The sequence below is a fragment of the Oreochromis niloticus genome, linkage group LG14 (assembly GCF_001858045.2).
Source record: "Oreochromis niloticus isolate F11D_XX linkage group LG14, O_niloticus_UMD_NMBU, whole genome shotgun sequence".
NCBI lineage: Eukaryota > Metazoa > Chordata > Actinopteri > Cichliformes > Cichlidae > Oreochromis > Oreochromis niloticus.
Genome location: NC_031979.2, coordinates 2,055,503 through 2,127,591, shown reverse-complemented (window position 1 = coordinate 2,127,591; position 72,089 = coordinate 2,055,503). Strand labels below are relative to the sequence as shown.

The following is a 72,089-nucleotide window of genomic DNA, read 5'->3' as shown; positions in this document are numbered from 1 at the left end:
TCCACCACTTTATTTTCACTGATTTCTTTCTTCGGAGATTACTTTCAGAAGCATCCTCCAAGATTCTCCTTTTTTTCTGCACAATCTTTGAATTATTTGGATATCGACTGGATTCCCACTGGACAAAAGAATTAGTCTTTGTTATAACAATATCACAGGTATAATGTGCAGCCAGGAGCAGGGTTTAATCATGGTATAAAAAGCAGATTAGAGACAGGCCTATTGTTTTTGGTTTGGTTTAGTTTGAATCAGGTGTAAATGTCTTAACTTCCACCAAATCGAGTATTCAATTAACAAACCTTTCACCCGTTTGGAAATGCCATCAAAAGAAAACTAATTTCAAAACATATGAGAATTCATTTCAAATATCTCATCTTCTATTTTCTGAAGAATGGCTTGTTTAGCATGTGGCTTAAACTATACCAAGTCTGGACCCTAGATTGTTTTTGGTGTCTTGGTGGATGTTAAGAGGTTAACTGTGCTGTTGGTGTGTGTGTGTGTGTGTGTGTGTGTGTGTGTGTGTGTATCAAGTTGCTGTCATTATGAAGCAGCTAACTTCCTTTATTTATTGTAATTCCTCATTACAAGAGCGGCTTCTCCCATCCACCTTCAGACTGCTCAGCTGCAGCAGTGCTAATGTTAACTATACTGTTGTTTCATGTGTTGAAACGGTCATGTGAAGGGGACCAGATGGGAAAAAGACATCTACACGAGCCTTCAGTCGTTTTTCAAAGTTTTGAATATATTCTTTTTTTTCCACGTACAGAGGTTTAACATGCTCACCAGCAACACATCTAAAAATGAGCAACCCAGCAAATAGATGCCGGTCATACCACCACCAATAAAATTTAAAAGATTTCCCCCCGACACAGTCCAGCTAAAAAAAACCCTGTATAGTCAAATACTGCAGTTATTCTAACACACCTCATGTGTATCTGATTACAAACACACCCCAGCTAAATAATATACAAACTAACTAAATCAAATCAAACTGAAAATTCAGCCCCCCCCCGGTCTCATCTGATGGTTTAACCCACTATCAGTGGTTAATTGGAGAACTCGTTTCAGGTGAACATCATTAGACCGTAATCATGTGTGCACTCCATGACTCAGGCCTTCAGGAAGTTGACGTCAAAAGAGAGAGAGAGAGAGAGAGAGAGAGTGGTTAATGAAGTTAAAACAAAAGCTTAACAAAATCAAAACTTCCTGTCAGACATTGTGGGTGCATGCTTCACCTCAGTGAGGGAGACGCTCCCCAGCACCCTCACACATGTGTTGTTTGATTCTCTCCAACTTTAGGAACAGCTTAATGTGTACTTCAGATCTTCATGACTTCACTGAAAGGTTTTTGTGGACTCTTCTCTCACTGGTATTGGACTTTGACAGTTCACCTGCCCACTCACTAGCATTTTGCAAAAATAATTTACTGCTCCAATCAGCCTCTGCAAATAAGTCTTTTGAACTAATGTTGTTTTTTTGCATGTGGGTCCATTCATTCAAAGTTTATTCTAATGTTGAGACGTTACCATATTTAGTAACTGTGAACTGGATAAGTGCACGGTGCTAAACTGTGTAGGCTCAAGCTGAGAAAACCCTTTTATTTTTCAGATAATTCCAGTTCTATTAGACTATTAGACCAGTGTTTACCATATCTGTGTTGGATCAACACATTTCTTTTCTTCTTTTTGTACAGCAAACAATCAGCTCTAGATGTATTATCACCCCTGGAGCCTCCTTTGTAGAGCATGCAGGAAGTAGAACATTAAGGAGATGGCGGGGTACAGATCGTTTAATGCCTGATCTGGCTGTGACGTTTGCCTTCTTACTTCAACCTCCACAGTGTAATTTCTCCAAAGGCTCAGGGCTGTAGTGCACATGTGTAAACAGCTACAGTGTGAGACACAGCCATGTTTGTTTCTCCATCAAATCCACCTGAGTTTCAGCTGAACACTGATTCAATGGAAGAACAGAACTGCAGGAAATCTAAACATTTATGCAAAGGCATTGATGTGGTCTGTGCAGAATGGCTGAAAAAGACTAGAATCAGAGTTGTGCAAACAAAGTCCAGACTTCAAACCTGACTGCAGTGCTGTGGCAGGACCTTAAGAGACATGATGTGACATGTAATGTCTTATTATTGATCTCATTTTAAAACCTGATAATGACTAGAATATTTTTTTCATTATGCTCTGATATAAAATCTTCGAATTGATGGAAGGTATTATTTTTTTAAACCATGTATTTTTTTATTTTCTCTAATTATTAATAATTTCCACCTGATCATTTTAAATAACATTTTTAGCATTTTTGTTGTTGTTGTTGTTGTTTGGTCTGAATTTGCTTTTACAGTTCCAGCTACAACATAATAGAAAGTTTGGCCAAATCAGCAGCTGCATCCGTCCACTGTAACAAGGCAGCATTTAACACTCTCCTCAGCTGCCTGGCAACAGCAGCCATATTGTTAATACAAGTAATCAGGTAGCAGTTACAGAGAAAGCCAAAGATCCAAAGTAAACAAACATGGAGGCAGGAAACAAACACAGGGGAAGCAAAACGTCCAAAAACAGGTCAAAAGTCTCTAAACACATCGAATCAACATCTACACAAATATGAGACAAGCTGCAATTACATGCATGAATCGCTGGAATACTTGACTACAGAAAATACTGAGTGGTGACATAATAGCACTGTGTCTTACATATATAAATATGTATAAATATAAAGTGGACAATGACTGATCAGATGATTGTATTCAGCTGCTGCACAAAACTTTACGTTACAAAAAAGAGATGTCAAATAGAGACAACGGAGGTCGTGGCTCTTGTGAGAGTGAGAAGGTGCAGATGTCAGCAGTTTCACACCTGCGAGTGAGAACAGGTGGTCTGCTCTTTACTAGCTCCCATCATTACAGCTGGAAACACAAGACACCATCTGCTAGTGAAGCTGGCCAGATAACAGCTGCTACTGTGGAAATGTACTACACATCCTTTTGAGATACACTATTACTCTGTTTCTATGAAAACGAAATATTACAGATGCTGGGGGGGTTAATTTGTACTTGAAATGTACTTCATTCCTGCCCAATTTTGCAGTAAAGTGAGTAACTACTGTGTAATATAACTGTGAGAACCATTCCTTTTTTGTTTTGGACACATTGTCGTTGTGGGTCTACATTGAAGAATTAAAATATAAAACTGCAGAGTCTTGGGTGGAAGTACTGTATCTGACCCCCCCTTTTATAAAGAAACTTGAGAGTGACACGATATTGATCCCAGTCAATACAGAAAGGCCAAAATACTACTAACAATAACAATAAAAAGGTTAATTACATTAAATATTATATCAGATACTGAAGAGATGGAGACCAAGAGTTCCCTCTAAGTCTAAGTCATGTTTACTGGTGAGTTTTGTTTAAAGATGGAAGGAAGCAGTTGAGCATCATTACCACAGCCTAGCCATTTTAAAGCACATCTCTAACTGTACTTTCTGTCTTTGCTTTATCTGTACAATGTCATAATCTACTCTCCTGCCACACGGCAGCAGCATTGATCTGCACTTAAATCCACCACCTCAGCAGCTTCATCCCATACACACTTCACTCACAGGCAGCTCTAATCTTCTTCTGTATAATTCCATTGATTTGATTCATCCAGGCTAAATGAAGAGATTTGAAGGTACCCCTCATGTCCACAGATAAGCAGCAGACAGTTTGTCTTTTTTTTTTAGCTTAAATTAATGGTTGTTAGCTTTGAATTAGAGCTTTGATGTGTTATCACTATATTGTGTCGTTACAGTATGTTATGAGGAATCTAATCACTAAACAATGATTAAGAACAATGTGACTGTAATTACTTACACAGCTACACTGAAATCTATACTGGTTTGTCACCTTTTCTCACTTAGTGTTGCTCATTGGCCCTTACATAAGTAAGTTCAAGCACTTGCAGTATTTGGGTCATAAATTTGAAACATTATAAAAATTAACTTTAATTTTAGGGTTCAACAGGACATGAAAACTTCAAAAAGTTCATGATTCTTTGAGTGTCATCTCTCCCTCTTAATGTCTTTGATGTGATAAAGTTCTTTAATATACTGATTGAATGTGCGATGTCAGCAGTATATTTATGGAACAGCAGAAAAGATTAAGGGCTACAACTATATATTACATTATAAGCAAAATAAGCAAAGGATGTTAAATGAATGTGTTTTTTCAGCATTTCTTGATGAAATCTCACCTCCTTCACACTCTTGTTCACTCTGCTATTTATTGTTTATGCTACACTTTGGACTACATTTCCCAGGAGCAGCGATTGTTCATCAGACGCGCGGTACTTTCTTTGACTTTTACGTCTGGTGACAGCAACTTCTAATTGGACTATATACAAATTAGCAGTGGAGTAACTTACTTTACAGTTCTTCTAACATCTTTTCAACGACTACATGAAGATATTTAACTCTTCAACATAGATCCTGAACATCTTGTAAGTGCCTGTTACCTCTGTTTGTTTTTTTAAATCTTAGCAAAAGTAGCTGTTAAGTAGCTATTAGCAGCTAGGCTAACTCGCTAAACCAGAAAAAACAAGGTTTTGCTAAACTGAGTTTTAACTAATAACTTCTCACAGTTGAGCTTTGTGATTAATGAGGAAGGTGAGAGCTGAGAGAAGAAGGTCCCAGCTTTCAAAGCGCCTGAGCTGGAGCAAAGTGCCACCAGCTGAAGTCTGTAATGGAAACTAAGCATTGTGTAAGACAGGGCTCTGCAGCTGTGGGGACGGGATATATCTTTGGTCTCCTGACAAATAGAGACACAGCCTTGTCGGTCCGTTTAAGAGAGGCTTCACTTTCCAAAGGGAATTACTCTTTTCCCCTTATCAGAGGTCGCATTTGTTAATTTGATGAATCTTGAAGGTCTGTATCCATTTAATGAATTTGCTGTATCAAAGGTGCAAAAGTACAGATAATCTTTACTTAACTGAAAATACTTAAAAAAAATACTTTGGTAAATAGTGAAGTACTGATTCAACTTTTTCAAGAAAGTAAGAAGTAGCTCTTTGAAGGATGTTTCTACCAGCTAATTTTGTACAAAGCTAACTGAACCTTGTGCTTTATTAATGTCATTATAAAATAATATTAATATTATTATTTTTTTTACTTTTCCTCCACACCCAAACAGAAAAATGAGTGTCATCAGGGGTTAGAGTGGGATTCAGCAGGTGGGGGAACCCTGAGATCAGGTGTAGTGGCTCAGTGTGGGGAAAAGGATCACAACTCGCATTCATTTGTATTGAGAGCTCACACAGATGATTTTTGTACAGGCTGAGATCAGCTAATCCGTGCTGCTGCTGCTCTGAGGTTTACTGCTTTTTGTGGATTTGCACAACTGAATTCAACAAGATTTAACCGAGTATTTCACCATCTGTCTTAGCTGATCTCCACCCTCTACACCACAGGTGTCATACTCCAGGCCTCGAGGGCCGGTGTCCTGCAGGTTTTAGACCTTGGTCCAACACAGCTGATTTAAATTTAAATTTATCCTTTTAAATCAGCTGTGTTGGACCAAGGACACATCTAAAACCTGCAGGGACACCGGCCCTCGTGGACTGGGATTGGGGACCCCTGGTTTATACTGTCTGCATATGAGGCAAATATACACATCATCAGCTTAAATTCAAATTCATCTCTGTTACACTTGATCTAACTTAACTCTGACCATGAACAATACAGCCACCGTGTACCAGTCCAACACATACACAGTAAAACTGTGTTTTACTGTTTATTTACGACAATACAGCAAGTTAACCTGTTTATCCTGTGCTAGACTGCTGGGTGTTTTCATACAACCACTGAATAACACAAAGTATACACTTCAGGATGTTTCACAATATTTTTAAAAAATCAACTTCACACCATACAGATCCAATATCTGATTTAAAGCTGATGACATTACACGTAAGCTTTAAATTTCCTGTTTATCAAATACCTTTAAATAGAACTTTGTTCCTCCTGTCATCTCCTGTCGTTCTCATATCTGTCTCCATCTCTGAGTAAATTTAGCTCTCCTCATCTGCTTGTAAATACAGCAGCGGTACCTTTAGCTAACATGCACACTGTGCGACAGAGTACGTAGAAACAGTTTGTGTAATTGCTGATATTTGTTGAGTTGTTAGAAACTTTGCTTTTTAAATTACCTGCCACTTTAAAAGCCTTACTCCTTTTGGCCTACTTTATCACCTCAGCCCTGTATAGCACTTTAGATTAAGGATAAATTGTCTTTATGCCTCTTTCATCCCTTTGTATGTGATCAGCACAGGTGATGGAAACACCAGTAGGACTGTCTTTTTATGTGTCATTGTTCCTTTCATTTAAGATGAACACATATGTTTGCATATGCCTCTTTTAAAGCAAAGTACAGATAACAGAAAGTTCTACTTAAGTACAGTAACAAAGTACAAATACTTTGTTACTTTAATACTTTAATACTTTGTTACTTCCTGCCTCTGCCACTTCCAGATCAGGCCATTGATATGAACATACGAGCTTAAATATGCTTAAGAGTTTTTGGGCTGTTTTTACAGCGAAGCACCTCCCTGTGGTTTGTGCACTTTGACATTTTCAGAAACCTGGTCACCTCATTAGGGTTTAAATGTAATCCAGTGTTGGTTACTGTGGCCAGTTTCTCCTGTTTTCCTGTTTGTGTTAGAAAGTCTTTCAACCCAATTTCAGTAGAGTTGTTGACTTTCTAAAGTAAAGAAAGATACAGTACTGCACTTTTAGCAAATATTAATTCTATAAATCAACAGAGTAAATAGTTTAAGAAATCATGGCCTCCTCCACCTCATTCCCTGCCCACTGTAAGTCTGACTCCCCTTTTACAAATGCTCTCTGCCTTTCTCAGCCGTCTGCCTCCTGAAGCATGAACATGGGTTGGAAACAGGAGTTAGGAAGTCCTGCCGTCCACCATAATGGACGCTGAATGAAAGCTTTGATTAGAAGGGGTTAACATTATTGTACATTTCTGAATCCTACTAAACTGAAGCTAACAATCTCATATTTTAAAAACCGTACAGACATGATATCTGAAAAAAACTATCACTTGAGAGCTCCTGATGCTATAAGCTGCAATGCACAATGTTTGGGGGGGAAAAAAGCTAGTGTCATGTGTTATTTAAACCAACACAAATATGGGCAGAAGGTTCAGGATGTCCTCGTCACAGTACAGAGGAATCAAAGAGACTGACTACATTGTGCTTGACATACTGTGTTGGTCTCAGACTTATGAATTGTTAGCCAAAAGCAGCATTCGCAAAGGTCACCTTTTAAACAGACGGTGGTATTTTAACACTATCTAAGAAAGATACCAGTGTTTTTCATTGTGGGATCCAGTATCAGTAACAACTGGGTTTAATTAGTAGTTTTCTGTGTAAATTTCAATTAAAAGAAATGCATGAATATTAATATATAAATAAGCTGGGAGTTTATTTCATTTAATTGGACAATATTTTAATTGGCTGATTCTAGGGCTGTGCGATATGACCAAAATCTCATATCCCGATATAAGAATTCTATCGTCCCGATAACGATATAAATCACAAAAATTTAACATTTTCTGTAAATTCTGTGAATCTCGGGCAGCTCGACTTGGGGGAAGTGTTTCCAGCTGCGCGTCATGTAGCTGAAGTCCAGTGTTTTAACTGATGCATGAAACGATACATTTTTAGACATAAGTTGTAACGGCCGCCGTTTTCTTTGAGTATTTATTACACAGCGTGCTGCGGGGAAAAGCCTGTTCTAACGTTTGAGTCTAAGGTTTATTTTTTAGCACCTGACGGCTCTTTCTTGCTTCTCATCCGTAAATAATCTGCTCTTTCACTTGATTCAGTTTATTTTGAAAAGTCTCAACAGGATCTTGAGCTTTATTGTGAAAGGTTTATGTGGAACATAAACAAGCGGACACGCGATGGTGTTACCGTCGTTGTTGCTAACCACAACGCATAAAAAACAAGCGCTTGTCCGTCTGTAGTGTGGTTATATTAAATATAAGAGAGAGAGAGAACTTTAAGAAATTAATATAGCCACTACAGTGACCATCAAAATAATGAAAAAATATTGCCGTAAACAGTTTATTTTGCGACACCACGAAACAAACGATAGCGTAAAATGAAACGATAGACGTTTTTATATCGTCATCCGATATATATCGTTATATCGAACAGCCCTAGCTGATTCTATTATGGTGTGGCTGATTTGTCATTTTTATGTATCAAAACACAAACCCACATTAATTCAAACTATACTGTAACATTGTTTGATGCTGACAAAGCTGAGTGTGGTGTTTTTTTTTTTGTTTTTTTTTTAAATGTCAGATTTTCCATTTCCAGTTCTGTTGTCTCACAATGGAGGACGCAGGAGCAACGGCAGGAAAACTGATGCCAGCAGCACTAAACATGAGGATGGTGAACAGCAACAACAACGGGCTGAGACAGACGAGCTCTCAGGAGGTGAGGATAGCTGTCCAATAGCAGCCCGAAACTCATTTCTTTAAAAAATGGAAATCCGGAGAATAAATTTTAATATTTGTGTCCATTCAAAAATGACAGCAGACCCACCGGTGCATGATTTACATGAATCATTTATTAGACTGACTCATTATTAGGGCCACATCTTTTAAAATTTGAAAAAGGGTCCCGAAATCTTTGTAAATGTTTTTGTCTCTTGATATGCATGTAATTCTTTCTAGTGGAACGTTTTACATCAAATTTGGCTGCTCTTCCTTTCAGTGTGTTTTTAGATCCACTCCTTTTGAAGGTATTATCTTGTGCCTCTGTAATGCATGCTGTGTCTCCTTTAGGAGATGGGTTTTGGTTTCAGTATGGACTGATCGTGGATACAGTCAGGCCCATTTGAGCCTGGAGGAAGCTTGCTTTGATTTTTGGAAGCATCAAATATTTCAGTGTGATCAGTCTTTTCCTCAGTCACACAGAGTGTGTGACGTTAGTGACATTTTAAAAAGGACTTTCATATTTGGTAAGTGGACAGAGTGAAAAGGAAGCAAATCTGATGAGTGGTTGAGATGGCTGTTCTGGCGTGGTCTGTCTTCCTGCATGACGATGCCACTGTGGCATGCACTACTGTTCAGGTGTTGCCTTTGAATTTCCTCCCTCAGGTCCTTGAGGCTCGATGACTGTCTCAAACCGGGGAACAAACCCTTCACATGAAGTTCAGGCCAGTTTGAAACAGAGGTGATGTTGCACAATGAAGGACCATAGATAAATCAACAAGCTTAAAAGAGCGTCACAGTAGCAGTCTAAAAATATCAGCTGTGCTGGGAGCTGTGTGAAGACAGTTGTTCGTTAGGCCGTTCTTAATATTCTGTATGTGTAATTCTGATGCAGTTGTGTCAGTAAGATTGTTCATCTCAGGCTGTTTTCCCACATGAACTCCTTACAGTGGCAGGAGAGTCATTGTCCAGAGTAATGTGTACTTTATACTTTATTGATCCCCATGGGGAAATTCCTCTCTGCATTTAACCCATTCACTCTGTGAAGCAGTGAGCAGCCATTGGGCGCCTGGGGAGCAGTGTGTAGGGACGGTACCTAGGTCAGGGGTACCTCAGGGTAGCCGTTCAGTGGATTCAAACCCCCGACCTTCCGATCATGGGGACACCACTCTACCTACTGAGCTATCCCTGCACCACTTTTTTTTTTTTTTTTTTTTTTTTTTTTTTTTTTAAAATGAGTAGCCTTAGAGACTGGAAACACTCTGCTTTTGGTGAGGGAAGCAGGTCCCATGATCATCACTTATTCACCGCAAATTTCTCACATTCATGGTGTTGGACCTCACAGAGACTCTGCTGGCAGGATCATGCTCCATTACATGGAGAGATGTCGATCTAGAAAAGTTCAGGGTATGTGTGAAAAATGATATGTAGATTGGGAGTCTTATTCTTCCTTAAAACATTTCACTGTGGACAAATTATGCTTGTGTATAGGGCAGGGCAATATGGCCAAAAATATTTATCACGATATGTATTTGAAAATTTGCGATAACAATATGACTGATAATATAATTGATGCAAACAAAATACTTTACAACGCCACAACTTTATTAGTGCAAAAAGCCATCAATGTATTTTCACTTAAACAAGCAGCTGATTTTTATGTCCATTAAAGTTATATAAAAATGTAACAGTGCAAATTCCTCACTGACAGTTTAACCAAAAGGCATTTCCAGTGGAAACTGGCCGACATGTCCTCAGCATAACCATGTATAATATCCACACAAGTTCAAAAGAGCTGCTTTGCAACATGAAACTGCAGTGTGCCAAATAAATAAGTCAAATACGTATTTTTCGGACCATAAGGCGCATTAAGCAAAACCAAACAGTCAGAGAAGTCAAACTTTACTCAACTCAGTGTTCTTGCTTCCTTCACTTCTGTACCATTGATTCATTAATGCTGAATTCTCTCACAGCTGCTCTATTCCCATGTTCTACTGCGTGACCGCGAGCATGTCTCTTAACAGGAGCCATTTTGGGCTCCTTATACACACACAATACGGTAATATTACTCCGCGAGGCTCCTGCCTACGGTAGCTGTAATGCTCCGACAATCCATCAAGCGGTGCAGCTTCGTAGCTTAGCAAAGTCGCACTAAAACAACTTTGACAGATTTTTGAGCGCCGTGTGCCACATAAAATCAGTTTGAGGTCAGTAAGCACAACCAGAATTCATACATTAGATGCACCAGATTATAAGGGGCACTGTCGATTTTTGAGAAAATTAAAGGATTAATAATAATAATAACGACGGCCCGCTTGTAAGCTCTACCAAAAAAAATGTGCTTTGTTGTGTATCTGACGGACGAAAGCCAAACCAGTTCCACACCAGTGAAGTTGCAGCATTTTTACAAACCAGTTCTGGTTCATCTGTTTCATTCAACGATCCACTTTCGCCCTTCTCATTCTCCGTCGCCGCCATGCTTTTTCCACCATGTGCGTATGAAAACAAAGGCACTGCACATGCGCGTTTTACCCATATTCTATCGCCATATTTCATTTTCTTATCATTGCCTAACATTATACCGGTATTACCGTGAACTGTATAATATGGCCCAGACCTACTTGTGTACATAGTCACTCTCCAGAGCAGGAGAAACTCTGCTATGTTGATGTTTGAATGCATGAAAACATTTTAGTGTCATCAGTTTTTTCCCTCATTGCTACAGATGGAATGTGCAAATGTAAATGAAGAGAACTCTCCACAGAAAAAGAAAAAGAAGGCCCCCTCTTTGGAGTCAGCCAATCCATTTGAGACTATAGCTGCAGGTATGCCAGTTATGCAAAAGTGTGAATGGTGTAGTGTTGTGTATGGTAACATAGTAATTTAATATGTATGGTAACTTTTTGGTTACTTTAGTGCAAAGAAAAGCAAACACACTTCTTTTTTTTTCTCTGGCTGGCAGTGTGATGCCACAGGAAGTTAGAGTGAGGCTGCTTCATAAACAGGATGTGATTGTGTTAAAAACAGGATATAATTTATTGACCTTTCAGTGGAAGTAGTAAGACTCTAGATATTAACTGATAACAGCTCGCATCTTTTAGCTGTTCTGAAATGATGTCAGCAGATACGTGCTTTAGTGCAATTGTTCCATTAGTCATGCCGCCTGATTTCAAATTTCTGCAACGATACCTGCTCGTATTTATATACGTATTCACATTAAAAACATACTGAAAAAATGGTGAAATGACAGCTAAGCAAAGACATTTGCAGCACGCCTAACATGGATTTGCTTGTTGTGTTACAGGTGTGAGCAAGGTGCTCAGCGTGCTGGTTTCGGAGTTTGCTGAAACATTAAGGTATTTAAACAAGTCAAGACTGATTCTTCCCCATGATGCCAATTAAACATGGCTGAATGTAGTACCCTACCAGCACCAGCTTTATCCTGATGGGTGTGTCCAAACCTTTGACTGTTACTGTAGCAGAACAGCACTGGATGCCTGGCAGTATCCAGATAAAAGAATATACCTTTGGTGCCTTTACCGCACCAAGTCTGTTCAAGTTTAGTCACAAGCAGCAGCTCGTTACGTGACCTTTTAAAACAGGGATGTAATGCTGATTTCCATTCGAATAGAATCAGTGTTTTTGAGCGATCGTGCCCGGCCTTGGAGCTCGCCTCTGAAGGGACGAGAAAGGCCCAGTCTCATCCGAGCAGTCAATTTTGGCCAGGTTACAGTCCAGGTGAAAGGGCGAGTTGCACTGTTTGGGGAACCAATCAAATATGTCCTGGCCAAGACTGTGACTGTGCAATACTGCATTTACCACACACGGGGGAGACAGAGGCAGAAATCTGTTATGAAGCCTATACAAAACTTTAAACTGCTTTAACCTGTACCTGGAATTGACAGAAGAGCTTAACAGGCATATGAAATTGCACCACCTAGTTCACTGAGTCAGACTTCCCTGAATTGACTGGCAGTAACTGGTGTAACAAAAACTTTGATGAACCACAAAATGAAATGTTTGGATCTACCAAGAATAGAGCATAGAGTGTATAACTCAGGGGTGCCAAACTTACGGCCGGCAGGCCACATCTGACCTGTGATACAGTTATATCCAGCCCGTGAGATGATTTCATATGTCGGTTATTATGTGGGAGCCAAATCTTCGGCCCTGCTGAGAATCCATGCAGACAGAGGTTAGACTTTACTTTGATGGGCACACCATGTGGCCACATGCAAAGACGGACTGGGATCATACCATTACGTGGAGGAAGGAAGAGGGCAGATGTTCCAAAGTCAGCAAGTGTAGTGGTTCTCATCGTGGAGACAAAAGGTTCCAAACTCCTCCGGGGCTTAAAGCTCATGTATGTTCTCCATAGTAGTAGCAAATCCATAGAAGGCTTTTATGAGAACACTGAATAAAAATGGCTTCCTTTACAAAGACTAAAGTTACAGTTCAGTATTGAAAATTGGTTTGGATTGGATTTATATAGCGCTTTACAATTCCACTATTCATTCACTTTCACATTCACACACTGGTGGAGGCAAGCTACAGTTGTAGCCACAGCTGGGGCAGACTGACAGAAGCGAGGCTGCCATATCACGCCATCGGCCCCTCTGGCCAACACCAGTAGGCGGTAGGTGAAGTATCTTGCCCAGGACAGAGAGAGCCGGGGGATCGAACCGGCAACAGATGAGCTTCCCAATCCCCTGAGCCACGGTCGCCCCAAAATGACATAATGTATACATAATGTATAAATGACATAAACTACATACAAAGTGTCTGATGGCAGCGATGCAGAAATGTGTGCATGTAGCACAGAGCCATGGCTCAGTGTCGAAATGAGTCTCAGTGGCTGAATGTGCACATGAAGCCATTTAAAATTCTTACCTTGTTTGATCGGCTGCTCACCACAAACACAAATGTTGGACTTTTAACTGTATTTTTGTAAGTTTTACACCTTTTCCTACTAATAAAAGCCTCCACTTCATACTGCACAAATTCATTAAACGGTGAAATGACAGAAAAGTTTCTGTTTTTAACTTTCCACCAGTTTTTTTTTTTTTTTTTTTTATAAGTAGACTTAATAAAGTAATTATATAATATCATGTAGAAAAACAGCTAAACATGTAACTTGACACTGACAGAGTTTCACTGGTCCGGCCCACTTAAGATCGAAGCGGGCTGTATATGTCTTGCTTAACAATGAAATTAGGGGCATGGGCTGATACAAAATGTCTAATTAGAAGGTAAAAATGTGACTGAGGAAGGTGGAACTTAGCTTAGAGCTCAGAGAAGCAACTAAATTTGTCATTTATGATAATGTCACTGAAGTGAAGCGTTTCATCCTGTTCCAATCTAAACCAAAATTAATGCTAGCTTAAAACGACTGATTGCTTTTTGTTGTTGCACAGCTTCATGGTCAGTGTTTGTCCACTGTTGTAGGGAGAGAGCTGCTGCAGACGCCTCACAGATGAAGGAGCTGGAGGCCATTTTGGCTGAAGCACGAAACCTGGAAGCTCACCTCAAAGAGAAGAAGAAACATCTGAAGGAAACACTGGCTCTTATTTCTGATAAACTGAAGGGTTAGTGTGCTGCCTGCCCTGTCACCTGTGTGAGGGAGCACACCTTTTTGTTTGACATTGTGAACAGTTTTGTTTGTGTAGTGAACTTATTCATGTACTAAAGTAGAACTGGATTCTAAGATTTAAATGTTTTTTCCCAGTGTTCTGTGCTGCTGATTAAGTACATTGAAGAAATATGTTATTGTTCTGGGTTTGAGTCAAATGTGTCTTTAGTCACACATAATGGTGACACTTTGATTATTGAAGGTTTACAATTCAGTTTGTTGGAAAACTCAAATCTGACCAAATACATTATTATAAAATATGTATTTTAGAATTTTCTTCACAACAAAAAAGCAAAAAAAAAAAAAACATAGATGAAATTTAATTTAACCTCATGACTGTAAAAAAAAAAACTGTACACAAAGCTTTGCTGGGTTTATCCTCGTTCGAAGCAAAATGCTGCAAAAATGCAGTTTTGTTTTCTGCGTTTTTGATCTTAGGGTGCCCCCAGGCATTTCTTATGAGAATAAATATTGTTACCAGGTGTTTAAATTCAGCTTCATTTATTGACAAAATGCTGAGTGAGTCGTGAATGTTTCTGAAATTGTACGTTTTAAAGTCACAGAGGTTTCTCCAACATGTGTCCTGTGTCAAAGTGTGTATTTCCAGTGTCATAAAATCAGTTTTACTTTTTTATAGCAATCACAATGCATGAAATAGCAGATATTATAAAAACCCTCAGTACTTTCATTTTGCCACATATCAAAAGATAACTGAGGAAAAACAATAGAAACAAAAGATTGTATTTCAACGCAGATTATATCGACACTTAATAAAACCTCAAGTCTGAAAAAAGTATATATGCTTTAACAGAGATATCACTATGCCATGAGAATAAAGGAATTCTTTAAGTGAGGGTCTTTGCTCTCAAGTCAACATGTACACAGTGTAGGTGTGTCCCTGTGAAGTCACATGTACATCCATCAGATGTCTAAGCTGTGGCATTGAATGTCCCGTGGAAGCCATAGGGGATGTTGACAGGTACCACCGCCCTGCCCAGCTCCTCAAATGTCTTGGCATCTAACACCAGAAGGAATGTACTCTTGTCCTGGAGAGAACAGAGACATGGGTAAAGAACTATCTATAAAGAGTACCCTGTTTAAAATGGCTGAGCCTGACTAACCTCGTCTGGAGTGATGACCACAGACATGATGACACCATCATCCTCCTCTGTAGCATTAGGAGAGGGAACAAAGACCGGCTCAGATGGATACTGACCAGGATGTTCCCACACCTGTGAGGGAACATTTACACACCAGGGCTGTGACAATATCACATTTATATCACACTCATGACAATAAAAGAAAAATCACAATAACAATGTTTTCTCAATACCTGTGGGACAGTCCAGTCTAACTTTGTTTACTGTTTGTTAACTCCATATTACCCACAATTTTTATGGATTGTCTTCAGTCTCATACTAGTAATATACCAGGCCTGGGGGGAGGCCTGGTATATTACTAGGCCTGTTGTTTTTCAATACAACATTATATAATTTCACAATGACACAAAAAGTTACTACATATACATATACATACTACAATGTACTACAATAATATACTACACTAGATTTCTATATTACCAAGGCTGACATCAGCATAAAACCACCACTGAACATCCAAGGTATGGACGTCGAGGCTGTGGACAGCTACAGGTACCTTGGTGTTCATCTGAACAACAAACTGGACTGGACTCATAACTCAGACGCCCTCTACAGGAAAGGGCAGAGCAGGCTGTACCTGCTGCGGAGACTCAGGTCGTTTGGAGTGGAGGGCCCACTCCTGAAGACCTTCTATGACTCTGTGGTGGCCTCAGCCATCTTTTACGGTGTGGTCTGCTGGGGAGGCAGCATCTCTGCCGGGGACAGGAAGAGACTGAACAGGCTGATCCGAAGGGCCAGCTCTGTTCTAGGATGCCCTCTGGACCCAGTGGAGGTGGTGAGTGACAGGAGAATGGTGGCTAAGCTGTCATCCCTGTTGGACAACATCTCCCACCCCATGCAGGAGACTCTGACAGCACTGAGCAGCTCCTTCAGTGGGAGACTGCGGCACCCACGGTGTGGGACGGAGAGATTTCGCAGGTCTTTCCTCCCCACTGCTGTCAGACTCCACAACAAAGACTTTAACTGATCAAACACACAAACCCAAACATGTGCAATAAGACTCCTATATGTGCAATTCTTCTTCTGACGAAGTTGTATTTTTGTATTTTCCTACTCAGTTGTATATAGTATTTGTATTTCTATTTTATTCTATTGTATATATTATTCTATTCTATTCTATTTTATTCTATTGTATATATTATTCTATTGTATATAGTATTTTATTTTATTTTATTGTATTTTATTGCATTCCAGTGTTTTCTAATTTCTGCTACATAACTTTGCACTTTTGCTGTAACAAAACAAATTTCCCACCTGTGGGACTAATAAAGGTCATCTTATCTTATCTTATCTTAAAACGCTTTAATATAGCTCTTTCCCCTTTGGGGTGAGTTGCGCTCTCTAAATGCTTTTTCAAATGTCACAGTTGTCACTACACAGTAAGTGTCTGATACGTTTGTTATTACAAATTTAAATCTCAGCAAATTTATTTTGTGAATGAACTAAAATATAAACAGATATAATTGGTTCTATCTGGAAACTGTTGATTTCAGTTGTGGGGGTTAACTTGTTCCACAGATTGGAAATGCGAGCTCTCTTTTCTTTGCTCCAATAAAACAACATGCCTTCATCCGTTTTCCGCAGAGATCCATCTTAATCAGCGTGTCCCCTACAAGGTGTCTGAAGCCACAGCCATAGAAGTAGCGGTAGGGATGGGTGTTGAATTTGTGATAGTTGATCTGAGGAAACTCCAGACCTCCGTATTCATGGAGATCCTCCCCATGGAGGTCCTCATGGGTACAGAACACCTGCACAGGTTTTAAAAAACAAAACAAAAAGCAAAAAAGGTAATCATTGAGATTCAGGTAGTGAAAGTGCTACATATTGACATTTTAATGGGAAAGTCCAATTAAGCATTTATATAGAAGAGAGAATTTAAATAAGTTCTAAAGAAAGAAGCAGTAGGTTTGGTAAAGCATGTAAATTTTAACTACCTTAAATTGCTCGACTGTAAAATCCTACTGTTTTTGTGAGATATTTACATTAAAAAACTGAAACTATAAGAATGGGAAAACCATCAGTAAAAGTTGATACATGTACTTTAATCATGCTGGTTGCCCTACCTTGTTCTTGGCAATTCTTACAGAAGTAGCTATGCTGTTCGGCCGGGTAATCAGGTTCTGGTTGTAGGGTGTGTCAGGGCCCACATTGAGAGGCAGCACAAATCGCCGGGGGAAGGCTCTACTCAAGGTGTTGTACACCTGATGAGGAAGATCTAGTTAACTTCAATGAGCAATCTTTTCAGACAAACCAAAAGCAGCATAAGGATTTTCCATAAACTGCACAGCAAAGTCAGTAATGAACTTTACTTAACTAACTTACCTCATCAAGAGCTTCTCCAGACTTGCGCATGTTCTGGATGTTGTAGTTTGTAATTGCCTGGCCATCATCTGATGCACACAAATCTATGATCAAGAATCCATCCTCCTCAAATGCATTGATCTGATGGAAGGTTGACAGTGGCTTTGCAAGATACTTGATGGAGCTTACCTGAAACACAAAAACAAGAATGGAAATGCACCGTGGCACTGTTTACATTCATTGATTACATTATAGTTCATATTAAAATAATTTTACTTAATATTTAAATTAATCTGACTTTTTTCACCTTTCTAATGGTTCCAAAAAAAAAAAAAATGTAACAAACCATCTTAAGTTACTAAATGTTCAAAAGGAATCGTCACATTTATGGAAAGCACTTATCATCTCTAATAGTCATAATACAAGGTTTCACATCACAGGTCTTCACATGAGTTTCCAACCCACTACACCCATGGTGTCACAGCTGTCACAACCAAAGAAAGCAACGGAAACACTGAACTAAAGCTAAACTACTTAACTCTAAACACAATGAAACACAGGAAAAAAACAACATAGCTAACATTTTATCTAACAGTCACAAGCGTAGCTACTGTAAAGTTCGTTTGGGACCTAATATTACAGGCTAGAGCAGAGCACCAGGTGTCAGGTGGGAATTGGCATTCCTTTTGCATGTTTCACTCATACTACAATGTAGGGCTGGACAACTATGGCCAAAACTATTATCACAATTATTATGATCAGTATTCAGATCACAGTCATTAGTCACGATTATTCATTAATTTTTAATGACAAAAACACTTTTCTAGCACTGTCATGAAAATAAAGCTGTGCTTTTACATCTTCACATTTCTACAAATCTTTGCGTCCAAATATATCTTTATTTTTAGTATATCTCTTGAAGAAAAATTAAGACACTAATCACCTTTACATTGTGCTACATTCCTGCAAATTAATCTTTATGAATGAACCTTTACAGAAAAATATGTGTTTATTGACTTGGCCTTAATGCGTCTCCTAAAAGCTACATATAAAGTCTTTCACTAAATTCATCAGCTGTGACATTTTCCCTGCGATGTGTTGCAGTTACAGTGCAGTTTTTTCACTTTAGAAAAATATATGTAGTAGGGGATGACATTATTTGTCAAGTATGTTCTTTGGAGTTTTCAGTACGTCTTTGTGAGCTGGATGGATCTGCTGACATGATTTTGGAAGATTGACACTAGCAACCACTGCATTGTTTTTCTTGGGGTTAATGCATTAATTTCACTGCATTTTGTGTTTTCAGGCCAATCAGTAAGTCGTGTTGCTCTAAATAGGCACAACTCTACAGCACACTGATTGGTTCTGGTTAACATCACTTACATTAAATCCAAAGTATTTCTAAACAGCGGGTGATTATCTGCTTTGAGGGACAAGCTCATGGCCACCACCAAACAAGTCCACAGTTCACTCTGCTGACTTATGACTGTGCAGCAATGCACAGTTTGAACCACATCATCAAGTTCGCCGATGACACGACTGTTGTGGGTCTCATCAGCAAGAATGACGAGTCGGCGTACAGAGAGGAGGTGCAACAGCTAACAGACTGATGTATAGTCAACAACCTGTCTCTGAACGTGGACAAAACAAAGGAGATGATTGTTGACTTCAGGAGATCATTGTCCACTTAACATCGATGGATCCTCTGTGGAGGTTGTCAAGAGCACCAAATTCCTTGGTGTCCACCTGCCAGAGAGCCTCTCCTGGTCCCTCAACACCAGCTCCATAACTAAGAAGGCCCAACAGCCTCTCTCCTTCCTGCGGAAGCTGAGAAAAGCCCATCTCCCACCAGCCATTCTCATCACCTTCTACAGGAGGACTATCGAGAGCATCCTGAGGAGCTGCATCACTGTCTGGTAAGATCACAGTACCTTACAACGGATAGTGAGAACAGCTAAGAAGATCACTGGAGCCTCCTCTTCCCTCCATCACAGACACCTGTTGCACCCGCTGCATCTGCAAAGCCACCAGCATTGTGGAGGACCCCACACAGCCCTCTCACACACTCTTCACCTTGTTGCCTTCTGGCAAGAGGTACTGGAGCATTTGGGTAACAGAGCATAACAGAGCATAAAACACAGAAAAACATGAAGGAGATTTTCCTGGCCTGTCTTTTTATAGCAGATAACCACCTAAAAATATTCTGCAGTAAAATGAAAACAGAAGAAAACCATGAATGAACATATAAAAATTACCTGATGCTGCTGAAGTGAAACACAGCAAAGTTACAGAGGTTTTATTAAAGACACAGCTAAGTGTTTTGCAATTTTGCATAAAAAAGTTAAAGAAGTTTAAATTTCTTCAGTATTGAACAGCAGAAATGAGACTTTGTTGTCGGAAGTCAGTTAAATTAAAAACAAAAACAAACACAGCGGCCGACAGTGCTGTACATAACGGTAGACTGGTGCGTAATAAGCAAGCGAATAATGCAGAAAAGAGAGATTTTTAGATGGGAAACTATTCCTGAGAGAGAGAGACAGAGCTCTGCAGGAAGTGTGATTTTATCGTGGTGGAAGCAAAACAGCAAAAGTAAGAGGGAATTAATGACGATGTTTATGTGAAGCGAAATGTGAGGCGTAGTTTGGATCTTCTTTTGCTGCTGGTTCAGTTATATTTGGTTGGAGAGAGACAAAGCCTACAGCTTCAAGCAGAATCGAGCGCAAAAAAAGACGTAAACACAAAGCGTGGACCCGCCGATGCATCAGAATCTGTGAGCTGTCGGCTTTCACCCCCGGCGGCGTGTCCGTGTACGTGCACTTGGGTGAGAAATCTTACTGATTCTGATTCTGATGTGTTTACGTCTTTGTGCAGAATCCGTGTACCTGCTCTCATTTATTGTTTCAGCTGTTTGGTGTTTGTCGAAATTTTGTGAGGTTTAACCTGAGATTCTGGCGTTTCAGGCAAAATAAATTTATATTTAAAAATCTATTCAGGATTTTAATGAATCGATATCACATTATTCAAGCTAGAATCGATTTTAATCGGAAAATCAAGTATCAAAACCCACCCCTAGTTCCAACACTGCTTTTATGCAGACAGAGGGGACTGTAAGTAATCCAGAAAAGTTGGAACACCTGTAGGGATTAGTAGCACCAGCTTTCAAGGCTTGGTCAACCTCCATTGCTGCAGAATAGAATAGACTAGAATAGAATAGAATAGAATAGAATGGCTTTATTGTCACTATATGGTTGTACAATGAGATACAGAGGATCTCCTACTCAGTGCAAACATGCTGGGGGGGGGGGCACAGTTCTGCAGCACTATATACATATGGACAGTATTAACATTATATTATATATATATATATATATGTATAAAATGTACAAATATACACAGCTGTTTATAGAACAGCTTTAAATTAAATGCAGGACTGCTCAGAGTCCTGTTTTTGAGTTCACTTCCTGGGTGTGGAGGGAGTTTTGTGCTGAACTTGGGGCCCAGGTCACTGTCACCCGCAGACCAATGGCCAAACTGAGCGAGCAAATCAAGAACTGGAGGCTGCACTCAGATGTGTCACTTCCACCAACCACTCCTTCTGGAGTTCTCAGCTATCCTAGATAGTGTATGCTCATAGTATGACTTCATCTGCCACAAGGCTGTCATCATTCGAGGCCTCCCCTGGCTATCAACCACCAGTCTTAAACACAACTGAAAGTGAGCTCTCTGTTCCTTCTGACCTGCACCATCTTTGCCATTACCGCCACCTTTGAAAGTCTGCCTAAGCTTCTCTGGCCAATTGTAAACAGACATCCTACCAACTAGGTCAAAAGATTTGGTTGTCTGCTAAGAACATTCCATTATGTACTGAATCAAAAAAGTTATCTCCAAATTTCATTGGTCCCATGATCAGTCTTTTTTCTGCTTACCTAAATGTTCGCAGAAATATGAAGGTTCATAATGTCTGAGGTCCATGAACCAGCTGCTCCTGGAGATTCTGATATCCAGATTTAAAACCAGAGGCAATAGAGCCTTTTCGGTGGTGTCTCCTAATCTTTGCAACAACTTACCTTTTTACACCGGAGCTGTCCAGTCTCTCAATCATTTTAAAACACTTTTAAAACCTATTTGTTCTTGCTTGCTTTCAGGTTTAGTTGAACAGAATACTGTGGTTTTCATGCAATTACAGTTTTATTTCCTTGTTTTATTTGAGTTTTTGTTTATATTTATTGTTAATTTAGTGAGTGTTTTTATACAGTGTATATTTTATATAACTTGCACAGCACTTTGGTCAGTGGAGGTTGTTTCAAAATGTGGTATATGAATAAACTTTGACTTGAATTGACGTTCGTGTTTCCCATATCAAACCTGTCCACACCCGTCCATTGGGAACCAGTATCATCACTGTAAATTTGTAAAACTTTAGTTGCAATATTTCTACTGTAAATAAATTCACTGTTATATTTTAAGAGTTTTAGTCTTTTAGTTTCCACCTAAATCCTGCTGTTGGGGCTCTGTGACACCATATGGGCACTGGAGTTAGAGATTTGGCTGCACTGACTAACAAGTGCCCCAATATAGATGGGGCATTTCTTAAATAAATAATATAGCCTAGAATAAAGTATTTAGAAAAACTTTAGGCTTCTGTTTGGTGGGGGTATTACTCACCACTTAAAAGCACTTGAGTGTCTTTGTGAATTACATCCATGCAATTTATAGGTGCAGCTTGTTAATGTTGTTTGAAAATTTTGTACTCCATCTTCTTGCTAAATATGGAATCTTTATTGGTACTTATTCAACTAGAGTCCTACCTTCCCAGTGTGTTTGTGGATCAAATGGAAGATTGTGTTGAGTTTCGGGTCCCAGAATAAGCCATCACTGATACTTTTTCTTCGTAGCTTGCCTGTCATAATCTTCAGCAGGTCCAGCTTGATGGGCTGTTCAATGAACACCACGTAATTCTCAGACATCGCTATAATGAAATGAGAAGAAGTTTGTAGTTATGATTCTTTGCAGCGGGACTCAGGTCCAGTAAGACTATAGGACTATAAGAAAACCAATGATCGAAATGATTTTCATTCTACACCTCAAATCAGAGTATCACTCCATTCTGATACCTGTGCTTTTTTATTCCCAAATTCAAAATGTGCATGCTTCACTGTGTGAGACATTTTGCTCACCAAAGCTGTGATAGTATGAAGGTTTGGTCTTGTCCACTGAAGGAATCGAGCACAGCACTGACGCTCCCTCCAGGGTTTCATCTTCTGTTTTCTTGGTTGGTGGCACTTGGATAATGTTGTAGTATGATCCTGTCATGCCAGATACTGTTAGAACTTTGATCCTTAACCTGTAGTGTCCAAATAAATGGATCTGATGTTTCTTAAATACCTTTCGAGGTGTAGGAATTTCCCATGTTGTATGTCGTACCATCAGGCTCAGTATGAGGGTGTGCTGTGGCTCCATTCACAGCAATGAATTTGCTCCAGTCCACCTAATACAAATAAATGCAATGGCACAAAAGGTTTGCAGTTTTTATTGCTTCTATACCTTCTTTTACAGTTTGATACATGTGCCACTAAAACTTCAGCTGCACGCATATCATTACACTCATGGTACCTTTTCAGTCGTCTCCAGTGTCTCAGGGTCCACCTTGTGCATGATGTTGGTTTCTGTACTGACATAATAATCACCTTTGTAGGTCACAAAACTCATGTTGGCATTGTCTGTGGGCTCTAGAGGGAAAGAAAGCTTTGAATTATTTATTCTATAGCTAGTGCATCAACAGGCTGCTTTGTCTTCGAGATACTCACTGTGTGATTCAAATCTTGACAGGAAGCGCTGGAAGACATTTTTACAGGGGTCCGGCATGGTTACAGTCCCAAACTCAGATATCGCAATGCGATTGTGCTCCTTGTTGGTCTGGTAGCTGTCACTGGACAGGAAGCGGCTTTTGTAAGTCACTTGCCCATTTGATATTTTGAACTGGTGCAGGAGAGCCATGCCATCAACCCAGTGGTTAAATCTGTTGAGAAATGGATGCAATGCAGAGGAGTGAGCTTCATGATGTCTGAAGCGGATGGATAAACACACAAAGATGCAGCACTCACTTGTGGTTTCCGATCTCAAACTTTCCGGGCCCATTTCTCAGGAAGTTTCCATTGATCCATTCTGGGATTGTACCAATGATCTGGGTGCTGATGGGCCTGGGGGTGTCCTCCACTGAGCTCACAATCTTCTCGATAGAAGGCAGACCACGTACATTTGTGTAATGATTGATGTTCTTCGCAGACCTAGATTTCTTGAGTGCTGTTGGAAAAAAACATAATCAGAAAGGACACTGTTATAATTTAAGCAAAATAATGTTAGTGTGTCCAGCTAGCAGAATTTAATGTTTACCTGAAGTATTCTTTTTCTGATGTTTGACAGTATCCATGGCTGTGGCTAAGCCTACTGTAGCTTAGTCTCTCTTCTGAGATGCTGCTGGTTTGTATGCTGACTCCTGATTTTATACTGTCCTTCTGACACGTACCATAGAAACAGCAAAAAGGATGCAATCAGACATTTCATGCTTGTTTAACTCTGTGCAAAACAGAAGCAAATGGCAATCAAAATGTAAGCAGTAACAGATGATCACTTTATCTGACTGGAAAAAACAGCAAATAACCGTGTCCAGTCTTTCAAATCATTCCTTTGACTCTTTTAGTTAAGCTTAATATGCATGGTTATATATAGCATGGTGAAACCAGATGAACTTGGATGAGTGGCTTAGAGGGATGTTTTTTTTTAAACAGATGCACATAATCAATCTGCATATGAAAATATTTTCTTTCTAAAAGGAGTCTTTTACATTTGAGTTTTTCTTAAGCACAAATAAAAAGAGCATCTGTTGTGTTCTTGTCACGTATCATGTTTCACTAATGTACTCAAAAGAATCAGCCATGAACAGGATGACTCTGCTTTTTCTGCTTTCAGTAAGGACACTGTGAGTGTCACTGATGGAAGTTCATTTGGTTCCTCACAAAGCTAGCAGACTTGTGGGTTTCCCGTATTCTGACACCTAATATTAAATGCATTCTCTTTTCTTAAATTTGCTGTTAATCAGCTTTAAGTATTAAATTTAAAGATGATGTTTTTAAAGTTTTAATGTAGAAAACCGACTGTAGGAAATGGAAGATGATAAACGCACATTGGCCCCCTCGATGGGAAATTTGAGTATTAAAAAAATAACAAGACGGAACAGTTGACCGACAGAAAGTAATATGCACATTGAGCAAGAAGGAATTTTCTTTTCACCGAAGCACTTCCAGCTTAAAATATCACACTGACGCGAAGCATTTGTTAGTCGGGGATGCTGCTAGCACTTTGGCTAACGCGTCACTCAACTTGCGACAAACCACTCACGGAGCATCGGGGACGCAGTAAGTCTACCTCGGACATTTTGACTGACGCCAAGTGGATTGCAACAAACTGCAGACCTGATAATATCATTGAGAACAGGCGCTTTACATAACTTTGGTTCCTCGTTTCAAGGACTTGAAGTGCCTCCCCAAGAGTGACAGAGAGAGTGGATAAATGTTTGCACAGTTTTTTGTTAACATGAATGTGGAAGATGTTCAATAAACATGTTACGTGTGTATATTTTCCCTTTTTTCTCGAGTCTGTTTGCTCATGCAAAATGAAATGCGATTAATATAGAATAAAAATGAATGATATTTAATCGTGATTAAAATCAAAAATTAATCCACAGTAACCCTGTTATGAATCTGATTAAAAAATTTTAATTGTTTGACAGCACTAATATATATTATATTATTAGTGTATACTTACTTATTTGTAGATTAGTTTTTTTTAAAAAAAAGTTGTATTTCACAGGAGAGAACCTGTGTTAAAAGACTGAAGAAAGCTATTCAAATTCTCTTTGAATTTAAGCATACATTCTTTGTGTTTATTCTGCATTTAGTTCATTATATTGCATAAATGTCTGTTACAAGCTTAAATATAAAGTTGAAAAATGTAATTGCAACCAGGCTATTGATCAAGTAATTGCGATTAACCGCGATTAATTACAGAAAATTGTGAGATTAATTAGTTAATTTTTTTAATCTATTGACAGCACTAATATGTATATATTCTAACAAATGAGTTATTCCATGTCAAATCATCCAATTATTAGAACATTTCCTGCTTAACCATCTGACGATTTTTGAAAGACGCTCTGTTGATCAACTTTCAAGCCTTCATTTTCACGGCAGTGTTTAAACATGAATATCTCAAAATCTATTAAATATAAAAGCCTGAATACTCCAAGCATAAAAAATACTTTCCAACATTACATTCTTAATCATAAAACTTGAGAAAATTCTAATTTCATTCCATTTCATTCTAGATTGAGCAAATATGACAAATTATATCACAAAAACAAAAAAATCAGTAGAAAGTTTAATCAGAATTCTGAAGTTGTGTCTGTCTCCACGTCGGGTGAGTGCCGAGTATTTGTTTGTGTACATGGGGGTGGGAATGCACGTTTGTGTCTCCGTGTGCCTGTTCGTCTGTGTCTATATGTCAGCTTGGGTCTTAGACTTCACCTCTCTGCGAACATCTCAGACTCTCCAAGGTATGGAGGCCTATCTCCCCTCACCACACTCCCTGCCAGTGGCTGATGCCCTCAGACGTTGGTGTGTTGGTGGTTCTTGGTGTCTGGGGCTGGGCGCTCATGTATGTACCGGCTCACTCCCGGTGGCCGATTGGCGGGGCCTGGCGCCTTTGGCCCGGCTGGGCCCCTTCCGGGGGGTGGGGTGCCCTCAGGCCTCTGCTCCATGGCTGCTGGGTGACCTCTCATTTGGGGCTCTCCTCAGCTCTTCCCAGGAGGGTGGCACGGTTACCCCCCGGTGGTCCTCGTATTCTGGGGCCTCTGGATGTCTGGGGCCTGGTTCTCTTCCATACCTGCTTCATACCCTGGGGAACGGGGCTATGGCTCCCCACACTCCCTAGCAGATCGTTACATGGAGAAACCTTTTGAATACAAGCGTGCCGATCCACACAGATGTGCACACAGGTGTACACATGGGTCTTCACAGACACAAGCTACACCTTTCTTGGCTGCTACCTCAAAGCACATTGTGCGCTGTCGATCTTGCGTACTGCACAACAAAATTTAATATTTAGTATCTACTGTTATCTACTGTTAGCTAGTTTATTGTGATGGTGTTGTATTTATTATGTTGCTTTGTGTCAGGGTCCTGGGTCTCTTGACCCAGCGTGTTTAGTTCATCAAGGTTTTTGTATTATTCTACTTGTGAGTTTTTTTATGGTTTCTAGTTTTGATCCCTTGCCCTTCATGTTTCTGTGTCCCCTCAGTTCTGTGTAAGTCTGTGTCTTTGCATGTTTGAGTTTCTTGTTTTCTGTCACTCTGTATTATGAATTTTGTTCTCATGGTTGGTCTTTTGTTACTCCCTCGAGTCGTCTGTGAAGGTTCTCAGTCATCCAGGTCATCGTAGTCAAAGGAGTTTGCAAAGAAAAGCGTCTGGACTTCTTTAAGTTGCTTGAAGACGTTTCACCTCTCATCCGAGAAGCTTCTTCAGTTCTAAGGTCAAATGGCCGAGAGTCCCAGATTTAAACCCAGTGGGAGTATCCCCCCAAGGAGGGACAAAGGACCCCCTGGTGATCCTCTAATCACATGCGCCCAGGTGTGAAAGCGGGTGTGGGACCTAATCAGCCAGGGTTTCGGGTGAGCCCATTGTGAAACCTGGCCCCACCAGTTTCACACCTGGCCCCACCGAGTCTAGTTTCTTGTGTTCCAAGCTTAGTATCCCTCTGTGTATTTTGGTTCTTAGGCCTCTGTCTCTGTGTTTCTTAGTTGCTGTCTCCACTGTGCCAAGTTCGCGTCTCTGTGTCATACTTCCTGTTTTACTTTGAAGGTCCGTGTCTTATGTGAATGTGTCCTGCTTTGCTTCCTTGTCTCGTCAGTCCTGATTTCTTCCAGCTGTCCCCTCCTTCTGTGTCTCATTCCCCTCGTTACTTCCCAGTGTATTTAAACCCTGTGTTTCTCGGAGTCAGTGTCGCGTCGTCCCTCATGCTGTGTGGATCTCCTGGTGTCTCCCTGTAAGTTTAGTGTGTTATTCCCCAGTTTAGTTTAGTTTACTTTGTATGCTTTCCCAGCCCGTGAATAAAGCTGTGGTTTTGACTTCATCCCTTGTGTCTAAGAGCCTGCATTTTGGGTCCAATTCCTGCCTGCCACACAGCGTTTCATGACACTTTGTTTTGTTTGTTTTCTTGTCTGTTTTTTCTTATCCCCATACAGGTGATCCAGGTGTTTTGTTTGTTTTTCTTTTTTTTTCTCTCTTCTCTCTAAAGGTCAATCAAATGGACAAATATGGCAAGGCCATGATGATCCATCCATGATCCGCTTGGCATCTTTCTTGGCCTTCAGACAACAATTCTGATGGCTAAAGATCCAAACGGGACAGGCAAAAAAAAAAAAAAAAAAAAAAGAATTATGAAGTTTCTCGATGGTACTTTAATTTTAACCTGGAAAATAACTTTGTTAAATATGAGCATATTTTTTTATTTCATCTGATTTTTAGAACATTTTCTGTTAAACCAGTAGCTACAAAGTCCTTCATTTCTCTCTCTCTAATGAATCCCACCAAAAGTGAGAACTGAGTAAGGAAATCGTTCTACTCAAGGCGGGATAACAGGAGAACTTTGACATGTGACTCCAATGGAGCACTGTGGCGCAGGCGGAGGCAGGGACGAACTGCCCCCTGAGACGTCATGCCCCGCGTGGGATAGTAATAATAATAATAACTAGAAAGCGAAAATTTCAGAAGAAATTTTATGTGTGCCTATGCCGCTGCTAATCAGTGTAGTTTGCCATTCATACGGCTACAGAGAGCAAAACTCAGCAGAGCAGCCATTCTCCACCATGAATTATGATAAAAACAAACACCGCTCGCGCCTCACAGATGACAGCTTACAGTTTTGGGTAAAGATGAGGTGACTTCGTACAGCCCCAATTTGCAGACGCTGTGCACAGAGGTTCATGAGCAGAAGTCCCATTGTATCACGGCAGACCCCGACAATGTTTGCATGAACATGCTTTGAAGCATTACGTTATGGACCACTTTTCACACATGGTTGGTGTACCCACACAGGCAGCCGTAGCTTTTCAACTCATAGCCCAACACACACCCAAAAAACAGCCAAGAGAGCACAGACTTTACACCCGTGGGTCCACCTCCCCTGCAGCGGCACTGCAGACCACGCCCCGACACACATCAAACACATAAAATAAATATGTATGCACTTTCGCATTCACTTTTTGTTTTTTGTTATTTTTACATAGTGTTCTGAATGATGAACAATGGTCTACAGCCAATCTTGTGTATTATTATACAAACTTTGGTTGTAAGATTCAGATAACTATTTAATAAAAGCTAAATATTTTATACAGGGAGTGCAGAATTATTAGGCAAATGAGTATTTTGTCCACATCATCCTCTTCATGCATGTTGTCTTACTCCAAGCTGTATAGGCTCGAAAGCCTACTACCAATTAAGCATATTAGGTGATGTGCATCTCTGTAATGAGAAGGGGTATGGTCTAATGACATCAACACCCTATATCAGGTGTGCATAATTATTAGGCAACCTCCTTTCCTTTGGCAAAATGGGTCAAAAGAAGGACTTGACAGGCTCAGAAAAGTCAAAAATAGTGAGATATCTTGCAGAGGCATGCAGCAGTCTTAAAATCGCAAAGCTTCTGAAGCGTGATCATCGAACAATCAAGCGTTTCATTCAAAATAGTCAACAGGGTCGCAAGAAGCGTGTGGAAAAACCAAGGCGCAAAATAACTGCCCATGAACTGAGAAAAGTCAAGCGTGCAGCTGCCAAGATGCCACTTGCCACCAGTTTGGCCATATTTCAGAGCTGCAACATCACTGGAGTGCCCAAAAGCACAAGGTGTGCAATACTCAGAGACATGGCCAAGGTAAGAAAGGCTGAAAGACGACCACCACTGAACAAGACACACAAGCTGAAACGTCAAGACTGGGCCAAGAAATATCTCAAGACTGATTTTTCTAAGGTTTTATGGACTGATGAAATGAGAGTGAGTCTTGATGGGCCAGATGGATGGGCCCGTGGCTGGATTGGTAAAGGGCAGAGAGCTCCAGTCCCACTCAGACGCCAGCAAGGTGGAGGTGGAGTACTGGTTTGGGCTGGTATCATCAAAGGTGAGCTTGTGGGGCCTTTTCGGGTTGAGGATGGCATCAAGCTCAACTCCCAGTCCTACTGCAAGTTTCTGGAAGACACCTTCTTCAAGCAGTGGTACAGGAAAAAGTCTGCATCCTTCAAGAAAAACATGATTTTCATGCAGGACAATGCTCCATCACACGCGTCCAAGTACTCCACAGCGTGGCTGGCAAGAAAGGGTTTAAAAGAAGAAAAACTAATGACATGGCCTCCTTGTTCACCTGATCTGAACCCCATTGAGAACCTGTGGTCCATCATCAAATGTGAGATTTACAAGGAGGGAAAACAGTACACCTCTCTGAACAGTGTCTGGGAGGCTGTGGTTGCTGCTGCACGCAATGTTGATGGTGAACAGATCAAAACACTGACAGAATCCATGGATGGCAGGCTTTTGAGTGTCCTTGCAAAGAAAGGTGGCTATATTGGTCGCTGATTTGTTTTTGTTTTGTTTTTGAATGTCAGAAATGTATATTTGTGAATGTGGAGATGTTATATTGGTTTCACTGGTAAAAATAAATAATTGAAATGGGTATATATTTGTTTTTTGTTAAGTTGCCTAATAATTATGCACAGTAATAGTCACCTGCACACACAGATATCCCCCTAAAATAGCTAAAACTAAACACAAACTAAAAACTACTTCCGAAAACATTCAGCTTTGATATTAATGTGTTTTTTGGGTTCATTGAGAACATGGTTGTTGTTCAATAATAAAATTATTCCTCAAAAATACAACTTGCCTAATAATTCTGCACTCCCTGTATGAGAATAAGAAAGAAAAGTATATCTTTGTGTCCACCTTTCTCTGTTAATGCCCTACCTGGCCCCCTGGCAAAAGCTTTGCTAGATCCGCCCCTGCACAGTTACCAGCTGTCAGCTAAATAAAAAAAGGAGCTTGGTGTTTATTTCTCTCAGAAACAGTTCATAACTTCCCTTCAACTCATTCATGTCACCTAAAAAAAAGGTAAACCTGTTTCTCCATCACCAGTTCAGCTCTGATGATTCAGTAAGGTCATCTCCTGGTTTCGACCAGCCGCTTCTACAGCTGTGGCTCCAGCAAACATCAGCTGATACTAGAAATTAAAATCAAATGAATTCTAACAACAGCTGATCAAGCTTAAACGTGCTGCTGTTGTTTAGCGCGATAAACAAACAAGAGAGAAACGCCGATCATTGATCAGTTTCATGACTGAAGTTTGAACAGGCGAGAGAATGACAGGGGAGGCTGTCATAAACTCCATCGTGCTAGCTACCACGCAGTACGAGTTATTATAACTGATTGTAAAAAGTCAGCACAACAAAAATAAACTACACCTAAACTCGGTTTATATCTGACCCAAATAGAGTGCAGGTCATAACTTCTTACCTGAAATTCAGTTCACCTCACGCTCCGACCGGCAGCCGCCTGCTTCTCCTGCCTTCGGTTTCCCTGATCCACGATCTACCACCGGTCGATCGGCGGTCGCCTCGCCGCCTCGTTCCCCGCATGTTCTTTCTGACACACACCGGTGGATAGCTGCCCTCGGTTGTAGCTCCGCGTCAGCGACTACCAAACAACTCAGTTATTTTTTCCACATCGACCAGCATCTGGACAATCCACCGCCTTTCACTGTTTGTACCGTTACTAAAAAAAACCCCTCATCGGCTCATAAAAACGAAAAATAAGTCCAGCTATGACCCTGAGTCAAAAAGACAGCCAGCTCGGGTTAGCTAGCTACCTGTCTAGCTCTTTGCAGGCACCGAAAACATCAGAGCTAATATGGGATGTCTTGGTAACACGAGCAGATATTTGAAGTTTACATCTGGCCAATCCACCACCTTTCACTGTTTATACCATTACTAAAATGAATAAATAAATAAATCATCGGTCCATATAAACGAAAAATAAGTCCAGCTAAAACACATACTGTCGGCGAGCGACCGGGTGCTGACACGAGTTTCACCCGCCTCAATATAAGCCAAGCCTGGGTGCTTTTCACGAAGGGTCGCTAGCGGTGCTAGCTAACTATGCTAGCGGCACTAGCTAGCTAGCCGGCTATCAGCAACACATAAGAGAACTGCTGCTAAATAAACTACACCTAAACTCGGTTTATATCTGACCCAAATAGAGTGCAGGTCATAACTTCTTACCTGAAATTCAGTTCACCTCACGCTCCTGCCTTCGCTTTCCCTGATCCACGATTGACCTCCGCGTTAGCAAACACCGGTCGATCGGCGGTCGCGGCATGTCCTTTCTGTCATACACCGGTGGATAGCTGCCCACTGTTGTAGCTCCGCGTTATAGCAACACCAAACAACTCAGTTATTTTTTCCACATCCAGCTGTAACTCTGATTCTGTGCGAGCATTTGCGAGAGACCGGGGAGGTGAAACGACAGAGAGAGTCCCCTCGCTATCCATTTGCAGCCAAGTGCGGCAGCTAGCTAGGTAGCCGGCTAGCTGTCAGGCAGGACCGACGTCGTCAGAGCACTGTCGCTAAATATGGGATGTCTTGATAAAACAAGCAGATATTTGAAGTTTACACACCTACATTCTCGCCTGAAAATATCTTAAAAGTTTATTTTGTGACCTAGAAACACGAATAAAAGACATATAAAACGAAGTGGTGGCCGCCATTGTTCACTCTGTAGAGGCGTGCTATGAATTGTGGGATATGGAGTTTTCAACACAAGGATAAATCTTTTCGGCTGTACTACTCCCGGTATACCACTAGAGAGAGCCAAGACACCACAAATGAAGTCTGTTTATTTGGCGCCAAAAGATGAATTGGCCTAAATTTGTACTAAAATATTAATATTTAAAAAACTATAAAAGTCATAAACACCAAAAGTCACAACATAATAGTCCAGCTCCAGCCGCACAAAATGATCTAACATATGTAATCCTAATGTCAAAACTGTTTGGCAGAGGAGCGCGGGAAAATTTTCACTAAAATATTAATATTTTAAAAACTATAAAATTCATAAACACCAAAAGTCATAGCACACCATTCCAGATCCGGCCGCACAAAATGAGGTAACATATATGAAGCTTGTCTCAAAACTGCGGGGCGTGATACGTGCCGAAATTTAGGCGGAAGATGGAGAATAATAATAACTAGAAAGCGAAAATTTCAGAAGAAATTTTATGTGTGCCTATGCCGCTGCTAATCACTGTAGTTTGCCATTCATACGGCTACAGAGAGCAAAACTCAGAAGAGCAGCCATTCTCCACCATGAACTATGGTAAAAACAAACACCGCTCACGCTTCACAGATGACAGCTTACAGTTTTGTGTAAAGATGAAGTTACTTCGTACAGCGCCGATTTGCAGACGCTGTGCACACAGGTTCATGAGCAGAAGTCCCATTGTACCACGGCAGACCCGACAATGTTTGCATGAACACGCTTTGAAGCATTACATTATGGACCACTTTTCACACATGCATTCACTTTTTGTTTTTTGTTATTTTTACACAGTGTTCTGAATTATGAACAATGGTCTACAGCCAATCTTGTGTATTATTATACAAACTTTGGTTGTGAGATTCATATAACTATTTAATAAAAGCTAAATATTTTATATGAGAGTAAGAAAGAAAAGTATATCTTTGTGTCCACCTTTCTCTGTTAATGCCCTAGCTGCCCCTGCACAGTTACCAGCTGTCAGCTACACAAAAAAGGAGCTTGGTCTTTGTCTCTCAGAAACAACTCATAACTTCCCTTCAACTCATTCATGTCACCTAAAGTGTAAACCTGTTTCTCCATCACCAGTTCAGCTCTGATGATTCAGTAAGGACATCTCCTGATTTCATCTTCATGCTCCAGCAAACATCAGCTGATACTAGAAATTAAAATCAAAAGAATTCTAACAACAGCTGATCAAGCTTAAACGTGCTGCTGTTGTTTAGTGCGATAAATAAGAGCGAACAGCCGATCATTGATCAGTTTCATGATTGACGTTTCAACACGCGAGAGAATGACAGGGGAGGCTTCGTAACGACAGAATAAATCATAATGTTTTCTCTGAATGTGGGACGATTCCGTTTTTACGGCACGGCAACTCTATGAACTAACCCTAATGAATAAAATAAAGTCCAACGTCAGTAACTTAGTGCGCACACAGCTGTATATAAACTCCCGTGGCAGTACGATTGTAAAAGGTCAACGAAAATAAATTACACCTAAACTCGGTTTATATCTGACCCAAATAGAGAGCGACCGGGTGCTGACACGAGTTTCACCCGCCTCAATATAAGCCAAGCCTGGGTGCTTTTTCACGAAGGGTTGCTAGCGGCGCGAGCTAACTATGCTAGCGGCGCTAGCTAGCTAGCCGGCTATCAGCAACACATAAGAGAACTGCTGCTAAACAAACTACACCTAAACTCGGTTTATATCTGACCCAAATAGAGAGCGACCGGGTGCTGACACGAGTTTCACCCGCCTCAATATAAGCCAAGCCTGGGTGCTTTTTCACGAAGGGTTGCTAGCGGCGCGAGCTAACTATGCTAGCGGCGCTAGCTAGCTAGCCGGCTATCAGCAACACATAAGAGAACTGCTGCTAAACAAACTACACCTAAACTCGGTTTATATCTGACCCAAATAGAGAGCGACCGGGTGCTGACACGAGTTTCACCCGCCTCAATATAAGCCAAGCCTGGGTGCTTTTTCACGAAGGGTTGCTAGCGGCGCGAGCTAACTATGCTAGCGGAGCTAGCTAGCTAGCCGGCTATCAGCAACACATAAGAGAACTGCTGCTAAATAAACTACACCTAAACTCGGTTTATATCTGACCCAAATAGAGTGCAGGTCATAACTTCTTACCTGAAATTCAGTTCACCTCACGCTCCTGCCTTCGCTTTCCCTGATCCACGATTGACCTCCGCGTTAGCAAACACCGGTCGATCGGCGGTCGCGGCATGTCCTTTCTGTCATACACCGGTGGATAGCTGCCCACTGTTGTAGCTCCGCATTATAGCACCACCAAACAACTCAGTTATTCTTTCCACATCCAGCTGTAACTCCGATTCTGTGTGAGCATTTGCGAGAGACCGGGGAGGTGAAAGGAGAGAGAGAGTCCCCTCGCTGTCCATTTGCAGCCAAGTGCGGCAGCTAGCTAGGTAGCCGGCTAGCTGTCAGGCAGGACCGAGGTCGTCAGAGCACTGTCGCTAATAATGGGATGTCTTGATAAAACAAGCAGATATTTGAAGTTTACACACCTACATTCTCGCCTGAAAATATCTTAAAAGTTTATTTTGTGACCTAGAAACACGAATAAAAGACATATAAAACGAAGTAGTGGCCGCCATTGTTCACTCTGTAGAGGCGTGCTATGAATTGTGGGATATGGAGTTTTCAACACAAGGATAAATCTTTTCGGCTGTACTACTCCCGGTATACCACTAGAGAGAGCCAAGACACCACAAATGAAGTCTGTTTATTTGGCGCCAAAAGATGAATTGGCCTAAATTTGTACTAAAATATTAATATTAAAAAAACTATAAAAGTCATAAACACCAAAAGTCACAACATAATAGTCCAGCTCCAGCCGCACAAAATGATCTAACATATGTAATCCTAATGTCAAAACTGTTTGGCAGAGGAGCGCGGGAAAATTTTCACTAAAATATTAATATTTAAAAAACTATAAAATTCATAAACACCAAAAGTCATAGCACACCATTCCAGATCCGGCCGCACAAAATGAGGTAACATATATGAAGCTTGTCTCAAAACTGCGGGGCGTGATACGTGCCGAAATTTAGGCGGAAGATGGAGAATAATAATAATAAGAATAATAAATCCGACGAATAGTAATATGTGTGCCTCTTGGCATAGGCACACATAATAATAATAAGAATAACTAGAAAGCGAAAATTTCAGAAGAAATTTTATGTGTGCCTATGCCGCTGCTAATCTGTGTAGTTTTCCATTCATACGGCTACAGACAGCAAAACTCAGAAGAGCAGCCATTCTCCACCATGAATTATGGTAAAAACAAACACCGCTCGCGCCTCACAGATGACAGCTTACAGTTTTGGGTAAAGATGAGGTCACTTTGTACAGCCCCGATTTGCAGACGCTGTGCACACAGGTTCATAAGCAGAAGTCCCTCTGTACCACGGCAGACCCCGACAATGTTTGCACGAACACACTTTGAACCAGTACGTTATGGACCACTTTTCACACATGGTTGGTGTACCCTCCCAGCCAGCTGTAGCTTTTCAACTCACAGCCCGACACACACCCAAAAAACAGCCGAGAGAGCACAGACTACGCCCGAGAGGTGTGATTGCAGATGCCCCTCAGGTGGGTCCACCTCCCCTGCAGCGGCACTGCAGACCACGCCCCGCCACACATATCAAACACGTAAAATAAATATTTATGCACTTTTGCATTCACTTTTTGTTTTTTGTTATTTTACACAGTGTTCTGAATGATGAACAATGGTCTACAGCCAATCTTGTGTATTATTATACAAACTTTGGTTGTAAGATTCAGATAACTATTTAATAAAAGCTAAATATTTTATACAGGGAGTGCAGAATTATTAGGCAAATGAGTATTTTGTCCACATCATCCCCTTCATGCATGTTGTCTTACTCCAAGCTGTATAGGCTCGAAAGCCTACTACCAATTAAGCATATTAGGTGATGTGCATCTCTGTAATGAGAAGGGGTATGGTCTAATGACATCAACACCCTATATCAGGTGTGCATAATTATTAGGCAACTTCCTTTCCTTTGGCAAAATGGGTCAAAAGAAGGACTTGACAGGCTCAGAAAAGTCAAAAATAGTGAGATATCTTGCAGAGGGATGCAGCAGTCTTAAAATTGCAAAGCTTCTGAAGCGTGATCATCGGACAATCAAGCGTTTCATTCAAAATAGTCAACAGGGTCGCAAGAAGCGTGTGGAAAAACCAAGGCGCAAAATAACTGCCCATGAACTGAGAAAAGTCAAGCGTGCAGCTGCCAAGATGCCACTTGCCACCAGTTTGGCCATATTTCAGAGCTGCAACATCACTGGAGTGCCCAAAAGCACAAGGTGTGCAATACTCAGAGACATGGCCAAGGTAAGAAAGGCTGAAAGACGACCACCACTGAACAAGACACACAAGCTGAAACGTCAAGACTGGGCCAAGAAATATCTCAAGACTGATTTTTCTAAGGTTTTATGGACTTATGAAATGAGAGTGAGTCTTGATGGGCCAGATGGATGGGCCCGTGGCTGGATTGGTAAAGGGCAGAGAGCTCCAGTCCCACTCAGACGCCTGCAAGGTGGAGGTGGAGTACTGGTTTGGGCTGGTATCATCAAAGGTGAGCTTGTGGGGCCTTTTCGGGTTGAGGATGGAGTCAAGCTCAACTCCCAGTCCTACTGCAAGTTTCTGGAAGACACCTTCTTCAAGCAGTGGTACAGGAAGAAGTCTGCATCCTTCAAGAAAAACATGATTTTCATGCAGGACAATGCTCCATCACACGCGTCCAAGTACTCCACAGCGTGGCTGGCAAGAAAGGGTTTAAAAGAAGAAAAACTAATGACATGGCCTCCTTGTTCACCTGATCTGAACCCCATTGAGAACCTGTGGTCCATCATCAAATGTGAGATTTACAAGGAGGGAAAACAGTACACCTCTCTGAACAGTGTCTGGGAGGCTGTGGTTGCTGCTGCACGCAATGTTGATGGTGAACAGATCAAAACACTGACAGAATCCATGGATGGCAGGCTTTTGAGTGTCCTTGCAAAGAAAGGTGGCTATATTGGTCGCTGATTTGTTTTTGTTTTGTTTTTGAATGTCAGAAATGTATATTTGTGAATGTGGAGATGTTATATTGGTTTCACTGGTAAAAATAAATAATTGAAATGGGTATATATTTGTTTTTTGTTAAGTTGCCTAATAATTATGCACAGTAATAGTCACCTGCACACACAGATATCCCCCTAAAATAGCTAAAACTAAACACAAACTAAAAACTACTTCCGAAAACATTCAGCTTTGGTATTAATGAGTTTTTTGGGTTCATTGAGAACATGGTTGTTGTTCAATAATAAAATTATTCCTCAAAAATACAACTTGCCTAATAATTCTGCACTCCCTGTATTTGTCTCTCAAAAATAGTTCATAACTTCCCTTCAACTTATTCATGTCACCTAAAGGGTAAACCTGTTTCTCCATCACCAGTTCAGCTCTGATGATTCAGTAAGGACATCTGCCGTTTTTACAGCTGTAGCTCCAGCAAACATCAGCTGATACCAGAAATTAAAAGCAAATGAATTCTAACAACAGCTGATCAAGCTTAAAGGTGCTGCTGTTGTTTTGCGCGATAAACAAACAAGAGAGAAACGCCGATCATTGATCAGTTTCATGACTGAAGTTTCAACAGGCGAGAGAATGACAGGGGAGGCTGTCATAAAGTTCACCATGCGCACACAGCTGTATAGAAACTCTGTCGTGCTAGCTAGAACGCAGTACGAGTTATTGTAACTGATTGTAAAAAGTCAGCACAACAAAAATAAACTACACCTAAACTCGGTTTATATCTGACCCAAATAGAGTGCAGGTCATAACTTCTTACCTGAAATTCAGTTCACCTCACGCTCCGACCGGCAGCCGCCTGCTTCTCCTGCCTTCGGTTTCCCTGATCCACGATCTACCACCGGTTGATCGGCGGTCGCCTCGCCGCCTCGTTCCCCACATGTTCTTTCTGACACACACCGGTGGATAGCTGCCCTCGGTTGTAGCTCCGCGTCAGCGACTACCAAACAACTCAGTTATTTTTTCCACATCGACCAGCATCTGGACAATCCACTGCCTTTCACTGTTTGTACCGTTACTAAAAAAAACCCTCATCGGCTCATAAAAACGAAAAATAAGTCCAGCTATGACCCTGAGTCAAAAAGACAGCCAGCTCGGGTTAGCTAGCTACCTGTCTAGCTCTTTGCAGGCACCGAAAACATCAGAGCTAATATGGGATGTCTTGGTAACACGAGCAGATATTTGAAGTTTACATCTGGCCAATCCACCACCTTTCACTGTTTATACCGTTACTAAAATGAATAAATAAATAAATCATCGGTCCATATAAACGAAAAATAAGTCCAGCTAAAACACATACTGTCGGCGAGCGACCGGGTGCTGACACGAGTTTCACCCGCCTCAATATAAGCCAAGCCTGGGTGCTTTTTCACGAAGGGTCGCTAGCGGTGCTAGCTAACTATGCTAGCGGCACTAGCTAGCTAGCCGGCTATCAGCAACACATAAGAGAACTGCTGCTAAATAAACTACACCTAAACTCGGTTTATATCTGACCCAAATAGAGTGCAGGTCATAACTTCTTACCTGAAATTCAGTTCACCTCACGCTCCTGCCTTCGCTTTCCCTGATCCATGATTGACCACCGCGTTAGCAATCGCCTGCCCGGCCTCATGTGTCTCGTTGGCGGCATGTCCTTTCTGTCACACACCGGTGGGTAGCTGCCCTCTGTTGTAGCTCCACCACCAAACAACTCAGTTATTTTTTCCACATCGACCAGCATCATCGGCCCATATAAACGAAAAATAAGTCCAGCTAAGACACAGACCCTTGCCGAGCGATCGGGCGATTAAACAAATTTTACCCACCTCACTATCAGCCAAGCCTGGGTGGTTTTTCACGAAGGGGCGCTAGCTAGCTAAGCTAGCGGCGCTAGCTAGCTAGCCGGCTATCAGCAACACTTAAAAGAATTGTCGCTAATATGGGATGTCTTGATAAAACGAGCAGATATTTGAAGTTTACACACCTACATTCTCGCCTGAAAATATCTTAAAAGTGTATTTTGTGACCTAGAAACACGAATAAAAGACATATAAAACGAAGTGGTGTCCGCCATTGTTTGACTCGGTAGAGGCATGCTATGAATTGTGGGATATGTAGTTTTCACCAAGCATGGCACCCTTTAGGCCGTACTACTCCCGGTATACCACTAGAGAGAGCCAACCCACCACAAATGAAGTCTGTTTCTATGGTGCCAAAAGCAGAATCTTTCTCAGGAGCCTAGAAATTGGCCTAAAGTTGCACTAAAATCTAAATATTTCAAAAACTATAAAAGTTATGAACACCAAAAGTCACACCATACTAGCCCAGCTCCAGCCGCACAAAATGATGTAACATATGTACCCCTATTGTCAAAACTGTTTGGCAGAGGAGCGCGGGAAAATTTTCACTAAAATATTAATATTTTAAAAACTATAATAGTCATAAACACCAAAAGTCATAGCACACCATTCCAGATCCAGCCGCACAAAATGAGGTAACATATATGAAGCTTTTCTCAAAACTGCGGGGCGTGATACGTGCCGAAATTTAGGCGGAAGATGGAGAATAATAATAACTAGAAAGCGAAAATTTCAGAAGAAATTTTATGTGTGCCTATGCCGCTGCTAATCTGTGTAGTTTTCCATTCATACGGCTACAGACAGCAAAACTCAGAAGAGCAGCCATTCTCCACCATGAATTATGGTAAAAACAAACACCGCTCGCGCCTCACAGATGACAGCTTACAGTTTTGGGTAAAGATGAGGTCACTTTGTACAGCCCCGATTTGCAGACGCTGTGCACACAGGTTCATAAGCAGAAGTCCCTCTGTACCACGGCAGACCCCGACAATGTTTGCACGAACACACTTTGAACCAGTACGTTATGGACCACTTTTCACACATGGTTGGTGTACCCTCCCAGCCAGCTGTAGCTTTTCAACTCACAGCCCGACACACACCCAAAAAACAGCCGAGAGAGCACAGACTACGCCCGAGAGGTGTGATTGCAGATGCCCTCAGGTGGGTCCACCTCCCCTGCAGCGGCACTGCAGACCACGCCCCGCCACACATATCAAACACGTAAAATAAATATTTATGCACTTTTGCATTCACTTTTTGTTTTTTGTTATTTTTACACAGTGTTCTGAATGATGAACAATGGTCTACAGCCAATCTTGTGTATTATTATACAAACTTTGGTTGTAAGATTCAGATAACTATTTAATAAAAGCTAAATATTTTATACAGGGAGTGCAGAATTATTAGGCAAATGAGTATTTTGTCCACATCATCCCTTCATGCATGTTGTCTTACTCCAAGCTGTATAGGCTCGAAAGCCTACTACCAATTAAGCATATTAGGTGATGTGCATCTCTGTAATGAGAAGGGGTATGGTCTAATGACATCAACACCCTATATCAGGTGTGCATAATTATTAGGCAACTTCCTTTCCTTTGGCAAAATGGGTCAAAAGAAGGACTTGACAGGCTCAGAAAAGTCAAAAATAGTCTTGCAGAGGCATGCAGCAGTCTTAAAATTGCAAAGCTTCTGAAGCGTGATCATCGAACAATCAAGCGTTTCATTCAAAATAGTCAACAGGGTCGCAAGAAGCGTGTGGAAAAACCAAGGGGCAAAATAACTGCCCATGAACTGAGAAAAGTCAAGCTGCAGCTGCCAAGATGCCACTTGCCACCAGTTTGGCCATATTTCAGAGCTGCAACATCACTGGAGTGCCCAAAAGCACAAGGTGTGCAATACTCAGAGACACGGCCAAGGTAAGAAAGGCTGAAAGACGACCACCACTGAACAAGACACACAAGCTGAAACGTCAAGACTGGGCCAAGAAATATCTCAAGACTGATTTTTCTAAGGTTTTATGGACTGATGAAATGAGAGTGAGTCTTGATGGGCCAGATGGATGGGCCCGTGGCTGGATTGGTAAAGGGCAGAGAGCTCCAGTCCCACTCAGACGCCAGCAAGGTGGAGGTGGAGTACTGGTTTGGGCTGGTATCATCAAAGGTGAGCTTGTGGGGCCTTTTCGGGTTGAGGATGGCGTCAAGCTCAACTCCCAGTCCTACTGCAAGTTTCTGGAAGACACCTTCTTCAAGCAGTGGTACAGGAAGAAGTCTGCATCCTTCAAGAAAAACATGATTTTCATGCAGGACAATGCTCCATCACACGCGTCCAAGTACTCCACAGCGTGGCTGGCAAGAAAGGGTTTAAAAGAAGAAAAACTAATGACATGGCCTCCTTGTTCACCTGATCTGAACCCATTGAGAACCTGTGGTCCATCATCAAATGTGAGATTTACAAGGAGGGAAAACAGTACACCTCTCTGAACAGTGTCTGGGAGGCTGTGGTTGCTGCTGCACGCAATGTTGATGGTGAACAGATCAAAACACTGACAGAATCCATGGATGGCAGGCTTTTGAGTGTCCTTGCAAAGAAAGGTGGCTATATTGGTCGCTGATTTGTTTTGGTTTTGTTTTTGAATGTCAGAAATGTATATTTGTGAATGTGGAGATGTTAGATTGGTTTCACTGGTAAAAATAAATAATTGAAATGGGTATATATTTGTTTTTTGTTAAGTTGCCTAATAATTATGCACAGTAATAGTCACCTGCACACACAGATATCCCCCTAAAATAGCTAAAACTAAACACAAACTAAAAACTACTTCCAAAACATTCAGCTTTGATATTAATGTGTTTTTGGGTTCATTGAGAACATGGTTGTTGTTCAATAATAAAATTATTCCTCAAAAATACAACTTGCCTAATAATTCTGCACTCCCTGTATGAGAGTAAGAAAGAAAAGTATATCTTTGTGTCCACCTTTCTCTGTTAATGCCCTACCTGGCCCCCTGGCAAAAGCTTTGCTAGATCCGCCCCTGCACAGTTACCAGCTGTCAGCTAAATAAAAAAAGGAGCTTGGTGTTTATTTCTCTCAGAAACAGTTCATAACTTCCCTTCAACTCATTCATGTCACCTAAAGGGTAAACCTGTTTCTCCATCACCAGTTCAGCTCTGATGATTCAGTAAGGTCATCTCCTGGTTTCGACCAGCCGCTTCTACAGCTGTGGCTCCAGCAAACATCAGCTGATACTAGAAATTAAAATCAAATGAATTCTAACAACAGCTGATCAAGCTTAAACGTGCTGCTGTTGTTTAGCGCGATAAACAAACAAGAGAGAAAAGCCGATCATTGATCAGTTTCATGACTGAAGTTTGAACAGGCGAGAGAATGACAGGGGAGGCTGTCATAAAGTTCAACATCAGTAACTTAGCGCGCACACAGCTGTATAGAAACTCCATCGTGCTAGCTACCACGCAGTACGAGTTATTATAACTGATTGTAAAAAGTCAGCACAACGAAAATAAACTACACCTAAACTCGGTTTATATCTGACCCAAATAGAGTGCAGGTCATAACTTCTTACCTGAAATTCAGTTCACCTCACGCTCCGACCGGCAGCCGCCTGCTTCTCCTGCCTTCGGTTTCCCTGATCCACGATCTACCACCGGTCGATCGGCGGTCGCCTCGCCGCCTCGTTCCCCGCATGTTCTTTCTGACACACACCGGTGGATAGCTGCCCTCGGTTGTAGCTCCGCGTCAGCGACTACCAAACAACTCAGTTATTTTTCCACATCGACCAGCATCTGGACAATCCACCGCCTTTCACTGTTTGTACCGTTACTAAAAAAAAACCCTCATCGGCTCATAAAAACGAAAAATAAGTCCAGCTATGACCCTGAGTCAAAAAGACAGCCAGCTCGGGTTAGCTAGCTACCTGTCTAGCTCTTTGCAGGCACCGAAAACATCAGAGCTAATATGGGATGTCTTGGTAACACGAGCAGATATTTGAAGTTTACATCTGGCCAATCCACCACCTTTCACTGTTTATACCGTTACTAAAATGAATAAATAAATAAATCATCGGTCCATATAAACGAAAAATAAGTCCAGCTAAAACACATACTGTCGGCGAGCGACCGGGTGCTGACACGAGTTTCACCCGCCTCAATATAAGCCAAGCCTGGGTGCTTTTTCACGAAGGGTCGCTAGCGGTGCTAGCTAACTATGCTAGCGGCGCTAGCTAGCTAGCCGGCTATCAGCAACACATAAGAGAACTGCTGCTAAATAAACTACACCTAAACTCGGTTTATATCTGACCCAAATAGAGTGCAGGTCATAACTTCTTACCTGAAATTCAGTTCACCTCACGCTCCTGCCTTCGCTTTCCCTGATCCACGATTGACCTCCGCGTTAGCAAATACCGGTCGATCGGCGGTCGCGGCATGTCCTTTCTGTCATACACCGGTGGATAGCTGCCCACTGTTGTAGCTCCGCGTTATAGCACCACCAAACAACTCAGTTATTTTTTCCACATCCAGCTGTAACTCCGATTCTGTGCGAGCATTTGCGAGAGACCGGGGAGGTGAAACGACAGAGAGAGTCCCCTCGCTATCCATTTGCAGCCAAGTGCGGCAGCTAGCTAGGTAGCCGGCTAGCTGTCAGGCAGGACCAACGTCGTCAGAGCACTGTCGCTAAATATGGGATGTCTTGATAAAACAAGCAGATATTTGAAGTTTACACACCTGCATTCTCGCCTGAAAATATCTTAAAAGTGTATTTTGTGACCTAGAAACACGAATAAAAGACATATAAAACGAAGTGGTGTCCGCCATTGTTTAACTCGGCAGAGGGTGCTATGAATTATGGGATATGGAGTTTGTAACAAGCATACAGATTTTCAGCCGTACTACTCCCGGTATACCACTAGAGAGAGCCAAGACACCACAAATGAAGTCTGTTTATTTGGCGCCAAAAGATGAATTGGCCTAAATTTGTACTAAAATATTAATATTTAAAAAACTATAAAAGTCATAAACACCAAAAGTCACAACATAATAGTCCAGCTCCAGCCGCACAAAATGATCTAACATATGTAATCCTAATGTCAAAACTGTTTGGCAGAGGAGCGCGGGAAAATTTCACTAAAATATTAATATTTAAAAACTATAATAGTCATAAACACCAAAAGTCATAGCACACCATTCCAGATCCGGCCGCACAAAATGAGGTAACATATATGAAGCTTGTCTCAAAACTGCGGGGCGAGATACGTGCCGAAATTTAGGCGGAAGATGGAGAATAATAATAATAATAAGAATAATAAATCCGACGAATAGTAATATGTGTGCCTCTTTCCATAGGCACACATAACTAGAAAGCGAAAATTTCAGAAGAAATTTTATGTGTGCCTATGCCGCTGCTAATAACTGTAGTTTGCCATTCATACGGCTACAGAGAGCAAAACTCAGAAGAGCAGCCATTCTCCACCATGAACTATGGTAAAAACAAACACCGCTCACGCTTCACAGATGACAGCTTACAGTTTTGTGTAAAGATGAAGTTACTTTGTACAGCGCCGATTTGCAGACGCTGTGCACACAGGTTCATGAGCAGAAGTCCCATTGTACCACGGCAGACCCGACAATGTTTGCATGAACACACTTTGAAGCATTACATTATAGACCACTTTTCACACATGCATTCACTTTTTGTTTTTTGTTATTTTTACACAGTGTTCTGAATTATGAACAATGGTCTACAGCCAATCCTGTGTATTATTATACAAACTTTGGTTGTGAGATTCAGATAACTATTTAATAAAAGCTAAATATTTTATATGAGAGTAAGAAAGAAAAGTATATCTTTGTGTCCACCTTTCTCTGTTAATGCCCTAGCTCCCCCCCCTAAAAGCTTTGCTAGATCCGCCCCTGCACAGTTACCAGCTGTCAGCTACACAAAAAAGGAGCTTGGTCTTTGTCTCTCAGAAACAACTCATAACTTCCCTTCAACTCATTCATGTCACCTAAAGTGTAAACCTGTTTCTCCATCACCAGTTCAGCTCTGATGATTCAGTAAGGACATCTCCTGATTTCATCTTCATGCTCCAGCAAACATCAGCTGATACTAGAAATTAAAATCAAAAGAATTCTAACAACAGCTGATCAAGCTTAAACGTGCTGCTGTTGTTTAGCGCGATAAATAAGAGCGAACAGCCGATCATTGATCAGTTTCATGATTGACGTTTCAACACGCGAGAGAATGACAGGGGAGGCTTCGTAACGACAGAATAAATCATAATGTTTCTCTGAATGTGGGACGATTCCGTTTGTACGGCACGGCAACTCTATGAACTAACCCTAATGAATAAAATAAAGTCCAACGTCAGTAACTTAGTGCGCACACAGCTGTATATAAACACCCGTGGCATTACGATTGTAAAAGGTCAACGAAAATAAATTACACCTAAACTCGGTTTATATCTGACCCAAATAGAGAGCGACCGGGTGCTGACACGAGTTTCACCCGCCTCAATATAAGCCAAGCCTGGGTGCTTTTCACGAAGGGTTGCTAGCGGCGCGAGCTAACTATGCTAGCGGCGCTAGCTAGCTAGCCGGCTATCAGCAACACATAAGAGAACTGCTGCTAAATAAACTACACCTAAACTCGGTTTATATCTGACCCAAATAGAGAGCGACCGGGTGCTGACACGAGTTTCACCCGCTTCAATATAAGCCAAGACTGGGTGCTTTTTCACGAAGGGTTGCTAGCGGCGCGAGCTAACTATGCTAGCGGCGCTAGCTAGCTAGCCGGCTATCAGCAACACATAAGAGAACTGCTGCTAAATAAACTACACCTAAACTCTGTTTATATCTGACCCAAATAGAGTGCAGTTCATAACTTCTTACCTGAAATTCAGTTCACCTCACGCTCCTGCCTTCGCTTTCCCTGATCCATGATTGACCACCGCGTTAGCAATCGCCTGCCCGGCCTCATATGTCTCGTTGGCGGCATGTCCTTTCTGTCACACACCGGTGGGTAGCTGCCCTCTGTTGTAGCTCCACCACCAAACAACTCAGTTATTTTTTCCACATCCAGCTGTAACTCCGATTCTATGCGAGCATTTGCGAGAGACCGGGGAGGTGAAAGGAGAGAGAGAGAGTCCCCTCGCTATCCATTTGCAGCCAAGTGCGGCAGCTAGCTAGGTAGCCGGCTAGCTGTCAGGCAGGACCGACGTAGTCAGATAAACTCGGTTTATATCTGACCCAAATAGAGTGCAGGTCATAACTTCTTACCTGAAATTCAGTTCACCTCACGCTCCGACCGGCAGCCGCCTGCTTCTCCTGCCTTCGGTTTCCCTGATCCACGATCTACCACCGGTCGATCGGCGGTCGCCTCGCTGCCTCGTTCCCCGCATGTTCTTTCTGACACACACCGGTGGATAGCTGCCCTCGGTTGTAGCTCCGCGTCAGCGACTACCAAACAACTCAGTTATTTTTTCCACATCGACCAGCATCTGGACAATCCACCGCCTTTCACTGTTTGTACCGTTACTAAAAAAACCCCTCATCGGCTCATAAAAACGAAAAATAAGTCCAGCTATGACCCTGAGTCAAAAAGACAGCCAGCTCGGGTTAGCTAGCTACCTGTCTAGCTCTTTGCAGGCACCGAAAACATCAGAGCTAATATGGGATGTCTTGGTAACACGAGCAGATATTTGAAGTTTACATCTGGCCAATCCACCACCTTTCACTGTTTATACCGTTACTAAAATGAATAAATAAATAAATCATCGGTCCATATGAAGGAAAAATAAGTCCAGCTGTGACCACGAGACACTGCGAAGGACCGGGGGTGAAACCATAGTAAGCCGCCCTCACTGTCATCCAGGCTGGCTGTAGCTTGTTAGCAAAGCCGCGCTAGCTAGCTAGCCAGCTAGCCTCAGGCAGAAACGACATCGTCAGAACAGTGTCGCTAATATGGGATGTTTTGACAAAACGAGCAGATATTTGAAGTTTACACAACTACATTCTCGCCTGAAAATATCTTAAAAGTTTATTTTGTGACCTAGAAACAGTATTAAGAGGAAAATAAAAACTAAGTGATGGCCGCCATTGTTTGACTCGGCAGAGGCCTGCTATGAATTGTGGGATATTGAGTTTTCCACCAAGCATTACCGTAACTTTTGAATGATTTGCGCAACCTTAAAAATTCCAATGGCTCCTGAAAGCAGCGACGCTGTGCGCACCGTTGAAATTGTCATCATTACGGTAATCCAAATAAGGGTAGACAGGCTGTACCACTCCCGGCATACCACTAGAGAGAGCCAACACACCACAAATGAAGTTTGAAATTTGTTTCAATGGGACCAAAAGATGGAGCCAACACACCACAAATGAAGTCTGTTTATTTGGCGCCAAAAGATGAATTGGCCTAAATTTGCACTAAAATATTAATATTTAAAAAACTATAAAAGTCATGAACACCAAAAGTCATGACATAATAGTCCAGCTCCAGCCGCACAAAATGATCTAACATATGTAACCCTAAAGTCAAAACTGTTCGGCAGAGGAGCGCGGGAAAATTTTCACTAAAATATTAATATTTAAAAAACTATAAAATTCATAAAGACCAAAAGTCATAGCACACCATTCCAGATCCAGCCGCACAAAATGAGGTAACATATATGAAGCTTGTCTCAAAACTGTGGGGCGAGATTCGCTGCAAAATTTCAGGCGGAAACTGGAGAATAATAATAATAATAACTAGAAAGCGAAAATTTCAGAAGAAATTTTATGTGTGCCTATGCCGCTGCTAATCACTGTAGTTTGCCATTCATACGGCTACAGAGAGCAAAATTCAGAAGAGCAGCCATTCTCCACCATGAACTATGGTAAAAACAAACACCGCTCACGCTTCACAGATGACAGCTTACAGTTTTGTGTAAAGATGAAGTTACTTCGTACAGCGCCGATTTGCAGACGCTGTGCACACAGGTTCATTAGCAGAAGTCCCATTGCACCACGGCAGACCCGACAATGTTTTTCATGAACACACTTTGAAGCATTACATTATAGACCACTTTTCACACATGCATTCACTTTTTGTTTTTTGTTATTTTTACACAGTGTTCTGAATTATGAACAATGGTCTACAGCCAATCCTGTGTATTATTATACAAACTTTGGTTGTGAGATTCAGATAACTATTTAATAAAAGCTAAATATTTTATATGAGAGTAAGAAAGAAAAGTATATCTTTGTGTCCACCTTTCTCTGTTAATGCCCTAGCTCCCCCCTAAAAGCTTTGCTAGATCCGCCCCTGCACAGTTACCAGCTGTCAGCTACACAAAAACAACTCATAACTTCCCTTCAACTCATTCATGTCACCTAAAGTGTAAACCTGTTTCTCCATCACCAGTTCAGCTCTGATGATTCAGTAAGGACATCTCCTGATTTCATCTTCATGCTCCAGCAAACATCAGCTGATACTAGAAATTAAAATCAAAAGAATTCTAACAACAGCTGATCAAGCTTAAACGTGCTGCTGTTGTTTAGCGCGATAAATAAGAGCGAACAGCCGATCATTGATCAGTTTCATGATTGACGTTTCAACACGCGAGAGAATGACAGGGGAGGCTTCGTAACGACAGAATAAATCATAATGTTTTCTCTGAATGTGGGACGATTCCGTTTGTACGGCACGGCAACTCTATGAACTAACCCTAATGAATAAAATAAAGTCCAACGTCAGTAACTTAGTGCGCACACAGCTGTATATAAACTCCCGTGGCAGTACGATTGTAAAAGGTCAACGAAAATAAATTACACCTAAACTCGGTTTATATCTGACCCAAATAGAGTGCAGTTCATAACTTCTTACCTGAAATTCAGTTCACCTCACGCTCCTGCCTTCGGTTTCCAGCATCATCAGCCCATATAAACGAAAAATAAGTCCAGCTAAAACACATACTGTCGGCGAGCGACCGGGTGCTGACACGAGTTTCACCCGCCTCAATATAAGCCAAGCCTGGGTGCTTTTTCACGAAGGGTCGCTATCGGCGCGAGCTAACTATGCTACCGGCGCTAGCTAGCTAGCCAGCTATCAGCAACACATAAGAGAACTGCTGCTAAATAAACTACACCTAAACTCGGTTTATATCTGACCCAAATAGAGTGCGCGACCGGGTGCTGACACGACTTTCACCCGGCTCAATATAAGCCAAGCCTGGGTGCTTTTTCACGAAGGGTCGCTAGCAGCGCGAGCTAACTATGCTACCGGCGCTAGCTAGCTAGCCAGCTATCAGCAACACATAAGAGAACTGCTGCTAAATAAACTACACCTAAACTCGGTTTATATCTGAACCAAATAGACTGCAGTTCATAACTTCTTACCTGAAATTCAGTTCACCTCACGCTCCTGCCTTCGCTTTCCCTGATCCACGATTGACCTCCGCGTTAGCAAACACCGGTCGATCTGCGGTCATGGCATGTCCTTTCTGTCATACACCGGTGGATAGCTGCCCACTGTTGTAGCTCCGCATTATAGCACCACCAAACAACTCAGTTATTTTTTCCACATCCAGCTGTAACTCCGATTCTGTGCGAGCATTTGCGAGAGACCGGGGAGGTGAAAGGAGAGAGAGAGTCCCCTCGCTGTCCATTTGCAGCAGGGTGCGGCAGCTAGGTAGCCGGCTAGCTGTCAGGCAGGACCGAGGTCGTCAGAGCATTGTCGCTAATATGGGATGTCTTGATAAAACAAGCAGATATTTGAAGTTTACACACCTACATTCTCGCCTGAAAATATCTTAAAAGTTTATTTTGTGACCTAGAAACAGTAATAAAAGACATATAAAACGAAGTGGTGGCCGCCATTGTTTAACTCGGCAGAGGTGTGCTATGAATTGTGGGATATTGAGTTTTCCACCAAGCATTACCGTAACTTTTGAATGATTTGCGCAACCTTAAAAATTCCAATGGCTCCTGAAAGCAGCGACGCTGTGCGCACCGTTGAAATTGTCATCATTACGGTAATCCAAATAAGGGTAGACAGGCTGTACCACTCCCGGCATACCACTAGAGAGCGCCAACACACCACAAATGAAGTCTGTTTATTTGGCGCCAAAAGATGAATTGGCCTAAATTTGCACTAAAATATTAATATTTAAAAAACTATAAAAGTCATGAACACCAAAAGTCAGGACATAATAGTCCAGCTCCAGCCGCGCAAAATGATGTAACATATGTACCCCTATTGTCTAAACTGTTTGGCAGAGGAGCGCGGGAAAATTTTCAGAAAAATATTAATATTTAAAAAACTATAATACTCATAAACACCAAAAGTCATAGCACACCATTCCAGATCCAGCCGCACAAAATGAGGTAACATATATGAAGCTTGTCTCAAAACTGCGGGTCGAGATACGCTGCAAAATTTCAGGCGGAAAAAGGAAAATAATAATAATAAGAATAATAAATCCGAGGAATAGTAATATGTGTGCCTCCTGGCATAGGCACACATAACTAGAAAGCGAAAATTTCAGAAGAAATTTTATGTGTGCCTATGCCGCTGCTAATCACTGTAGTTTGCCATTCATACAGCTACAGAGAGCAAAACTCAGAAGAGCAGCCATTCTCCACCATGAACTATGGTAAAAACAAACACCGCTCACGCTTCACAGATGACAGCTTACAGTTTTGTGTAAAGATGAAGTTACTTCGTACAGCGCCGATTTGCAGACGCTGTGCACACAGGTTCATGAGCAGAAGTCCCATTGTACCACGGCAGACCCGACAATTTTTGCATGAACACGCTTTGAAGCATTACATTATGGACCACTTTTCACACATGGTTGGTTTACCCACACAGCCGGCTGTGCATTCACTTTTTGTTTTTTGTTATTTTTACACAGTGTTCTGAATGATTAACAATGGTCTACAGCCAATCTTGTGTATTATTATACAAACTGTGGTTGTAAGATGCAGATAACTATTTAATAAAAAGCTAAATATTTTATATGAGAGTAAGAAAGAAAAGTATATCTTTGTGTCCCCCTTTCCCTGTTAATGCCCTACCTGGCCCCCTGGCAAAAGCTTTGCTAGATCCGCCCCTGCACAGTTACCAGCTGTCAGCTACACAAAAACAGGAGCTTGGTGTATATTTGTCTGTCAGAAACAGTTCATAACTTCCCTTCAACTCATTCATGTCACCTAAAGGGTAAACCTGTTTCTCCATCACCAGTTCAGCTCTGATGATTCAGTAAGGACATCTCCTGGTTTGGACCAGCCGCTTCTACAGCTGTGCCCCAGCAAACATCAGCTGATACTAAGATAAGATAAGATAACCTTTATTAGTCCCACATGTGGGAAATTTGTTTTGTCACAGCAGGAAGTGGACAGTGCAAAAGTTATGAAGCAAAAATTAGAATAAAATAAAATAAGAATAAATACAGTACACAACTGTACAGAATAGAATAAAATAAAATACTATATACAGTAGAATAAAATAGAATAAAATATACAATAAGATAAAAATAGAATACAAATGCTATATACAACTGAGTAAAAAATACAACGATGCCAGGAAGATTATTGCACTTAGTGTTATTGCACATGTGTGTGTTTGATCAGTTAAAGTCTTTGTTGTGGAGTCTGACAGCAGTGGGGAGGAAAGACCTGCGAAATCTCTCCATCCCACACCGTGGGTGCCGCAGTCTCCCACTGAAGGAGCTGCTAGAAATTAAAATCAAATGAATTCTAACAACAGCTGATCAAGCTTAAACGTGCTGCTGTTCTTTAGCGCGATAAACAAGAGCGAAAAGCCGATCGTTGATCAGTTTCATGAGTGAAGTTGCAACTGGCGAGAGAATGACAGGGGAGGCTTCGTAACGACAGAATAAATCGTAATGTTTTCTCTGAATGTGGGACGATTCCGTTTGTACGGCAACTCTGACGAACCAACCCTTATGAATATAATAAAGTTCAACATCAGTAACTTACCGCGCACACAGCTGTCGTGCTAGCTAGCATGCAGTACGATTGTAAAAGGTCAGCACAACGAAAATAAACTACACCTAAACTCTGTTTATATCTGACCCAAATAGAGTGCAGTTCATAACTTCTTACCTGAAATTCAGTTCACCCCTCAGCTCCTGCCTTCGCTTTCCCTGATCCACGATTGACCTCCAGGTTAGCAACCACCTTCGCTTTCCCTGATCCACGATTGACCTCCAGGTTAGCAACCACCGGTCGATCGGCGGTGGCCTGCCCCACCTCCTATGTGTGGTTCGCGGCATGTCCTTTCTGTCACACACCGGTGGATAGCTGCCCTCTGTTGTAGCTCCGGCTAGCTCCACCACCAAACAACTCAGTTATTTTTTCCACATCGACCACCATCATCGGCCCATATAAGCGAAAAGTGAGTCCAGCTAAAACACAGACTTGGCGAGCGATCGGGTGTTGCAACAAATTTTAGCCGCGTCACTATAAGCCCAGCCTGGGTGCTTTGAGGGTCGCTAGCAGCGCTAGCTAGCTATGCTAGCGGCGCTATGCTAGCCGGCTGGCTATCAGCAACACATAAGACAACTCTTGCTAATATGGGATGTCTTGATAAAACGAGCAGATATTTGAAGTTTACACACCTATATTCTCGCCTGAAAATGTCTTAAAAGTTTAGTTTGTGACCTAGAAACACGAATAAAAGACAGAAAACGAAGTGGTGGCCGCCATTGTTTGACTGGGTAGAGGCCTCTGTAGAGGCGTGCTATGAATTGTGGGATATGGAGTTTTGGGCCAAGGATAGATCTTTTCGCCTGTACTACTCCGGGTATACCACTAGAGAGAGCCAAGACACCACAAATGAAGTCTGTTTCTATGGCGCCAAAAGTAGAATCTTTCTAAATTTGCACTAAAATATTAATATTTAAAAAACTATAAAAGTCATGAACACCAAAAGTCGTACCATAGTAGTCCAGCTCCAGCCGCACAAAATGATCTAACATATGTAACCCTATTGTCAAAACTGTTTGGCAGAGGAGCGCGGGAAAATTTTCACTAAAATATTAATATTTCAAAAACTATAATAGTCATAAACACCAAAAGTCATAGCACACCATTCCAGATCCAGCCGCACAAAATGAGGTAACATATATGAAGCTTGTCTGAAAACTGCGGGGCGAGATTCGCTGCAAAATTTCAGGCGGAAACTGAAGAATAATAATAATAAATCCGAGGAATAGTAATATGTGTGCCTCTTCGCATAGGCACACATAATAATAATAAATCCGAGGAATAGTAATATGTGTGCCTCTTGGCATAGGCACACATAATAATAATAATAATAATAAGAATAATAAATCCGAGGAATAGTAATATGTGTGCCTCTTGTCATAGGCACACATAATAAATCCGACGAATAGTAATATGTGTGCCTCTTGTCATAGGCACACATAATAATAATAATAATAATACATTTTATTTGAGGGCGCCTTTGTAAAACCCAAGGTCACCTTACAAAGAGAAAAAGACATCAATAAAACAGTAGATTAAAATAGATTCTAATAAATTAAGATACAGAAACCAGCAAAATACAACCACAAACAACAAATTTAAAACAAAAAACAAAACACGATTTGACAGCAAGTAAAATCTGTATTAAAGCGAGTAAGCCAGTTTAAACAAGTAGGTTTTGAGTTGTGAATCTATATTTCTTAAGGCTGAAGGAAGTGAGGTCCAGAGCTGAGGAACACAGTGACTGAAAGCTCTGTGCCCCATAGTGGTAAGGCGAGCAGAAGAGACAACAAGATGAGTGGCAGATGAAGATCTGAGAGAGCGGGAAACTGTGGCGATATGAAGCAGATCACAGAGATAAGGAGGGGCAAGGTTATGAATACACTTAAACGTGAGAACTAAGATTTTAAAGTTTATCCTGGCTTCTGTGGGCAACCAGTGAAGCTGTTGAAGAATTGGGGTGAGTTGAAATAGTCAGTCCGGGAAGTAATAAGACTATGGACAAGGATGGCAGCAGCATGGGGAGTAAGGAAGGGACGAAGTCGGTTAATGTTACGTAAGTGAAAGTATGCAGGTTATGTAATTAATGTGAGACTGAAATGAGAGAGTACTGTCAAGTATGACACCCAAACTCTTTACCTGCGGGGAAGGAAGGATGGGGGAATTTTCAATATTAATGGAGAAACTGTGAGATTTGGTAAAGGTAGAGGCTGTGCCAACGAGTAAAACTTCTGTTTTATTACTGTTAAGTATGAGAAAATTGGAGGAGAACCAAGATCTGATCTCCATAAGACAGTTCGAGAGGGAGGTAGGTGGAAGGGATGAATTAGGTTTGGAGGAAATATAGACCTGGGTGTCATCACCATAACAATGAAAATTTTATATTATATTTTCGGAATATTTGGCCAAGAGGGAGCACGTAGATAATGAATAAAAGAGGCCCTAATACTGAACCCTGGGGCACACCAGCAGAAACAGGATAGAGACTTAAAGAGTGGGATTTAAGTTGGATAAACTGAGTGCGGTCTGAGAGTCAAAGTCAAAGTCAAATTTATTTATATAGCACATTTAAAACAACAACCGTTGACCAAGGTGCTGTACAATTAAGATAATTAAAAGAAATAAAAACATAGGGAGATATGATAAGAGTTAAGAAAAGAATCATAAAATTAGAAGATTTGAGTGAGAAATAAGATAAATAAATGTAATACAAACTCATTCTCGGGACAGCCAGGAGCAATTGATCCCCAGACCTCAGTGATTTTGCAGGAGTGTACCACTTTAAAAGATCAGAAACGTATGAGGGTGCTAACCCGTGCAATGCCTTGAAAACAAATAATAAATTCTTAAAATTAATTCTAAAACTAACTGGCAGCCAGTGTAATGATGCCAGTATGGGGGATATGTGGTCTCGCTTGCGTGTGTCAGTTAGTAACCGTGCTGCAGCATTTTGGACCAGCTGTAGACGGCTAACTGATGACAGACTAACACCAGAGTAAAGACTATTACAGTAGTCAGGGCAAGATGAAATGAAGGCATGGATAGCTCTCTCAAAGTCTCTAAAACAGAGAAATGGCTTTACTTCTATCGCCACCAGACTGAAATACTTCACTAATGCCATTTTTATCTAGAAAGGAGAGAGATATGAGGTGAACCAGGCAAGGTGGGTGTGACTAATGCCAATGGATGCTAATCTGCTCAGGAGGATATTATGAGGGTGCAGAGAGAGCTGAGGGGACTGATAAGGAATGGGAAGGACAGCTACAGGCAGAAGATGGAGAACCAGCTTCAGCAAAATAACGTTGGTGAAGTCTGGAGAGGCCTCAGAACGATCTCAGGCCACAAACATCAGAACTCTCTGCCTGGGAGGGATGTGAGGTGGGCAAATGAACTGAATCATTTCTTCAACAGATTTGATTCAGCCATGAGGCAGTCTCCAACATCGGCTGCAGACTCACCCACCCCCACTGCTGCTGTTCCACCTCTGACACCTCAGACACTTCACACCTCCTCAATAGGGCTTTGGAGGTGATGTCACTGGAGGTGGGCCACGCCCCTTTCCGCCATGACAGTAGGCTAGACACAGCTATGGTTCGTACGTGTTGTGTTATCAGTTGCAACGTTTGATCAGACGATCGTGAAGGCAAGAAGCTGGATAATGGGCTCTCTTTTCATCGTTTTTCAACCTGGAGGCAACGTGAGGGATCCCATGTATCCGATATTACTAAACAAAGACGTCAGGCTTGCATTGCAGCGGTGAGACGAGTGGATCGAGTTCTGTGCAATCCCCAGCTTTTTGTTGGTTTGGTCTCCGCATCTTCTTTCCGGTGAGTTCTAAATTAATTCATATCACTATTAAAATGCTTTTAGTGTTATTTTCAATGTGCTGAGGTCATAGATAATGAGATAAAACATGCTAATGTGTGATGCTGCAGAACCACGTCATGTCATCATGTCGACTGAGTAGCTTATGATTTAGCATTATTGCAGGCAAACCAGCATATGAAATGGATGTAACAAATCCAGACTGGGCACCAACACTGCACATGGGCCTCTAAAAACATACTAAATTGCTCTCATTGTACACTAATCCGCACATAACTTCCAGATGAATCACACACCTGTCATGTGCACTAATTTTATCTTACCGCCTTTGTCCTATCCCGATCTTTGCATACCTTGTCTGTGGAGTCAGCGCATACACAGCAAACCAGTTTAAGAATTATAAATCCCTGGAGGCCCACATCCAATTCACGAACGGCTGGGTGCAAGATTTGTCCATCTTTATGCCTCCACGCTGCGACAACTGTACGTTGTCGTTAAGACAAAGGTAAGTCGGTTTGAACATGATAACTTTCTAAACAACTTCCTTGTTACAGTTTTTGATTTGCACGTACAGCCAACCCATCTATATTAGCCTTGGTTCATTACAGACCTTTTATTAAAAGTGGTTTTTGTGTGTTTCAGGTACTGCACTCACAACGACTGAATGAAACTGCACTGTGACCTCGTTGTGTGGACACAGAGAGACCTTCTGTCATACGCATCTTCCCTGATGTGGATTTCTGGGAACCACGTTTAAAGCAAGCACAAGACTTCTTTCTTAAAGTGTGTCTTCCTGAACTTGTTGGGAAATACTTCACCAAACAACGTGCTGCTCTAAATAGCCTGTAATGTTTCATTTTGTGGTTCAAGATTGATGCCAGCTGTGTGTTGCCATGTAAATAGTTTGCATTTCATTTCTATGTACTTGCTAAGTACATGTGATAAGATCAAGAATAAAAAAAACCAAACATGTATACTATTCTTTTCTGTTTTATTGAAACTACTTCACACAAAGTACAATTATTTACAATGAACTACACATGCAACACAACAGCTTTATGAATACTCAACAAGAGCAAGTTTCATTTGGCGCTGGTTTGACAACCACACTGGGGCACATATTCACCAAAACACAGCAAACATTAACAATCTTATCAAGCAGTGTTGTGTTTATTTCTGCTCTGCCCTGTTCATTGCACACACAATGCTTCGTCTGCCCTTTAGCTTCTGTGATGCTGTCTGTCCGATCACCACTGTCCACATTTACAGGTGGTACCTCAACCTCCACTTGTCCAACACAACTGCTGTCCACAGCTATGACATTGTAATATTGTTGTTGTTCTTCTGTCAGATCTTCATCGATTACTTCTGCACGGGGCACACCTTCAGACTCTGCAGCTGCATAAAAGCCTGTAAGATAAAATTAGTGCACATGACAGGTGTGTGATTCATCTGGAAGTTATGTGCGGATTAGTGTACAATGAGAGCAATTTAGTATGTTTTTAGAGGCCCATGAGCAGTGTTGGTGCCCAGTCTGGATTTGTTACATCCATTTCATATGCTGGTTTGCCTGCAATAATGCTAAATCACAAGCTACTCAATCGACATGATGACATGACGTGGTTCTGCAGCATCACACATTAGCATGTTTTATCTCATTATCTATGACCTCAGCACATTGAAAATAACACTAAAAGCATTTTAATAGTGATATGAATTAATTTAGAACTCACCGGAAAGAAGATGCGGAGAGCAAACCAACAAAAAGCTGGGGATTGCACAGAACTCGATCCACTCGTCTCACCGCTGCAATGCAAGCCTGACGTCTTTGTTTAGTAATATCGGATACATGGGATCCCTCACGTTGCCTCCAGGTTGAAAAACGATGAAAAGAGAGCCCATTATCCAGCTTCTTGCCTTCACGATCGTCTGATCAAACGTTGCAACTGATAACACAACACGTACGAACCATAGCTGAAGCTGTATCCTGTGTCTAGCCTACTGTCATGGCGGAAAGGGGGCGTGGCCCACCTCCAGTGACGTCAACTCCAAAGCCCTATTCACCCTGCTCACTCCTCCCCACCCCCAACAACAGCATCCAATACACACTCAACACAAGGCTCCAGCCTGTCTCTCTCAACCACCCAGGTTCGGAGGGAACTGAGGAGGATTAAAGCCAAGAAGGCAGCGGGTCCAGATGGCATCAGCTCGAGGGTTGTCAGGTCCTGCGCGGACCAACTGTGTGGGGTGATGGAGCACCTCTTCAACCTGAGCCTGAGGCTGGGAAGAGTCCCACAGCTCTGGAAAACTTCCTGTGTTGTTCCAGTGCCAAAGACTTCACGCCCCAAGGACCTCAACAGCTACAGGCCGGTGGCTCTGACATCCCACCTGATGAAGACCCTGGAGCGGCTGGTCCTGGCTCAGCTTCGGCGCCTTGTGAGCTCATCACTGGACCCACTTCAGTTTGCCTACCAGCCTGGCATTGGAGCGGATGATGCCGTCATTCACCTCCTACATCGTTCCCTCGCTCACCTGGAGACCACTGGGAGCACTGTGAGAATCACGTTCTTTGATTTCTCCAGTGCCTTCAACACCATTCTTCCCTCGGTTCTGAAGGACAAGCTGGAGAACTCTGGAGTGGACCATCACCTCACTACCTGGATTTTGGACTACCTCACCGACCGACCACAGTATGTGAGGACTCAGGGCTGTGTGTCGGACAGGGTCGTCTGCAGTACGGGGGCCCCACAGGGAACGGTTCTGGCTCCGTTCCTCTTCACCATCTACACTGCAGACTTCTCCCACAACTCCACCCAGTGCTTCCTGCAGAAGTTCTCTGATGACTCTGCAATAGTCGGCCTCATCACTGATGGGGACGACAAGGAGTACAGAGGACTGACTCAGGACTTTGTGGACTGGTGCCAGCTGAACTACCTCCAGATCAATGCCAGTAAAACCAAGGAGCTGGTGGTAGACTTCCGCAGGCACAAGCATCCTCCACTGCAACCACTGAACATCCAAGGTATGGACATCAAGGCTGTGGACAGCTACAGGTACCTTGGTGTTCATCTGAACAACAAACTGGACTGGACTCATAACTCTGATGCCCTCTACAGGAAAGGGCAGAGCAGGCTGTACCTGCTGCGGAGACTCAGGTCGTTTGGAGTGGAGGGCCCACTCCTGAAGACCTTCTATGACTCTGTGGTGGCCTCAGCCATCTGTTATGGTGTGGTCTGCTGGGGAGGCAGCATCTCTGCTGGGGACAGGAAGAGACTGAACAGGCTGATCCGAAGGGCCAGCTCTGTTCTGGGAGGCCCTCTGGACCCAGTGGAGGTGGTGAGTGACAGGAGAATGGTGGCTAAGCTGTCATCCCTGCTGGACAACATCTCCCACCCCATGCATGAGACTGTGAAGGCACTGAGCAGCTCCTTCAGTGGGAGACTGCGGCACCCACGGTGTGGGACGGAGAGATTTCGCAGGTCTTTCCTCCCCACTGCTGTCAGACTCCACAATAAAGACTTTTGCAGCTGATCAAACACACAAACCCACACATGTGCAATAAGACTCCTATATGTGCAATTCTTCTTCTGACGAAGTTGTGTTTTTGTATTTTCCTACTCAGTTGTATATAGTATTTATATTTCTATTTTATTCTATTGTATATATTATTCTATTCTATTTTATTCTATTGTATATAGTATTTTATTTTATTTTATTTTATTTTATTTTATTTTATTTTATTGCATTCCAGTGTTTTCTAATTTCTGCTACATAACTTTGCACTTTTGCTGTAACAAAACAAATTTCCCACCTGTGGGACTAATAAAGGCCATCTTATCTTATCTTATCTTATCTTATCTTATGAGAAATTGTGTCAAATGCCGCACTAGGATCCAAAAGGATGAGAATGGTTAAAAGACCAGAATCAGCTGCCATTACTAATGACCTCAGAAGGTCATTAGTAATCCTTAACAAAGCAGTTTCTGTACTATGATTGGGGCGGAAACCAGACTGAAATTGTTCATAGAGATTATGGTCGTTGAGGTATGAGTGAAGCTGGGAGGCAACAACTTTCTTGAGTGTGTCCTAGTGTCCTTGATTCCCCAGGTTACCGGGCCACCAACCTTACAGGAACTAAGCTGGGTACTGGCGAGCTCTGGGGAATTGATGTTGGTGGCAAACTGGCGAGAGAGAGAGCATTGGGCTTGATGTTCCTTGACCCTGGGTGGTAGGAGATGAAGAGGTTAAAGCATGCAAAGAATAAAGCTCAGCAGGCCTGCTGGATGTTTAATCTTTTTATCTGTTCTAAGGTATCTTAAATTCTTATGATAAGCCCAGTTCATGAATAGTGCTCTGCCCCCTCTAGCAACTGTCGCCATTCCTCCAAGGCTAACTTAACAGCCAGAGATTCTCGGTCACCAACATCAGAGTTTCTCTCAGCAGGAGAGAGTCGGTGAGAAAAGAATGCACAAGGCTGGAGCTTGCCCTGGGGACCTGAACGCTGCTAAAGCACGACTGTCACACCAGTGTCTGAAGCATCCACTTCTACAATGACATGTTCGGAGCTATTGGGAGTGATGAGAATCGAAGTGGAGGTGAATAATTGCTTTAATTTAGAAAAGGCAAATTTAGCTTTAATGGACCAGGTGAAAGGGATCTTAATAGAGTTGAGGTGTGTTAGTGGTGCTACTACCTGACTGTAGTTACGAATGAAACATCGATAGAAGTGTGTGAAGCCAAGGCATTGTTTCAGCTCTTTTTGAGTTAAAGGTGTGGGCCTTTCGTCGACAGCTCGAATCTTACCTGGGTGTGTCTTCATCTGCCCCCCTGCCAAAACATAGCCCAGAAAAGTGACTGAGGGAGAATAGAACTCACATTTTTCTGCCTTGACATACAGGCAATTTTCCAGGAGCCGCTATAGAACTGTGCAGATATGAACTTGGTACTCCTGAAGGTCCTTGGAAAAGATCAGAATGTCATCAAGGTAAACAAACAAAAATATTTAAGAAGTATCTGAGAACATCGTTGACTAGAGCTTGAAATACTGTAGGTGCGATTGAAAGGCAGAATGGCATAACAAGGTACTTGAAATGACCTAATGGGGTGTTGAAAGCTGTCTTCCATTTTCATCCCTTTGTCAGATGACGACTAAGTGGTACGCATTTCAGTGATCGAGTTTGGTAAACACTGTAGCAACATGGATGGGTTCAAAAGGCCGAATTTATGAGCAGGAGAGGGTATTCATTCTTAATAGTAATTCCTAATAGTAATTTCATTCAACCCCCTTTCATTCACAAAGACACAAAGAAAAAAACAGCACCTATCAGGGATGAGGACAGATGGATTATTACAGCTACCTGGGACCTTTGAATGTATTTTTCCATAGACTCCCTCTCTGGCCGAGACAGATTGTGAAGCCTGCTGGACGGTAGAGATGTGCCTGGTGGTTGCCTGATTTGATTACATTAATGGGTTCAGTTTGGTGGCAATAGTGGTGAATACCTGGTTATTTAGAGCTGTGGCAGGAATGGGTGGATTCAAGGGCATCAAGGGGAGAAGCAGCTTGCTAGCTGGTTTGACATCGATAAGGTTTTGTTCAGCTTCTGAGTCTACCAGGGCCTGAAGCAACATTGTGAATTGATTCATACTAAGGGTCACAGGAAATAATAACCTAAGGTTTAGAGGAGGTCAGGGATCTGCCCACCTGTATCCCTACAAGAGGGTAGATTTGGGGATAGCCTTTTGGCCGAACCAGGCAAGAGGCAATTAAGTAATCGGGAGAGCCACAGTATAAGCATTCTGTAAAACGAAAGCACATCTCCCTCTCCTATGCCATCAAACATGAGCGACCAATCTGCATGGGCTCTGAAGGCAGTTCAATAGTGGTGAGGGGAGGAGATGAGGTGGAAGGTGACACTGGGAGTGGTGACATGGAAACGTGAATTGGATGAGCGGAAGAAGGTGCGTTGGGATTTGTAGTTCTTCTTGGCTTCTCTCTCCCTCAGGTGATTGTCTATTCTCAGGGAGAGAGAGACCAAATCCTCGTAGGAGGAAGGCTCGTCCCAGGAGGCTAAATGGTCTCTCATCATTGAGAGCCCTGGAGAGCATGATCGGGGTAGCCAGCTTTGGCAGCTGCAGTACGAAAATCAATCACAAATTCCACCACACTTCACTTCCCCTGCCTGTATTTAAAAGTTTCTTAGCTGCGCTATTCTTGGAGATGGGGTGAGAGAAGGTCTTCTTCAATTCCCCTTTCAGGTGAAAGGTAAAGTATCCCTCAGTCCATATGAGCACCTTTCCTTTCAGCATTCCTACTAGACAGAGTTTTCAAGCATCATCAAGAAAAGAGAGCAGAGATCGTCCGAACACTAAGGAACATTGTCAAAGGAAACCCCAGTACCCACCTAACTCACCAGAGAAGGGTTCAGAGGAGACTGTGTTCCGAAAAACTGGCATCACAGAAAGCAATGCTGGTACAATCGGTGGAGAAGCTCCCTCAACAGTTCACGAGAAAAACAGTTGCATCGCTTGAGAATGGCAGAGAATCTTTTCTTGTTTATCCTATAGCTTTACATTTTTTTGCCTAAAAATTTGAAAGATTGTTTGTGTTCACCTATCTTGCGCCCTGCTTCGTGATCACTATATGGATTGGATCTGCTAGGTCCATTTTCTTGGGCAATCTGTACTGTTACAAGGGGGCCGGTGTAGTGCCAGGGTAGTTATCCCAGACAAAATTTGTTTTCCCTGCATCAGGAGCACACGCTGGTTATCAGACGGGAATATGTCAACAAACCATTTTGCCTGATAATTATTTATATACCCCTTTAAAAAGAGCTAACATCTCCAGAATTTCAGCAGTAGTTAGTCATTATAAGAATGGTTTGGGAACTAAAAATCAAGAATGAGGGATACTGTTTGTCCATGATTTGGACAGCCCAGTGTGTGCTCGTGATGCTGGGGAAACAAACAACAGTGGCACAAGAGATGGACCAAAATGCAGATACTAAACAGACAGGAATAAGGTTTTATAGGTTTTTATTGCGACAGAAACTGAGTACAAATAATAACACAGGAGAACAACACAGGAGACACTAAGAGCTGGAGTAGTGTTCCTTGACACAGACTCGGAGCAGGAACACACAGGGTAGAGGCTCTGTAACATAAGAGAGGAGAGTGTGACTGGAGGTCAAGGGCAAGTGCTCAGAAAGGTGGAGGTAGACTCTGGAGAGAGCTTACTTGTGGGAGAAGCAAATTCTTCGGGGGGGGGGATCAGGTAAAGTGCGTCAGACGGGTGAGTAATCCTTTTTTCCTTTCTGACCTGAGGTGGTGGTGATTGCGGGACAAGGGTTAGCACCCTTTCGGGTGAGATCAGTCAAGGGGGTGTTCAGTTCCGCAAACCCAGGCATGAACCGGCGGAGGTAACCAGCCAGCCCCAGGAACCGTCTCAACTCCTTTTTGGTCTTGGGGCGTGGGCAGGATCCTGCTGTTTTCTCCACCTGTGGACGTCCCTGCCTGCCCCCAAAGTTGTACCCTAGATACTCTACCTCCTTCCATCCAACCGCACACTTCTTTGGGTTGGCTGTGAGCCCCACCTGCCTTTGGGACTCCTGGACCGCGGCCACTCGCTGGACGTGCTCCGCCCAGGTGACACTATGGATGATCACATCATCCAGGTAGGCGGCAGCATATGCGGCGACAGCACCTAGTCCATGAGGCGCTGGAAGGTGGCTGGAGCTCCAAACAAGCCAAATGGAAGTGTAACGAACTGGTACAAACTGTACGGAGTGGAGAAGGCCGTTTTTTTCTTCAACTATGCAGACAAGGGAATCTGCAAGTGGCCCTTGGTTAAATCCAGTGTTGTGAAAAAACAGGCCGTGCCCAACTGGTCCAGGAACTTGTCGACCCGGGGAATGGGATAAGCAATGAAGCGTGACATTTCATTCACCTTGCGATTGTCAACACAGAACCGTATAGACCCATCTTTCTTCACCACAAGAACTATGGGTCTACACCAGGCGCTGTATGACTCTTCTTATACTCCCATTTTCCGCATTTTAGCCAATTCCCTCTGAACAATTTGCCTTTTATGTTCAGGAAGCCTGTAGCCCATGAACGCACCATCACGCCAGGCTGAATTTCAAAATGATGCTCGATGAGAGATGTTGGGCCGGGCAGGGGAAAGAACACGTTTCCAAAGAGCTGTTGCAGTGCAGCAACATACACTCTTTGGGCCTGTGTGAGTTGGTCATCACAATGGAGGGAGGCGGGAATGGTGGAATTTGGCACCTTCGGCCCCAACTCATCTCTCTCTTTAACCAGGCTCACCAGAGAAGCAGTTTCAGCCTCTCTCCATGCTTTGAGGAGTTTGAGGTGATATAGCTGTGCGGCCCCTCCTGTGTCAACATCCCCCACTCGCCGTGTGACCACGAAGGGTCCTTGCCACTTGGCGAGTAACCTTGAGCTAGAAGAAGGGAGTAATACAAGCACTTTATCTCCTGGCGAAAATTGCCTGAGTCTGGCCCCTCTGTTACACAGCCAACAGATTCCATGATAACCTCCCTAAAGTGTGGAGTTTTGTTCTCAGGTCCAGCACATACTGAATCTCATTCTTTGCAGGGCTCGGACCTCCCTCCCAGATTTCTTTAATTAGGTCGAGCACCTGAACAGCAGTTCAAAAGGAGAAAATCCCATGGAGGCCTGGGGGACCTCTCGCACTGCAAATAACAGAGGGTCTAGCCAGTGATCCCAATTGCGTTCATCCTCGTTCATGAACTTCCCAATCATGGACTTTAAAGTCTTGATTTTGCCCTTGTATTTCAATATCAGTGCCACTATGGGATACTTTTGAACATCACCATGCACACACTTCCCCTTCACCCATCCTGCTTCCAACAATGCCCTGGGGCGAAATAAGCTTTGGTGCACAAGAGTCTGCATACAGCCCGAGTCCACCAAAGCATGGCGTATACCCTCTTGAGTCTTTACCAGAATGCTGTACTTCCCTCCCAGACCGGGAGAGGGTGCTGGAGCACCGGCGACGCAGAACACCTGTCCCATTTCCATCAGCGGACAATCCCGCCTCAGGTGCCCCGGCTGCCCGCACCTCCAGCATTCCTGCCCCGGCGTCTGTGCTGCTCTCCATGGCTCGGGAGCAGTGCTGGTCGCTTCCTGTCTCTGGGGAGGCAAAGCGGGGAAAAACGGGTTAATGGGGTTTAGCGCTGGGTCCCGCTCTCCCTGTCCAGGAGCAGGAACCTTGCACCTTGGTCCCGACACGGAGGCCTTCTTGCTAGGTGGCTAAGTACCTCCTCTGGCCTCCGCTCTAGCAGCCAGGTGGTCCTCTGCCAGTGTGACTGCTGCATCTACAGTCAGGTCCATAAATACTGGGACTAATATTTTTGGCTCCATACACCACCACAATGGATTCCAAATGAAACGAACAACATGCGCTTTAACTGCAGACTGTCAGCTTTTATTTGAGGGTATTTACATCCAAATCAGGTGAACGGTGTAGGAATTACAACAATTTGCAAATGTGCCTCCCACTTGTTAAGGGACCAAAAGTAATGGGACAATTGGCTTCTCAGCTGTTCCATGGCCAGGTGTGTGTTATTCCCTCATTATCCCAACTACAATGAGCAGATAAAAGGTCCAGAGTTCATTTCAAGTGTGCTATTTGCATTTGGAATCTGTTGCTCTCAACTGTCAAGATGAGATCCAAAGAACTGTCACTATCAGTGAAGCAAGCCATCATTAGACTGAAAAAACAAAACAAACCTATCAGAGAGAGCAAAAACATTAGGCGTGGCCAAAACAACTGTTTGGAACATTCTCAAAAGGAAGGAACGCACCGGTGAGCTCAGCAACACCAAAAGACCCGGAAGACCACGGAAAACAACTGTGGTGGATGACCGAAGAATCCTTTCCCTGGTGAAGAAAACACCCTTCACAACAGTTGGCCATATTAAGAACACTCTCCAGGAGGTAGGTGTATGTGTGTCAAAGTCAACAATCAAGAGAAGACTCCACCAGTGTGAATACAGGGAGTGCAGAATTATTAGGCAAATGAGTATTTTGTCCACATCATCCTCTTCATGCATGTTGTCTTACTCCAAGCTGTATAGGCTCGAAAGCCTACTACCAATTAAGCATATTAGGTGATGTGCATCTCTGTAATGAGAAGGGGTGTGGTCTAATGACATCAACACCCTATATCAGGTGTGCATAATTATTAGGCAACTTCCTTTCCTTTGGCAAAATGGGTCAAAAGAAGGACTTGACAGGCTCAGAAAAGTCAAAAATAGTGAGATATCTTGCAGAGGGATGCAGCAGTCTTAAAATTGCAAAGCTTCTGAAGCGTGATCATCGAACAATCAAGCGTTTCATTCAAAATAGTCAACAGGGTCGCAAGAAGCGTGTGGAAAAACCAAGGCGCAAAATAACTGCCCATGAACTGAGAAAAGTCAAGCGTGCAGCTGCCAAGATGCCACTTGCCACCAGTTTGGCCATATTTCAGAGCTGCAACATCACTGGAGTGCCCAAAAGCACAAGGTGTGCAATACTCAGAGACATGGCCAAGGTAAGAAAGGCTGAAAGACGACCACCACTGAACAAGACACACAAGCTGAAACGTCAAGACTGGGCCAAGAAATATCTCAAGACTGATTTTTCTAAGGTTTTATGGACTGATGAAATGAGAGTGAGTCTTGATGAGCCAGATGGATGGGCCCGTGGCTGGATTGGTAAAGGGCAGAGAGCTCCAGTCCGACTCAGACGCCAGCAAGGTGGAGGTGGAGTACTGGTTTGGGCTGGTATCATCAAAGATGAGCTTGTGGGGCCTTTTCGGGTTGAGGATGGAGTCAAGCTCAACTCCCAGTCCTACTGCCAGTTTCTGGAAGACACCTTCTTCAAGCAGTGGTACAGGAAGAAGTCTGCATCCTTCAAGAAAAACATGATTTTCATGCAGGACAATGCTCCATCACACGCGTCCAAGTACTCCACAGCGTGGCTGGCAAGAAAGGGTATAAAAGAAGAAAAACTAATGACATGGCCTCCTTGTTCACCTGATCTGAACCCCATTGAGAACCTGTGGTCCATCATCAAATGTGAGATTTACAAGGAGGGAAAACAGTACACCTCTCTGAACAGTGTCTGGGAGGCTGTGGTTGCTGCTGCACGCAATGTTGATGGTGAACAGATCAAAACACTGACAGAATCCATGGATGGCAGGCTTTTGAGTGTCCTTGCAAAGAAAGGTGGCTATATTGGTCGCTGATTTGTTTTTGTTTTGTTTTTGAATGTCAGAAATGTATATTTGTGAATATGGAGATGTTATATTGGTTTCACTGGTAAAAATAAATAATTGAAATGGGTATATATTTGTTTTTTGTTAAGTTGCCTAATAATTATGCACAGTAATAGTCACCTGCACACACAGATATCCCCCTAAAATAGCTAAAACTAAAAACAAACTAAAAACTACTTCCAAAAACATTCAGCTTTGATGTTAATGAGTTTTTTGGGTTCATTGAGAACATGGTTGTTGTTCAATAATAAAATTATTCCTCAAAAACACAACTTGCCTAATAATTCTGCACTCCCTGTACAGAGGGTTCACCACAAGATGTAAACCATTGGTGAGCCCCAAAAACAGGAAGGCCAGATTAGAGTTTGCCAAACGACATTGTTAGGGTTCAGAAATTGAGGAGGAAGACCAAAAATAATGACCACTGATCCTGCCGGGTGCAATTAGACGACATTTTAATGAATACCCATGTGGAGCCAACACTGTGCAGATTCAGTGTTGAACTGTCTTACAATAGTCAGAACAAAGGCTTTATAGGGGAAAAGATAGTACAGCCCCCCTTCTGTTGCCAGGCAGATCCAGTACAGCATACGTCAATCCAAAACCACAACCGTTCAGTCAACCCTTGACACAGTTTAAAAGAACATCGTCTTCGGCTCGAACCCAGGTGCTTCCTGTTGTCCCCGGACGCTCGCTTATCTGTCTGGAACATCAGGCACACGTTCTGCACAAACTTTCACATAGGCAGGCACAACTTTGCAGTTGCAAGCAAAACATGATTAAACTCTTACCTATATAAATGAGTCTACAAATGTGTGTGTGTGTATGTGTGTCTCGTCCTTAAATGCTCTCTCATCTCACCCGTTGCACTTCTGACCTTTCACCAGAACAGAGGCTCATCCTTACATGTAATAACCTAACTGGAACTATATATGTAATATGCTGAGTAAATGTTTTAATCAAGAGCCTCTACTGAAAGCTTAATCAAAAGATATAAAAGTATAAAAAATAATAGCATCATCGAAACTGCTCCTCAGACTAACTTTCACTCAGACTCTGGTTTTGGTTTCACTTCCTGCAAAACATGCAACTTCAAAAACATGTAACTTCCTGTCTTATTTTGGCACAGAGTTACTCTACGTGGGGCCTTTTCTTTCACCATGCCGTCTGCATACAAACATTTAAGATTATAAATTCAACTCAACAGTTTAAAGTGGTTCTTACTGGACTTGTAATAAAAGCTTAATTGGGTGCCAATATGTTTAAACATCTAAATGCAATATCAATATTCATAATTAATGGAATAGTAATAATGATCATAAAAATATCCACAAAAATATCTTTCTCCTCCCAATAACATCTAAAAAAGCCTCCACAGTTCTGGAACAACATCCTATGGACAGATGAGACCAAGATCAACTTGTACCAGAGTGATGGGAAGAGAAGAGTATGGAGAAGGAAAGGAACTGCTCATGATCCTAAGCATACCACCTCATCAGTGAAGCATGGTGTTTGAAGTGTCATGGCGTGGACATGTATGGCTGCCAGTAGAACTGGTTCTCTTGTATTTATTGATGATGTGACTGCTGACAAAAGCAGCACCATAAATTCTGAAGTGTTTCGGGCAATATTATCTGCTCATATTCAGCCAAATGCTTCAGAACTCATTGGATGGCGCTTCACAGTGCAAATGGACAATGACCCAAAGCAAACTGCAAAAGCAACCAAAGAGTTTTTGAAGGAACAGAAGTGGAATGTTTTGCAATGGCCAAGTCAATCACCTGACCTGAATCCGATTGAGCATGCATTTCACTTGCTGAAGACAAACTGAAGGGAAAATGCCCCAAGAACAAACAGGAACTGAAGACGGTTGCAGTAGAGGCCTGCCAGAGCATCATCAGGGATGAAACCCAGCGTCTGGTGATGTCAATGTGTTCCAGACTTCAGGCTGTGATTGACTGCAAAGGATTTGCAACCAAGTATTGAAAAGTGAAACTTTGGTTTATGGTTCTTATTCTGTCCCATTACTTTTGGTCCCTTAACAAGTGGGAGGCACATTTGCAAACTGTTGTAATTCTACAACCTTCACCTGATTTGGATGTAAATACCCTCAAATAAAAGCTGACAGTCTCCAGTTAAACCACATCTTGTTCGTTTCATTTGGCATCCATTGTGATTGTGTCCCAATATTTATGGACCTGACTGCAGCTATCTCCATCAGCAGCCCCTCCACAAACTGCTCCAGCAGAATTTTATCCAACATTCGGGTTTCCCCCTCCGATGGTCCCAGTTGCAGCCATCGCACCGCCGTGTCGTGCAGTTTCCGGGCCCAAGCGAATGGAAGCGCCAGCATTTCCACCATTTAAAAAAATGGCGGTGTGCTAAGTCGCAGTGGCCACACCGGGTCCAAACCATAGTGCAATTTCATGTTTTTACTCAAGTTCTATTTGAGTCCTGGTTTAATGTAAAGCTGTAATGTGCGTTGGAACTACAGACAATGTTGTGGAAATTTTAACATTAACCTGCAACACACCCAGTGAGTGTGATTTGAAGTGTGTTTAATAAACACAATGCAATGTGGAGAGAAACATCCCAGCCAAACACTAGGATCATTTCTGAATTTTGGGTGGGGTTGCTCATCTTATATACACCCACACAGACACTCTCAAACAAAGAACATTCCACAGCACTTCACGTATCCATATACCAGGGGTCAGCAACCTTTCTGATGATGAGTGCCATCTAAAATTTCCTCAGAAGTCAATGTGCCATATGATTGCATTAGCAATAAATTTAATAATGCTCTATATTAACAGTTAAACACTATATAGAACAAATTTATAGAATTATATTTGTTCACAGATGTTGGCAGCTATCACCGAACAGTTATCAGCTATTTTGAAACAAAAAAAGACACTTTTTAATCCATAACAAGAACAGCAAATGAACTGTACAACAGAAAATGCAAATGCTATTTATGGTCTCCTCACAACAATGATAAGAAATATAAACTGGGCCAATATGGTATGTTTGTTAATACAGGGATACACATGTTAATGTGATCTCTGGTCTCCCACTCAGAGACACAGGTCTCCAAGTGTCCAGCATTCAGACGGCTACTATTAAATTTCATTCTTTTGAATTCTTTTAGCGAGAGAGAAAGACTTCCGACTCAGAGTGGTCAAGCTCAAAAAATGATCTTTATTGTACATTTCCAGAAACGGAGACCTGTACACACTAACACACGCTCAGGTCTGAAAGCATTAGAAGCCAGAATAGGTATACATAGTTCTGCTATACGTCACATACAGTTTCGATCAAAACAACTCTGCTTAGTTTCACTTTCTGTCTGCCACGCTTCCTGTTCTCTGCACAAAGCGTGCAGTACTCTGTGACTTTTGGCACACATTCTAACTCACAGGGGCGTTTTCCTACACTGGCCTCTATAAAACAATATAAACAGAAAATAAGCACTAACAATATATATTTATTTCGTAACAGTTTCCCCCTTTTCATTTCTCTCCTGAGAAATGAACTAATTCCTGATTTATCCCATTAACTTTACTTGCATGTGAGAATAATAGCTAAAGTATAACAAAAGAAATCATGCCAAACAATGAAACCTTTCCATTGCCCAAGCATTTAGGTCATCCGTCCCCTCAACGGGTTGTATATTTTCAATGTTCCCTTATTATTGTGACATAATTACTCCTTTCCACACCAAATAAATCAAACAAATAAATCAAGCTCTAAGACAGCACCTCGCGTTAACGCCGGGCTGTGAGCGGTCCTTCCTTACGTTTGTACCACCCCCTTTTCAGCCAGAATCCCAGTTTAAACCCACTTCTGACTTCCCTCAGTGCTCACTGTAAAATCCAATCAGATATAATTGGCTTTTCCTAGTAAGAGGTCCTATATTACTTTCATCAATTCTATCGAGACAGTCTCTATTGGTTAACCCATTTCCTCTTTAAAACTTACTCCTGGTTTCTAAGCACACAACTTACAGTTCAGTTAATTGTCCCTTTGCCTCCCCCTTTAACGGGTAGAGTGTAGAGGTAGTGTTTGGGGAATCGACATAACATAGAAATCATACAAACTATTAGCTCGCTTTGTGGTAGAGTATCACTTCCTGTTCCTGCTCAAACACAGTGGTTTTTCTGAGTAGCTTTTCTGCTTAGCAATTTAATTTAAATCTTTTGATACATCCCTTTTTCATAGTATAATCTTAACGTGCTTCATCTGAATCACCCTTTCTGTGTGCTCACTACCTAATTTATAGCCAAAGTATTCACTCACTGTCTCTTTACTGTTTCGCTAGCTTAGCTTAGCTCGTAGCCGACTCGTTAGCACCATGGCTACTTCACCTGTCCCTCCTGCACTTTCCTGCTCATTGTGTCAGATGTTTAGTTACTCCTCGGCCTCCTTTAGCAGTAATGATACCTGTAACAAATGTAGCATATTTGCACCCTTCGCACCCTTCATTCACCCATAGCTAGCC

At 42.1% G+C, this 72,089-nt stretch overlaps 1 protein-coding gene and 1 long non-coding RNA gene across 8 annotated transcripts; one reads left to right on the top strand and one right to left on the bottom strand.

Moving 5' to 3' along the window:
* Positions 1–14,257: 14,257 nt before the first annotated feature.
* Positions 14,258–39,169, bottom strand: LOC109194197 (beta,beta-carotene 9',10'-oxygenase). 7 transcript variants are annotated; one of them, XM_025898499.1, is made up of 13 exons: positions 39,147–39,169; positions 23,978–24,099; positions 23,689–23,887; positions 23,392–23,603; positions 23,198–23,313; positions 22,970–23,072; positions 22,762–22,890; positions 22,393–22,553; positions 17,606–17,773; positions 17,347–17,484; positions 16,849–17,031; positions 15,245–15,355; positions 14,258–15,169 (listed from the first exon to the last, which is right to left on the bottom strand). In XM_025898499.1, the coding sequence occupies exons 2-13, from the start codon at positions 24,012–24,014 to the stop codon at positions 15,053–15,055; spliced, it is 1,674 nt and encodes a 557-aa protein (XP_025754284.1). In that variant the 5' UTR covers positions 24,015–24,099; positions 39,147–39,169; the 3' UTR covers positions 14,258–15,052. The 7 variants fall into 7 exon arrangements, with proteins under 7 accessions (XP_025754284.1, XP_019200920.1, XP_025754287.1 ...); XM_019345375.2 differs by lacking the exon at positions 39,147–39,169 and adding an exon at positions 34,634–34,681; XM_025898502.1 differs by lacking the exon at positions 39,147–39,169 and adding an exon at positions 34,634–34,652 and having other exon boundaries at positions 23,978–24,096.
* Positions 39,170–56,238: 17,069 nt separating this feature from the next.
* Positions 56,239–56,991, top strand: LOC112842208 (uncharacterized). Its single transcript, XR_003213938.1, has 3 exons — positions 56,239–56,288; positions 56,657–56,791; positions 56,929–56,991. It is a non-coding gene; the product is annotated as an uncharacterized LOC112842208 (long non-coding RNA).
* The last annotated feature ends 15,098 nt before the right edge of the window (positions 56,992–72,089 follow it).

Bases quoted from the DNA above. Each gene is read 5' to 3' on its own strand.
- LOC109194197 (XM_025898499.1), bottom strand. From the start codon at position 24,014: ATGGATACTGTCAAACATCAGAAAAAGAATACTTCAG. The intron at 22,891-22,969 runs GTATTTAAGAAA...CTGGCATGACAG, and splicing joins AAATTCCTACACCTCGAAAG to GATCATACTACAACATTATC. The intron at 15,170-15,244 runs GTTAGTCAGGCT...TGTTCTCTCCAG, and splicing joins TGGTCATCACTCCAGACGAG to GACAAGAGTACATTCCTTCT.